General features: G+C 35.6%; 6 protein-coding genes across 6 annotated transcripts; 2 read left to right on the top strand and 4 right to left on the bottom strand.

Moving 5' to 3' along the window:
* The first annotated feature begins 25874 nt into the window (after positions 1-25874).
* LOC137722076 (UPF0481 protein At3g47200-like) lies at positions 25875-27540 on the top strand. The gene is made up of 2 exons (XM_068461062.1): positions 25875-25955; positions 26038-27540. Exons 1-2 carry the CDS (start codon positions 25875-25877, stop codon positions 27538-27540), a joined length of 1584 nt encoding a protein of 527 aa, XP_068317163.1.
* An 8908-nt stretch (positions 27541-36448) lies between these two features.
* Positions 36449-36988, bottom strand: LOC137722077 (uncharacterized). Its single transcript, XM_068461063.1, has one exon. It carries the CDS (start codon positions 36986-36988, stop codon positions 36449-36451), a length of 540 nt encoding a protein of 179 aa, XP_068317164.1.
* A 1719-nt stretch (positions 36989-38707) lies between these two features.
* Positions 38708-39991, bottom strand: LOC137722078 (uncharacterized). The gene has a single exon (XM_068461064.1). The coding sequence runs from the start codon at positions 39989-39991 to the stop codon at positions 38708-38710; it is 1284 nt and encodes a 427-aa protein (XP_068317165.1).
* A 2169-nt stretch (positions 39992-42160) lies between these two features.
* Positions 42161-43476, bottom strand: LOC137722079 (uncharacterized). Its single transcript, XM_068461065.1, has one exon. It carries the CDS (start codon positions 43474-43476, stop codon positions 42223-42225), a length of 1254 nt encoding a protein of 417 aa, XP_068317166.1. The 3' UTR covers positions 42161-42222.
* Positions 43477-46484: 3008 nt separating this feature from the next.
* On the top strand, positions 46485-47198 carry LOC137722559 (small ribosomal subunit protein bTHXc-like). The gene is made up of 3 exons (XM_068461590.1): positions 46485-46722; positions 46792-46856; positions 46980-47198. The coding sequence occupies exons 1-3, from the start codon at positions 46563-46565 to the stop codon at positions 47106-47108; spliced, it is 354 nt and encodes a 117-aa protein (XP_068317691.1). The 5' UTR covers positions 46485-46562; the 3' UTR covers positions 47109-47198.
* Positions 47199-48333: 1135 nt separating this feature from the next.
* Positions 48334-49875, bottom strand: LOC137722558 (uncharacterized). Its single transcript, XM_068461589.1, has one exon. The coding sequence runs from the start codon at positions 49759-49761 to the stop codon at positions 48469-48471; it is 1293 nt and encodes a 430-aa protein (XP_068317690.1). The 5' UTR covers positions 49762-49875; the 3' UTR covers positions 48334-48468.
* Between the last annotated feature and the right edge of the window lie 13627 nt (positions 49876-63502).

Consider the following 63502-nt stretch of genomic DNA (forward strand, 5'->3'; position numbering starts at 1 on the left):
TCAATCGACAATATAGAAAATAGTTAAATCACTTATACCTACATTAGGTATGATAATAATTTTAGAGAAGTATTATTGGCACTTCAAAAATCTCATTCTACACTCCTCACAAGTGTATTTTTCTTTCCTAATATAGAAAGTTTGGAGTGTTGAATGAGATTTTTGAAGTGCTAAAAACAATTCCCTAATTTTATTGAAGATTGATGTTCCACTATAAAATCAATCGACAATATACAAAGTAGTTAAGTCACTTATAAATGCAAGGTCTCTTATTTTCCTGATGTGAGATTCATACTCTCGACATGTTTACCTTCATATGTGACGAATTTTTAAGCCTAACGATTGACAACACAAATCATATGACGTGGAACACGTTTGACTATTGGACTTCACACATGGGACAACATGCTCTGATACTATAATTAAGGAAATTGAGGTTTCACCATGAAACCAATTCACAATATGGGAAGTGGCCCAATTACTTATAAGAACATATAAAATCTCTCATTTTTGCAATGTGAGATTCATACTTACAACAAAATGCAAACAGTTTCCTATTCAAATCTACAAAATATTATTCTTACAACACACCATTTTACCATTTTTTCGCATGCCATTTGAGTTATAACTGATCATATAAACATACCTATGAGTCAAATAAAAAATGAATCACGTGCCGAATATTATTCTTGGTCGTCCTTCTATTCATATCAAAAGTTTAGTTGAAGCCTTAACCATAGAATTTGACATGAAAGACCATTGCTCAATATTGTGACAAATTCAGAGGAATTTATGAATCAAAACTCTACTTGAGCTAAAGTTCAAAAACCATTCCTCTAATCATCTCATATTCATAATTTTTCCCAGACATCTATCTACTTTTATCACTTGTAATTCATGTTAGTCAATCATTCTATCTAACATGCACTAGGATTTATACTAACAAGAGTAATGCTATATTTACCACATATTTATACCATCATTTGTATCATTCCTCTAATAGAGGTAGAGTTCGCCAATGCTTATGAGTCTCATCTTTATTAAAGAGATGATATAAATAATGGTACAACTATGTGATAAAAGTAGCATTTTTGTACCGAAAACACATTTAAAAAACTTTTAGAAAGGGTAGGAAACCCAATAAGCTCATACACATTTTTTCAAATTATTATAAAAGAAACAGAAGTAAAATATTAACAAAATAAAGACACTACTCTACGGATTCGCATAAAAGATGAAAGGATTAATTTATAGGTAATGCTAGAGAGATTAAATTTGTAAACAAATTTTGAAAACTAAATGACATGAAAGTTGTAATTGGTTTATTACTTAAACTTGAGTGAATGTGTTCATTCCTATTGCTATTGATAACACATTATTTAGTTTGCAAATTTTGTATTTAAATTTAATTTTCCTAACATTTCTCTTAATTAATTAGAAGTTGGAAGTATTTCCCTTTTTTCCTCTAGCTTATGTCACTCGCATTCGTCACAAAGATTGTTTAATTTCTTTGCATATTTTTTTTTCACACACTAACGTGCAAAAACTGCGTAAAGAAAGAATATTAAGCCGATTAAATACCCATAAACTAAGACTAATACATTACAAAACAGTATTCCAAGTTCTCTAGTCAAGCTAGGGGTTATATATTAGCAGGGCCTCCACAAAGTTTTCATATAAAAATCTAGCTTGCAGGTGATGAGCATCTTGGTGCTATATAATTAAGGTTTTGTTGAACAATATGACGATAATATAATTTGATACCAGAGTGCAGAGTGCGGCAGAATTTTCGTCCTTCAAGATTATTATTATCATTATCATTATTATTTTTATTATAAAAAAAAAATTGGACTGCATGTAACAATTAGTTTGGGAGCAGACAGTTATTGTACTTAACTATTAAAGGCAATAATATTATCCATTGACTGCAAGGAAGCTCATTTGACTCTTGGATTAAATTATAGTTATTTCAATATATTTTAGCAAAATCATATTCCTTTATTTTTTTTCACCACAACTTATCTGCCAAGGCATATTCACTCCTGTAGATTAAAATCCTAATTTTAGTTAGGCTCCTTGAAACTCGATTTTTATCTCAATTTGATATATGTAACCCAAAAGTTACCACTTTATTATCTGAAACTCAAAGTTTACTCCATTTGCCCCTTAGAACTCGATTTGGATCCCGTTTTTTCCCCTCAACTTTGAAAGTCATTTTTATAAGACTCAAATTCCCTCGACATTGCCTTAGATCTGTTAATTTCTTAAATGGGTTTGATTTGGGTGCGCCTGATTAATCAATTTCTTTTTAATTGTTTTCATCTCTTCAATTTCTTTTAAACTTAATATTTTTTTATTGTTGAATGTTGACGCATATTAAAGGTTTATAATCAAATTTAGTGCATATGTGGCATATTCTTATTGGGGTGTTTGTTCCACATATGTTTCAGGAGGCAACCCATAAGTTTCAGGGAGAATAGAGATTCCACAAGTCAAAGTGTAAAGAATTTTGAGTTTCAAGGAGTAAACAGGTGATTTTTTAGTAACATGGACAAAGTGAGATTAAAATAGAGTTCCAGTGGGTGTAGCTAAAATTAAGCCTAAATAGAAGTGGTTTTGCAATGTAGAAGTGACCTTTTGCTCAACATATAAACAAACGCTCTATGCAAAACCCTATCACTTCCCTAAGAAAAATACTAACTGCTTCACTAACACTTTCTTCAACACATATTCAGTTTTGCTAAACATCAATGGTTGACAAGCATTACCCTTAAACATCACTGGTTGATAAATGTGCTCATTCCTATTGGCGACATATCATTTAGATTATAAATTTTGTCTTCAAATTTAGTCTCCCTAGCATCATCCTTAATTTATTGAAGGTTGGAAGTATTTCCCTCCCTTCCTCTAGCTTATGTCACTCGCTTTTGCAACAAAGATTGTTTAATTTCTTTCAAAGTGCATTTTTTTTTCACACATTGACATACAAAAATTGCGTAAAGAAAGAATATTAAGCCGATTAAATATCCATAAACTAATACTAATACATTACAAAACAGTATTCCAAGTTCTCTAGTCAAGCTAGGTGTTATATATTAGTCGGGCCTCCACAAAGTGTTCGTATAAAAATCTAGGCTGTAGGTGATGAGCATCTTGGTGTTGTATAATTAGGGTGCGTTTGTTGCACCGGACTATTTCGGATTGGACTAGTTTCGATGACTAAGTTAGACTAACTTAGATTAAACTAAACTGGATTGATTTAGTGAAGCGTTTGGTGTACTGTCGGACTTAAAAAAAGAATAACAACAAATTCTTGTTATGGCCTATACTTAACTAACAGGGAGAGGGGGCCGGTGGCAAGGAGAGGAAATATAGAGAGATGTGTTTATAAGGTTGTGGAGAGGAATGTGTGTTATTCCCCCTACGTAGTGCCTTTATTTAGAGTAATAATAGAGAGAAGAAATCATTCTCCCCCAAAGAATACAAGTCTTAATAGGGAAGAATAACTATAATCAATCATGTAGAGTTAAGGAAGTCGACTTTGTAGGCACTGATTATGGGAACACGTTATTCAAATAAGGTAGGAACTTGCATAAGGAAGTAAGTCTCACAAAAAACCAAAAATCCAAGTAGGGACAAAATCCATAGTCTAAGGAAAAATGGATGAGAAATGCAAAGTCAAATAAAACATATATGAGATGTCATCAAGGATGTGATCAACCTAAGGTGGGTGCCTTGTCAAAACCTCGTTAGGTAGCAAAAACCCAGTGGGAAAAATGCTCCTAACCGTAGGGAAAAAGAGTACATCAAGATCAAACAAGTACATTTGAGGATATTTGCCCTAAGTTTGACATAATTGATACGTGAATTATACGCACACAAACTAAACCCTATTTGTGACAATTGTAGTAATGATGTAAGTAGGGATCGTTCTAACCGGGGATTAACTAGGGGTGCTAAACACTTGATTCAAATAAATAAAACTAATTTTTTAAAACACTTAACTTAACAAGAACTCAAAACAAGTACACAAGACTTCAAATACTTGAAAACACAAAAATAAAACAAATACGAATGATTAAGACTTAACAAAAGATGGGGGGGGGGGGGTTGAGTTTTTGACGAAATTAACTAAAATGCACAAATTGTAATTAAAGGCAAAACGTAAATATGAATGTGATGAAAATATGGATGATGGAATAGCCAAGGGGTTCTTCTCCACACATGTTACACTTGCATACAAGATTGATTCTCAGTTGGTCTTTCGATAAATTATGAAACTCAACACCCCGGGTTAATTAGGTCCGCTTAAATTAACCGTCAAGTTCTCCTTAAGTTAATGAATTGGATGGGTTAGCGCAACGCAATTCACCACATTCTCCAAAAGTCCTTTACGTGAAAAGCACAATAAAGATACAATCAAAGATCATTAAGCATTATGAAAACTATAAGTGTTGACGAGGCATTCGTTACTATGATGAGCATGAAACTAGTGCCAAGAATTCATTTAACGCGATTGTTTATAAGCAACCTCCACTACTTGTGAATATAAGTTCATAACGATTAGGTGAAATTCACTTATATTCTAGCGTCATATTTATGCATGAAAATTAAGCTCACATTCTTAATAAACATTCATAAATAAGTTATCAATCAAACGGTTAAACAAATTGAATCCACAACTTATGAAATTCCAACGAAAGTTAATCAATTCATATTGCAAATATAAACATAGTTTCGAATCACCCCCTAGCTAAAGGGGGTTTAGTTCCTCATAACTTTGAAATCAAAGAAACACCTAAACATTCCAACAACTCAAACTTGAATTGTATGAACGTTTAGGCCCTCTTATCTTCCATTCCTCATACGTACAAAACAAAGAGAATTAAATTATAACTTTGAAATCAAAGAAACACCCAAACATTCCAACAACTCAAACTTGAATTGTATGAACGTTTAGGCACTCTTTTCTTCCTCGTTGTTGTAGCACAAGGTCTAAGGAGATGTTTAGGGCTTTAGGTGTATGTGGAATGGAGTGGGGAATGGTTGGATAGTGGCTGCAATGGAGGAGAAAAACTGCACAGAAATGGAAGGGGATACACGGCAAGGGATGTGTGTTTGTGTTGTGTGTTGTGTGGTGAATGGAATGAATGAATTGTGGCTGCAATGTTAGTGAATGATTATGGGTGAATGCATGTGGATTGACAACTAGATTGGTTGGTGGAAAGCTGAAAATGCAAATGGGAAAGCTGGAAATGCAAGGGTGGCCACGGCATTGGGTGTTTTTGTGCATTTTGGCTGATTTGTTTGTTGGTTAAAGATGCATGTGGATGAATTATACAATGGGAAAGTATGTGATTGACAACTAGGGTGAATGGTGGCTGCAATGATGAAGTGTGATGGTTGAAAATGGCAAGGGAAGTGCACGGCATTGTTGTGTTTTTGGTGCATGTGGCTGCAATGTTGTGCAATGATGGAGGAATAAGTGCATGTGGTTGAATTGGTGGTGAATGTGCATGGCAAAGAATGGATTTGGCTGCAATGGTGTGTAATTGGGCTAAGGTTTAAGTGCATAAAATGGACCCAAATTGCTCCCCCTTGCATGGCAAGGAATGGTGTTTGTGTTAAGCCCATGGCAATGTGTTATGTAATTGGGTTAGGGCCATTGTTTTGTGTCCTCAAGTGCATACAAGGCCTTCAATTTTATCCAACACTTGGGCTCCAAGAATAAGCTATCTATCCTTAGCCCAATAGTGCTCCAAAAGGCCCCAAAACACTCCACAATGCATCCTTTCGTCAAACACGTCTTTTGATCCTGAAAACACACAAAAGCAGCATAAAGGACTAAAATAACTAAAGAAACATAACGTAAATGTACGAGAACAAGCCATTTAAGTCGCATGAATATGCTCCTATCAATAATTCCAAAGAGAACTAGCAGTGTTACAACTTAGAAAGTTTACGCATACAAATTCATTGAACAAATTTTTAAAATGTTGCCTTCTGTAGTGATTTGGTGAAAAGGCCGGTCAAATTGTCTTGTGAACGGATTTACGTGACTTCAATCTTCTGATGCTCTTGTTGTTGATGTGAGAAAAAAAGCTCTAGTGCAGTGTGCTTGGTGTTGTGTCCTTTGATGTAACCATTCTTGAGTTGTTTGATGCATGTTGCGTTGTCTTCATAGATCGTGGTTGGGACGTCAACGACGGGGTAAAGATCATAGGAGCTTCGAATATGGCCCACAATTGCTTTCAGTAAAAAACATTCCCTAGTTACTTCATGTAGGGCAAGAATTTCAGCATGGTTAGACGAAGTGGCAACTAAGGCTTGTTTAGTTGACCTCCACGAGATTGCGGTGCCTTTAACGGTGTAAAGACATAACCCATTTAAGAACGCACCTTGTACAGATCATATAAGTATCCAGTGTCAGCATAATCAACCAGGCGAGAATTGAGGGGGTGCGGCATCACTTAAGGATCTATAGGGATAGAACAAGCCCAGATCCGTAATACCCTTAAGACGTGTTTGTTTGCCCTCGTTAAAGTTCACTGGACTGGATTGCTTTGCTAAGACTACTAATCCCGTGTTTGATGTGAGCTGGACTAAACTTAAATGAGACTAAGTCAGACTCGTTCTGACTATGTGCTTTGCTAGGTCGTCCTAGTGAAACCCCCCAAAAAGTATGGGAGCATTACCCTTAATTTATTGGAAGTTAGAAGTTTTTCCCTCATTTCCTCTAGCTTATGTCACTCGCATTCGTCACAAAGATTGTTTAATTTCTTTCAAATTGCATATTTTTTTCACACACCGACATACAAAAACTGCGTAAAGAAAGAATACTAAGCCAATTAAATATCCATAAATTAAGACTAATACATTACAAAACAGTATTTCAAGTTCTCTAGTAGGTGTTATATATTAGTAAGGCCTCCACAAAAGTTTTCGTATAAAAATCTAGGCTGCAAGTGATAAGCATCTTGATGCTGTATAATTAGGGTGCATTTGTTGCACCGGACTATTTCGAACTGGACTAGTTTTGGGGACTAAGATGGATTGGCTTAGATTAGACTAAACTGAATTGATTTAGTGAAGCGTTAGGTGTAGTGTCGGACTAAAAAAAGAATAATAACAAATTCTTGTTGTGGCCTATATTTAGCTAGCATGAAGAGGAGGCCAGCAAAAAGGAGAGAAAATATAGAGAGATGTGTTTGTAGGGTTATGTAGAGGAATATGTGTCATTCCCCATATGCAATGCCTTTATTTATAGTAATAAGAGAGAAGAAATCCTTCTCCTCCAAGGAATACAAGTCCTAATAGGGAAGAATAACTAGAAATCTAATCTAGGATTTACACAATCCTACTTAAATACAAAGTTTATAACACTCCCCCTTGAGTGTGTAAATACTCAAGTAGATTCGGCATAATGTAAAGTTGAGGAAATTGCCTCATTGGCATTGATTCTGGGAACACACTATTCAAATAAGGTAGGAACTTGTATAAGGAAGTAAGTCTCACAAAAAGCCTTAAGGTTATGGTAAAAACCTAAGTAGGGACAAAATCCATAGTCTAAGGAAAAATCCGTGAGAAATGCAAAGTCAAATAAAATGTCTACGGGACGTCATTAGGGATATGATCAACCTAAGGTGGGTGCCTCGTCAAAACCTCATTAGGTAGCAAAAACCCAATGGAAAAAAGGTTCTTAATCGTAGGAAAAAAGAGTACATTAAGATCAAACAAGTATACTTCAGGATACTCCCTCTGAGTTTGGCATAATTCCAAAGAGAACTAACAATGTTACAACCCAAAAAGTTTACGCATACCAATTCCTTGAACAAGTTTCTGAAATGTCGCATTCGGTAGTCATTTGGTGAAAAGGTCGGCCAAATTATCTTGTGAATGTATTTGCGTGAGTTCAATCTTCTAATGCTCGTATTGTTAATGTGAGAATAAGAACCAATGCAATGTGCTTGGTGTTGTCTCCTTTGATGTAACCATTCTTAAGTTGTTCGATGCATGCTGCATTGTCTTCATAGATCGTCGTTTGGATGTCAACGATGGGGTAAAGATCGCAGGAGCTTTGAATATGGCTTACAACTACTCTTAGCCAAAAGCATTCTCGAGTTGCTTCGTGTAGGGCGAGAATTTCAGCATGGTTAGACAAAGTGGCAACTAAGGTCTGTTTAGTTGACCTCCAAGAGATCGCGGTGCCTCCAGCAGTAAAGATATAACCCGTTTGAGAACGTGCCTTGTGTAGATCAGATAAGTATCCAACATCGGCATAACCAACAAGGTGAGAATCGACTCAAGATAATGGGGTGAGGCATCACTCGATGATCCATAGGGATAGAACAAACCCAGATCCATAGTACCCTTAAGGTAATGAAAAATGTCTTTAACACCAGTCCAATGTCTGCTTGTTGGTGCATTACTAACTTGTCAAAATATTAACAACGAAGGAGATGTTAGGTCTAGTGCATTGAGCTAAGTACAATAAAGCGCATATCGCACTTAGATAAGGAACTTCAGGCTCCAAAATCTCTTCATCATCCTCTTTCGGACGGAAAGGATCTCGTTTTGCATCTAGCGATCGAACGACCAAAAAAGTACTTAAAGGTTTTGTTTTATCCTCATTAAAACGGCTCAACACCTTCTGGGTATAGTTCGATTAATGTACTAAGATTCCATCTAAATGGTGCTCTATCTCGAGACTGAGACAATATCAAGTCTTTCCTAAATCTTTCATCTCAAATTCCGATATCAGGTGCGCAGTAGTTCTCTGGAGCTCTGTAGGAGTTTCGATGAGATTCATGTCATCGACATATACTACAACAATAGCAAAAACAGAATGTGATTTCTTAATGAACACACAAGGGTGTAGTTCATTGTTCATATATCCCTAACTAGTCAAATACTCTGACAATTATACCACATTCTTCCGGATTGCTTCAAACTGTAGAGTGAATGCCTCAGCCGAATTGAGAGCATGTTCCGGGGTTTGGAATATTTAATCTAGTCAATGTAATTCCTTTGGGAACTTTCATATAAATTTTCGTATCAAGATCCCTATGAAGTTACGCAGTTACTACATCTATCAAATACATAGTCAGTTTTTTGTCCTTTAAGTCATCACCACAAATAGATCACAAGAACATTTCAAAAACCCAACAATGATGCCGCTTTGGCCACTGTTGTCGTATCATAGTAGAAAACACATGTCTTTGCAATTCCGATTGTTTTTTGTTTTGTATTTTGGTGGATTTTTTTATTCTGAGAATTAAATATGATCAAATGAAATCTTTGTTTCCGGTAAGTTATAAACAATATTAGGAGAATTTTTCATTGTCGTAGTATATGTTCTTCTTCCTTCTACTTCCATTCTCGCAAAGTGAGTATGAATCAGACCAAAAAAATATAAAGAGAATAATTATGAAACTTGAAAATATTGAAGGAACCCACCAATAGTCAAATACCAAAACCAAAAACCCAACACACACGCATCCTAGAATTCAAAGCCAAGAAGAATTCTACAATTTGACCATTTTTAATGTTTAATGTGATTCTTTTTAATTTGATTTCATTTTCTATTTATTTATAAAGATTTTTTAATTTAAGTAATTAACTACAAGGCGTATATACGTCTTTAGAAGGGTTATGTGAAAGTGAATTAAAATCTCAGGGGGTATTAGTGATATTTATCAAACGTGAGGAGTTTTTGTGAAAACACGAAAAACCTCAAGAGGTGTTAGTATAATTAACCCGGCTTATTTTTCGAAACTCTAATTACCACACTTAATCCCTTAAAATTCCATTTTTGCACAGGTCGAGTTATAGGGGGTCTTTGTGTGGATATTTTTTTTTATAGAAAAAGTTCAATAAAATGGGATAGCTAAAACTCAAAAAAAAATTTATGGTACAACCGTGTTAAAATAATTCATTACAATACTAACAACAGCATGAACGACAAGAACTAATGCTATAACATGACATAACAATAGTTGAACAATGATATATCGATGATGCCATAATGATGAACTTGGGCATACCTCTTCATTTCTCTTTCCTCCGTCAAAATCAACTGCAACGGTCGTCGGCATTGTCCTTCTCTCCACCCTCAAAATCCCATACAAAGTAAAGATCCCTAAACGAAATAATTTAGAAATGGTTTTGCAAATCAACAGTATACAATCAAAATCCTAATCTTGATTTGGGTTCAGAATGACAAAATATTGTCTCTAAAAGTATCTCAAAACCCTCAAGAATTACAAAAAACTGAAACAACTAGAAGCATGGTGTTTCTTCGAAAGTGTCTCATAAACCACGTGAACTAGTGAATATAGGCCACTATGTTACTAATGCAAGAATACGTAATTACAATTAGCATGCACCTAAACGATCGAATCAATAGTTTGATAATGTAATATTTTAGTTGGCAAGTTCTATAGGGAGCCATAAGCTATGCTGAAATGGCCCAAAACAAATCAAAGAGAACAATAAAGTAGATCTTCATAAGTGTAGGTAGTCTACTTCTTCACAGACAATGTCTATTTCACCGAGTCTGCTCCATGGTGGACAAAGGGTCATTTAGTTTGCGGGTACGAAGCCCGTTGGATGTTGGCAACTATAACCTAGAGTGTAAAAGACATTTTTTGAATCACGGTATGCTACGCGCGACTTACACGTTTTAAATGCATTTATATGCGTAAATTGACAAAAGGAAAGTCAAATATTTGAAGTAAATGAATAATCTTAGATCATGCTAGAAGAAACCACTCATAAACTAATTAAAGCAGCTGAATACACATAGTAAAATCGGTCTTTATAGAATTTACATTTAGAATAGAGAAAATAATATTTAATAAGCGAAACTACCAAACTAATAAGGTAGCGAAAGTAATCACATTCATAACGGGTGAATAAATTTCGTCATAGTCAATCCCGAGGCATTTGAGAAACCTTGCGCAATAAGACGAGTTTTGTAACACACAATTTCGTTCTTCTCATTATGCTTCCGAACAAAAACCCACTTGTAGCCAACGAACTTCACATGTGGATAAGTAGGAGCTATAGTCCAAACCCTTACGTTTCGCAAACGAATCAAGTTTGACTTGGATTGCTTGTTTCCAGTTTAACCAATCGGTTTTACGTCAACATTCATCAACGGAACGGGATTCAATGTCATCACTCAACATGATCTCGGTAGCTACTGCATATGCTAATGCATCGTTGACGATCATCTCATTTCTACACCAAATATCATCCAAGCTAGCATAATGGACCAAAATCTAACAATTCTTAGGAGGTGGATTTGTCTCTTCAAGGATGCTTCCGTAATCTAGAATTTCCTCATAAGTTGGATAAAATGAGTAGGTGACAGTCGGATTCATGGTAAGCTCTTCAAAGGCTTGTGCCGTGGGTTTCATTTTTCGGGGTTGTGACTCCTTTAAACCAAGTGGTCTACCACGCTTATGTGTAAGGGCAGATGATTGGCTAGCCACTAATATACGTGGATTAGCCAAATTGGCATCCCGAGCCTCCAGGAGGAAAGTTCACCGTACATTTGGTACATTCATCTTTGCAGGCACATTCGCAGCTGGAATATGTGATCTTGTCACTCTCGCTAGTTCGGTGAAAGCATCTGGCATAATCTAAGCTATGCTCTAGAGATCTAAATGAGACAAAGTGAGAGTTGTCCACAATAATTCACGTCGTTCTTCAGGAACGTTGACGTTCTTATCTCCCTTTAACGACGAGAAGACTGTCTCATGGAAGTGACAATTCGCAAAACAAGCGATAAACATATTGTTTGTCAAAGGTTCTAAGTAACGAATGATCAAAGGAGAATCATATGCGACATACATTCCTATCTTTCGCTTAGGCCTCATTTTTGTATGTAAGGGAGGCGAAATCGGCACATAGACTGCACAACCAAAACCTCGCAGATGCAATATCTCAAGTTTGTATCTGGTAACTAACTAAATGACGCTATATGGTTGGGTTGCAACAGGCCTCAGGCGGGCTAACATGGCTGCGTGCAATATTGCATGGCCCCAAGTAGCGATCAGGAGCTTGGTACGTATGACCAACGATTGATTAATCATTTGTAAGCGCTTAATGAATGTCTCTGACAGGCCATTCTGGGTGTGAACATAAGGTATCGAATGTTCAACTTCAACTCCAACAGACATGCAATACTCATCAAAAGTTTTAGATGTGAATTCTCCAGTGTTATACAATCGAATAAATTTGATCGGATAATCAAGGTGGTGAGTCTTAAGCTTGATAATATGAGCTAACAATTTGGAGAATGCAACATTCATTGTGGACAACAAGCATATGTGTGACCAACGTGTGGAAACGTCAACCAAAACCATAAAATATCTAAATGGTCTGCATGAAGGGTAAATTGGTCCACAAATGTCCCCCTGAATCCTTTGTAGAAAAAATAGGAGGATTCGAACGAATCTTTTCATAAGAAGGCTTAATAATAAGCTTTCTCATTGAGCAGGTTTGACATGCATTTTCTTGAATCGAACCTAAACTTCAGGTTAGTGGACGTTCGTGTGATGTTTTAAGGATATGGCACATCGTTGTTCATCCAGGGTGTCCCAAACGATCATGCCAAAGTGCAATTTTGTGCACGGTCCAAAAGGTAGAGCCAGCCACATAGTGATTTTCTATAAGGCGTATGGTCATATGATACAGACCACTCGGGATACACTCCATCTTCTGTAGAATACGCGTCTGGCCATATTCATAGGAAGTTATGCATAGAAATTCAACTCTATTTTTTACATAGGTTTCAGCGTGTTAATTATTATCTTTAATGTCCTTGAAACTCAACGACGTTCTTCCATAATGTGGAGAATAGAGTGACTCATCAATGGTCAAAATATTAGCATTGGACAACATTATACATGCCTTACCATATTTTTCAATCAGGTTGAATGGTCCTAAGATGGTTGTCAGAGGTGCATTCTTAGGTATGAAGTTAGTGCAAAATAATTTGAGTATTCAAGGATGGTAATTAATAAAAACTTAATATCCAAAAAACAAATCACCAACAAATAATCCAAATATAAAGGAAAATTATGCAAAATTAAACCAAAAAACAAAGGCGGGTTCGGCCCCTAGGTGGAATTTGGCCCCATTGTTCCAACTTTAACTAAAAATTAGTTTATGTCTAAAATTCTAATCTTCCATAGGGGTGGTATCCTCCTGAAAGTTAGAAACCTCCATCTTGATACTCTCCGGTTCATCCACTTATGCAAAGTTTGATTCAAACTTCTTACGACGAGAATGATATTTAGCTACAACCTTTTCGGGAGCTCGGCAAACACGAGACCAATGTTCTTTTGAACCATAGCGGTAGCTCATGTCCGCATCCATAGTTTCAAGTGCTTTGCCCTTATTCTTGAAGTTTGGGTCTTGGGAGTGAGGTTAGGTGCTTCTGGGCTCGGTTTCATCCCTTAGGTGGGCCTTGGCTCTATTGACATTGACGGGGTGGCTTCTGGCACCCCTACCACGCCTATATTGATGTTTTGGACGTTGGCTCACGCTATAATGTGCTTCAGGAACAACAATTACCCCAGTAGGTAGAGCTTGATAATTCTTCATCAACAACTGATTCTGCTTTTTAGTCAAGAGTAAAACAGAAATCAAATCTGAAAACTTAATGAACTTTTGAGCCCTATATTGTTGCTCCAGGACAATATTAGTAGCATAAAACATCGAATAGGTATTTTCTAGGAGATCCTCGTCAGTCAAGTTCTCGTTACAAAACTTGAGAAATGATCGGATTCCACAAACTTCATAATTATATTCATTCACAGACTTAAACTCTTGGAAGCGCAGATGTTGCCAGTCATGTCTTGCTTTAAGCAAGAAGATGTCATTTTGGTGATCAAAACGATCAACCAAAGTGACCTAGAGTGCTCATTGATCTTCCTCAGCAAGGTACTCGGTTTGCAGTGCGTCATGAATATGTCTTCGGATGAAGATCATGGCAGTGGGTTTCTCAGCTTCGCCAATTAGGTTGTTCGTCTCATCTTCAATAGCGGGACGTAAATTCTTTGCGGTGAAGTGGAGCTTCACATCTTGGACCCACTTGAGGTAGTGGTTCCTTCCAGAGACCTCTAAAGCGGTGAAGTCGAGCTTGTTCAAATTTGACATGTTCCTATCACAAAATAAATGGATAAGAATATGGTTAGTGTAATGGAGAAAAATCAATTCATTTACATAGGAGTAGAACATTCAGGTTCTAATAAACGCATATTGGCTTAAATTTACATGAAAAAACTTCGAGTGATGATGTTTTTTTATTTATTTATAAATAATTATGAATTTCAGGTTCATATGTTCCTGCAGACAAACACAAATATATACAAAATTATGCAACAAGAAAATATGCAAATAGGAGTTCATATCGTTATAATAATTGAATTAATTATTTGGACTTCAAGCCAAAATTAAAGTTGGGTGAAAAATTATAAAACTCAAATTGTCTATAAAAAAAAACAATTAAAATCGAGGGCCCAAAGCAATGGGCTTATCAAACCCTACCCTTTATAGCAGCAACATAAATTTATATAACAAACCATAGCCTCTCTAGCAGCAACAATGTAACCCTCATTTTATATAGTAAAACCAGATCGACAGCGTTGTGTTCTTGTGCTTATGTGTGATTTACCATCCAATTTATGTTGTTCCAAGATTGACCGATTTTGTGCATCAACATTATTAAACCTAATATCTTTCTCTTTTTGTGGTTTTGAAGAATGCACCCATGGGTCTTGAAGAATCTACCAAACGTTTTATGGTATAATAGTTTTTTGATTAATTTTGATGAATGTATGTATATATATAAGAATCCTTTAACAAGAGGGATCCCTATTTTTTTTTAAAAAAAAAAAATGGGGACACCCTCTTCACCGTTAAATTTGGCTTTAATGAAATTCTGTGACTTCTGATTTAATCTCAACCACAGAATTTCATTAAAGTCAAATCTAACGGTCAAGAGGATGTCCCTATTTTTTTGAAAAATAGGGATCCCTCTTGTTAAAGGGCTTGTATATGTACACACACACATACTCACTTTTTTTTATAGCAAAACATGATTTTCTATAGATTTCGAATTTTCTTTCGCAAGATGGGAAGTATAATTTATCTTTTAATATCTTCAACTCCACAAATCATTATTTTAATTTAAAATCTCATTAATGTAAGCAATTTCAAATTTCAAATTTTAAGTTAAAAAATATAATAACTCATAATACATTAATGTTAGAACTTCAATAAAAAATTGAAAACCAATAAGATTTAAGTCAAAGAACATCAATAGCTAATGATCACAACAATAATTGATTTATTGGAAGTTGATGTCTTTGCCTCTTTTCCTCTAGATTATGTCACTCACATTCGTCACAATTTTTTGTTCTATCAAATTGTTTATTTTTTAACACACCAACCTAAAAAACTGCAAAAAGAAAGCATATTAAGTTGATTCAATATCCATAAACTAAGACTCATACATTACAAAGCAGTATTCCAAGTTCTCTAGTCAAGCTAGGCTATATATATATATTAGTAGGGCCTCCACAAAGTTTCAACCACAGAATTTCATTAAAGCCAAATCTAACGATCAAGAGGATGTCCCTATTTTTTTGAAAAATGGGGATCCCTCTTGTTAAAGGGCCTATATATGTACACACACGCACACACATACATACATGCATACATATACTCACTTTTTTTATATAGAAAAATGTGATTTTCTATAGATTTTGAATTTTCTTTAGCGAGATGGGAAGTATAATTTATCTTTTAATATCTTCAATCCCACAAATCATTATTTTTATTTAAATTCTCATTAATGTAAGCAATTATAAATTTCAAATTTTAAGTTAAAAAATATAATAAATAATACATTAATGTTAGGACTTCAATAAAAAACTGAAAACCAATAAGATTTAAGTCAAAGACATCAATAGCTAATGATCACAACAATAATTGATTTATTGGAAGTTGATGTCTTTGCCTCTTTTCCTCTAGATTATGTCACTCACATTCGTCACAGTTTTTTGTTCTATCAAATTTTTTATTTTTTAACACACCAACCTAAAAACTGCAAAAGAAAGCATATTAAGTTGATTCAATATCCATAAACTAAGACTAATACATTACAAAGCAGTATTCCAAGTTCTCTAGTCAAGCTAACCTATATATATATGTGTGTGTGCGCGCGCGCGCGCGTGTGTGTGTGCGTGTATGTATATTAGTAGGGCCTCCACAAAGTTTCAATCACATAATTTCATTAAAACCAAATCTAACGATCAAAAGGATGTCCCTATTTTTTTTTTTTTTAAATGAGGATCCCTCTTGTTAAATGGCATTTATATTTACACACACACATAAATATATACATACATATACTCATTTTTTTATATAGAAAAACGTGCTTTTCTATAGATTTTGAATTTTCTTTCACGAGATGGGAAGTATAATTTATCTTTTAATATCTTCAATCCCGCAAATCATTATTTTTATTTAAATTCTCATTAATGTAAGCAATTATAAATTTCAAATTTTAAGTTAAAAAATATAATAACTCATAATACATTAATGTTAGGACTGCAATAAAAAACTGAAAACCAATAAGATTTAAATCAAAGACATCAATAGCTAATGATCACAACAATAATTGATTTATTGGAAGTTGATGTCTTTGCCTCTTTTTGTGACATCCCGTCCCGGGATTTTTAAAACGTACGTGTGAAATTACAATTTTACCCCTAGTGTGTTTTTCGTCAAGTTGTGGGGTTGTTTTGTGTGTTGTGGCATGTGTTGGGCCACACACACACACCTGCACACTCTTTGTCCTTCCCTTTCCCTCTGTCTCTCTCTCCTTCTGTCTTCTCCCTTTTCCCCGAGTCCTCTATCCTTCTTCTTCTTCCAAAAACGTACGGACCAACACACATACCCTCAAACTGTGGTGGATCGAGGAAACCAAGGACACATTTGAGCTCGTGAGGTCGAGGGGAACACAGCCGTAGCATTTTCAGGTGAGAAACACATAGTTTTCACGTCGATTCGACGATGTCCGTTTGGAGTACTGTTCATGCAAAATTTATACATTGAGTTTTTGAACTTTTGAAGCTTGTAGATGTGTTGGTGAGGTTCCAAGGAGCCTCGGAGTGCTTCGTTGGACAAAATTGGACGTCGGGATCGTCCTGTTCTAAGTTGGCCGGTTTTGGAGAATTTGCACAGGTATAATCTCTTAGTTTTAGCCCTTAAAACTTGTTGGGACATGTTCTACTAGTCTAGGGCTTTCATTTGGTCCAAGAATCACAAAAAACGGTCGAGAAACGAGCGAGAAAACCCTAGTTGCAGGTTTTCCCAGTTTCCGGCGCCGGCGACGTCGCCGGCGTTCGAATGAAGAAGGCGACGGAATATTCCGTCAATTCTGACGGAATATTCCTAACGCCGTTAACGGTTCCGGTTAGTTTTAACGGAATATTCCGTCAGTTTAACGGAATATTCCTGACGGCGTCTGTTAACACCGTCAGTGTGCCTGGCACGTGGCCGCGCGTGGGGGGCGCGTAGGTCCGTGCCTGTGCTGGCGCGTGGGGGCGCGTGCGGGGTCCAAAAATTATTTTAAAAATATGGTTGTGATCCTGAGGTTGTGTAGAGCACGTTGGTATATTCATTTGTCCATTTTGAGCAATGTGTGAGAAGTTATTACGAGAAACGGGTTATGTGCTTTAAAGTTAACGTTTTTATAGTTGTTTCGCATTTAGGTGACACGTACCCAGAGGACGAGCGTGCACACGCGAGACAGGGGGGCTACGACCCTTCTACATACCAGTGAGTGGGCTTTTGTTTTCCGTATATACCTATATACATATTAATTCCCAGAAATTAGTATAAATGCTTCGTTATATGCCATTTCTTTTATATAATTGGTGGTTATGCATGAGTAGTGGCGTATACGTTTAATTATATATATTCAATTATGCATATGTCATATATATTTATATGTTGGTGCTGTGGAGGCATAGGTAAGTGCCAGGTAAGCGTTAATTAACGATTGCATTAAATAGTGGTTAGAGATGCTTAGAGAGCTCATAACCTGCACCCCCGGTGTTAGTGCTCCCGCCCAGAGTAGGGCACAGTCCTTCACGTGTTGTTCACCTCCCGCACCATACGCTCAGCTTGGATCCAAGTTAGGTGCATAGGCCTGTCGTACAGACCACACTAGGTGGTTCCGACTCGTAGGTGACCGCGATTATTCGCACAGCCTTCACGTGATCGTAGCACTAGAGCGTATATACATATATGTTACACCCAGACTTGTCGTACAGACCACTTTAGGTGGTTCCGACTCGTGGGCAGGTTTAGATATTGAGTTGAGATTTGAGCTCTATATGCAGCCGTACAGGTCACGTTAGGTGACTCCGGCTGCCAGAGGATTATGTGATTGATATGACTCATACCTGAGCACTTGCATATCATTATGAGATTTGACATGGCATATATTGAGCATGATTGGCATACCCTTGAGCATATGTGGTATATCTTTACATACGTATATATGTTTATTTTCTGGGAAGTATATAGGTTTTACGGCGAGGGGTTAGATTGTATTTTGCTAAATGGTTTTCAAAGAGCTTTGTTTTTGCCCACTCACGCTTTTGTTTTGCGCCCCTCCAGGTTCTAGTTGCTTAGCCGTTGCGGTGGTTTCCCTTGAGAGCTTTTCGGCGTTCTGACAGACACTCCACATTGTAGGGTCGCCTTCGAGCGTACTACTGTTGTCGTTTTATTTGGACTGCTATAGACCTGCTCTGAATTTGTATCGCACTAACTAGCACTTATTCCAGTACTTGTATGCTAGTTTTTAATTATTCGTACTTTTGTATTACTACTTTATTAGCTTCCGCACGTGCACATGGCTACGTCGCCTTTGTATGACGGCCAGCACGCTCCGATCTCGGTCGGGGTGTGTCACTTTTCCTCTAGATTATGTCACTCACATTCGTCACAATTTTTTGTTCTATCAAATTGTTTATTTTTTAACACACCAGCCTAAAAAACTGCAAAAAGAAAGCATATTAAGTTGATTCAATATCCATAAACTAAGACTAAGACATTACAAAGCAGTATTCCAAGTTATCTAGTCAAGCTAGGCTATATATATATATATATATATATATATATATATATATATATATATTAGTAGGGCCTCCACAAAGTTTCAACCACAGAATTTCATTAAAGTCAAATCTAACGATTAAGAGGATGTCCCTATTTTTTTTAAAACTAGGGATCCCTCTTGTTAAAGGGCCTATATATGTACACACACACACACATACATATACTCACTTTTTTATATAGAAAAATGTGACTTTCTATAGATTATGAATTTTCTTTTGCTAGATGGGAAGTATAATTTATCTTTTAATATCTTCAATCCCACAAATCATTATTTTTATTTAAAATCTCACTAATGTAAGCAATTATAACGTTCAAATTTTAAGTTGAAAAAATATAATAACTCATAATACATTAATGTTAGGACTTCAATAAAAAATTGAAAACCAATCAGATTTAAGTCAAAGACCATCAATAGCTAATGATCACAACAATAATTGATTTACTGGAAGTTGATGTCTTTGCCTCTTTTCCTCTAGATTATGTCACTCACTTTCGTCACAATTTTTTGTTCTATCAAATTGTTTATTTTTTAACACACCAACCTAAAAAACTGCAAAAAGAAAGCATATTAAGTTGATTTGTAATGTATTAGTCTTAGTTTATGGAATATGTAATGTATTAGTCTTAGTTTATGGAATACTTTGTAATGTATTAGTCTTAGTTTATGGAATATGTAATGTATTAGTCTTAGTTTATATATATATATTAGTAGGGCCTCTTCAAAGTTTCAGGCTAGAGGTGATGAGCATCTTGATGCTGTATAATTAAGGATTTGGATCTCATTTGGATTCAAATGGTGAGGATTCTAGAGATCCTCACGTTCTAATCGTTCATTGTACATCGTGCGGTAAAAAATTATTTAAATTATTTATTTAAAATTAAACATAAATAGTATCTGAAGAAAACTGATCGCGCGATGTACGATAAACGATTAAGATGTGAGGATAAACGACTAAGATGTGAGGATAAACGACTAAGATGTGAAGATCCCTAGGATCCCCACCATTTGAATCCGAATGGGAATCCTCATCCTATAATTAAGGTTTTTTTTTTTTTTTTTTTTTTTTTTTCTGAAAAACATCCTATAATTAAGGTTTATGTTGAAACATATAGTGATTATTCAGTTCATATTACCAGAGCCTAGAGTGTGTCAGAGTTTTCGTCCCTTCAAATTATTATTATTATTATTTATTATTATAAATTGGACGTGCATGTAACAATTAATTTGGAGGCGACTTAGGGGAGTGCAATTTACTAATAAAGTGACCAACAACCGCCTACCAAGCATGTTATTGTTTGTTATTTTGTTTTTTGTTTTTTGTTTTTTTTTTTCTCTTTTATTTCAAAGATAGGTAACATAAGCATGACAGAAAATGTTAAAATGTAGCAGCAAAGCAAAAGCATAAAAAATGTGACGAAAAGTGGTAATGTAAAAATGCACGATATATATATATATATAGATAAAGTTAGAAGAGTGTTATTCACACATCTATTTTTACTTTACACACATTCGTTAATTTTATCTATTAACACTCAGTAATGATATCAAATATGCGTAGCCAACGAGATCTTACATCATCTAGATCAAGTAGAAGATGTTGGAATATGATCATGATGATGTTAACTTTACCATGTGTAGATTATAAGCAAAGGGATTTTTTTTTATTTTTTTATAAAGATTATACTCTCAGCCGTTAGATTGATTTTAATGATATTGTGCGGCTGAGATTAAATAGGTTGTCTTCTTCATTTTTTACCCTTTTCTTTTCCGTTTCTCACTTCTCTTCCTGTAAGTTATGTGTCTTATCATGAAGACTTTTTAGTCAAAATAATCCTTGAAATTTGCATAACTCTTCACTTTAGTCCCCTGAAATTTGAAATCAGTAGAATTGGTCCATGAGTTTGCTCACCATCAATCATTTTGATTATTCCATGAAAAATCTGAATTAAATAAGGATAAAATGACAAAAATACCCTTATTTTTTTGTCAAATCATTTTGGCTTTTGTTTATTAAGTTGAGTATATTTTCGTCATTTTAATCGTTATTTAACATTATTTTTCATGGAATGACCAAAATGATTGATGATGAACAATTTCAGGGATCACTTCTATTGATTTCAAATCTTAAGGACCAAAATGAGAATTTATCCAAATCTCAAGGATCACTTTGGCTAAAAAGCCTATTATGAAAGGATAAGAAGACTATTCAGAAAAGTCCTACAATTCTCAAGGCAGGCTGGAAGGCTGGATGAAATCTAACGATCAAGAGGATGTCCCTATTTTTTTTAAAAATGGGGGGATCCCTCTTGTTAAAGGACCTGTATATGTACACACACACATACATACATACATACATATACTCACTTTTTTTATATAGAAATGATTTTCTATATATTTTGAATTTTCTTTCGCAAGATGGGAAGTATAATTTCTCTTTTAATATCTTCAATCCCACAAATCATTATTTTTATTTAAATTCTCATTAATGTAAGCAATTATAAATTTCAAATTTTAAGTTAAAAAATATAATAACTCATAATACATTAATGTTAGGACTTCAATAAAAAACTGAAAACCAATAAGATTTAAGTCAAAGACATCAATAGCTAATGATCACAACAATAATTGATTTATTGGAAGTTGATGTCTTTGCCTCTTTTCCTCTAGATTATGTCACTCACATTCGTCACAATTTTTTGTTCTATGAAATTGTTTATTTTTTAACACACCAACCTAAAAAACTGCAAAAAGAAAGCATATTAAGTTGATTCAATATCCATAAACTAAGACTAATACATTACAAAGCAGTATTCCAAGTTCTTTAGTCAAGCTAGGCTATATATATATTAGTACGGCCTTCACAAAGTTTGAACCACAAAATTTTATTAAAGCCAAATCTAACGATCAAGAAGATGTCCTTATTTTTTTGAAAAATGGGGGGATCCCTTTTGTTAAAGGGCATGTATATGTACACACACACACACATGCATACATACATACATACATATACTCACTTTTTTTATATTGAAAAACGTGATTTTCTATAGATTTTGAATTTTCTTTTGCGAGATGGGAAGTATAATTTATCTTTTAATATCTTCAATCCCACAAATCATTATTTTTATTTAAATTCTCATTAATGTAAGCAATTATAAATTTCAAATTTTAAGTTAAAAAATATAATAACTCATAATACATTAATGTTAGGACTTCAATAAAAAATTGAAAACCAATAAGATTTAAGTCAAAGACATCAATAGCTAATGATCACAGCAATAATTGATTTATTGGAAGTTGATGTCTTTGCCTCTTTTCCTCTAGATTATGTCACTCACATTCGTCACAATTTTTTGTTCTATGAAATTGTTTATTTTTTAACACACCAACCTAAAAAACTGCAAAAAGAAAGCATATTAAGTTGATTCAATATCCATAAACTAAGACTAATACATTACAAAGCAGTATTCCAAGTTCTCTAGTCAAGCTAGGCTATATATATATTAGTAGGGCTTCCACAATGTTTCAACCACAGAAAGCCAAATCTAACGGTCAAGAGGATGTTCATATTTTTTTGAAAAATGGGGATCCCTCTTGTGAAAGGGCCTACATATGTACACACACACATACATATACTCACTTTCTTTATATAGAAAAACGTGACTTTCTATAGATTTTGAGTTTTCTTTGGTTAGATGGGAAGTATAATTTATCTTTTAATATCTTCAATCCCACGAATCATTATTTTTATTTAAAATCTCACTAATGTAAGCAATTATAACTTTCAAATTTTAATTTGAAAAAAATATAATAACTCATAATACATTAATGTTAGGACTTCAATAAAAAACTGAAAACCAATAAGATTTAAGTCAAAGACATCAATAGCTAATGATCACAACAATAGTTGATTTACTGGAAGTTGATGTCTTTGCCTCTTTTCCTCTAGATTATGTCACTCACATTCGTCACAATTTTTTGTTCTATCAAATTGTTTATTTTTTAACACACCAACCTAAAAAACTGCAAAAAGAAAGCATATTAAGTTGATTTGTAATGTATTAGTCTTAGTTTATGGAATATATATATATATATATATATATATATATGCTTTGTAATGTATTAGTCTGGTTTATGGAATATGTAATGTATTAGTCTTAGTTTATGGAATACTTTGTAATGTATTAGTCTTAGTTTATGGAATATAAATAAATATATATATATATATATTAGTAGTGTCTCTTCAAAGTTTCGAGCTTGAGGCGATGAGCATCTTGATGCTGTATGATTAAGGATTTGGATCCCATTTGGATTCAAATGGTGAGGATTTTAGAGATCCTTACATTCTAACCGTTCATTGTACATCGTGCGGTAAAAAAAAATTAAATTATTTATTTAAAATTAAATATAAATAGTATCTGACTAAAACTGACCGCACGATGTACGATGAACGACTAAGATGTGAGGATTTCTAGGATCTCCACCATTTGAATCCGAATGGAATCCTCATCCTATAATTAAGGTTTTTTTTTTTTTTTTTTTTTTTCTGAAAAACATCCTATAATTAAGTTTTCTGTTGAAACATATAGTGATTATTCAATTCATATTACCAGAGCCTAGAGTGTGTCAGAGTTTTCGTCCTTTCAAATTATTATTATTATTATAAATTGGACGTGCATGTAACAATTAATTTGGAGGCGACTTAGGGGAGTGCAATTTACTAATAAAGTGACCAACAACCGCCTAGCAAGCATGTTATTGTTTGTTATTTTGTTTTTTGTTTTTTGTTTTTTTTTTCTCTTTTATTTCAAAGATAGGTAACATAAGCATGACAGAAAATGTTAAAATGTAGCAGCAAAGCAAAAGCATAAAAAATGTGACGAAAAGTGGTAACGTAAAAATGCACGATATATATAGATATAGTTAGAAGAGTGTTATTCACACATTTATTTCTATTTTACACATATTCGTTAATTTTATCTATTAACACTCCATAATGATATCAAATATGTGTAGCCAACCAGATCTTACATCATCAAGATCAAGTAGAAGATGTTAGAATATGATCATAATGATGTTTACTTTACTATGTGTAGATTGTAAGCAAAGGGATTTTTCTTTTTTTTTAATAAAGATTATACTCTCAACCGTTAGATTGATTTTAATGATATTGTGCGGCTGAGATTAAGTAGATTGTCTTCTTCATTTTTCACCCTTTTCTTTTCCGTTTCACTTCTCTTCCTGTAGAACGACTTTCCAATCTTTCTCATCCCCAAGTCACCACATCGTAAACCACCCCGGCCTCTGATCACAGCCTAGCCAACCCCTCCCCAACCGCACCCAAAACCCCATATTCGCAGACAGCAACCCCAACCGCCCCAAAACTTGTAATTTCTAATTTTTCACGGCGCACGCCATACTTTGCAACTCGAATCAGGCATAACCAGAGGCTTCTATCCTCTTCAGATATGTGTTTCTTCCATCTCATCATTTTGGGAAATTTGATGAATAATTTATTCGAGATTTTTATTTTTCCTTTCTGGTTTTTTTGGAATGACTTCAATTATAATTTTTGGAGGAATAAAAAAAGGTTGAACCAAATCCTCCCATTTTCCAGAAAATTGGAAAAGTTAAAAGAATCACGAAAGAAGCTCTGGTTCGCTGTGCTTGCGTCCCGTTGGCGAGGAAGACAAAGGAAGAGGAATAAGACAAAAGAAACAAGTTTAAAAATAAATAAATAAAAAATTATTATTAGACATTCCAAAAATCTCATTTGATATTCTACATTTTTTATAATTAGAAAGAAAAATACACTTGTGAGGAGCGTAAAATTAGATTTTTGAAATGTCAATAACACTTTAAAAAAAAAACACTTCCCAAAAAAAAGCTGGATTAACTTACAACCGCACGATCTAATTGAAAGAGATCGGACGGCTACAAGCAAAGTTTTTTGTTAAAATGGAATCTCTCTCCTTAAAAGAGCATGTTACCATATGTGTATTAGATGGGTAGAGGCGAACCATAAGATTGGAGTATTGATATACACTTAATTAAAAGTTGTGACAAGAGGTATAACTTATTATAAGGGTTATACCCTTTTGTAAGTGATGTGTCTTATAATGAAGATTTTTTAATCAAAATAATCTTTGAAATTTGCATAACTATTCACTTTAGTTCCTGTGATTTGAAATCAGTAGATTTGGTCTATGAGTTTGTTCACCATCAATCATTTTGGTTATTCCGTGAAAAATCTCAATTAAATAAGGATAAAATGACAAAAATACCCTTATTTTTTTTGTCAATTCATTTTGGCTTATTGTTTATTAAGTTGAGTATATTTTTGTCATTTTAATCGTTATTTAACATTATTTTTCATGGAATGATCAAAATAATTGATGGTGAACAATTTCAGAGATCACTTCTATTGATTTTAAATCTTAAGGACCAAAATGAGAATTTATCCAAATATCAATGATAAAAAGACTATTCAGAGAAGTCTTACAATTCTCAAGAAAGGCTGGAAGGCTGGATGAAGTCTATAAAAGGAGGATTCATTCCTCTGGACAAATCATTCAACGTGAAACAGATTCTCTCCTCTTTGGTGTGCTATTTCTCCCTTGCACTACCTCATAGAAATCAATAGTCTAACGATCCTTTGAACACTGTGGCAATGCCGTCAGGATTGGGGACCAGACCGGCGGACACAACAGAATCTGCCGAGATGGTTCATTCAGAAAACGGAACTCGTCTGGTAAGTGAGAGCTACTCTTTTTGTATTTCTGAAAGTACTCTGCCTTTTCCTCCACCTCTTGACTTAAATTTCAAAACAGCAGGAACCCAAAGAGAGAGAACTGAAAGCAAAGTGGAAACAAGAGATTGTAGATAAACTGAAAGTAGTGATGGCAGCACCAGTGGACTCATGCATCTACAAAGTTCCAAATAAACTTCGAAAAGTGAAGGAGGATGCCTACAACCCTCGTGTCGTCTCAATTGGACCTTTCCATCGAAAAAACCCTGACCTTGTGGATGCTATTCGAGAGTTTAAATGGCGTTGCATGTTAAGCCTTCTCCAGCAAACAGAAGATGAAAATAAATCTCACCAATGCTTTGAAGACTGCTCGGACGCAATTTATGACCTAGACGATAACGTTCGCCAATGCTATGCTGAAACCATCAAGCCCGACAAGAATGAGCTTGCAAAAATAATGTTACTTGATGGTTGCTTCATATTGGAACTTTTCATCAGGTACCACGAAGCCAAAAATGAAAAAAAAGGAGACGGAGATGAAGCCAAAAATGTAATAGAAGGAGACGGATCTGATCCGATACTGAAAAGTAAGTGGATGATTGCAGCTCTTCAGCATGATCTGGCGTTACTCGAGAATCAGATCCCCTTCTCGGTTCTAGTTACTTTGTATAACATTGTCAAGCCTGAAGCCACGATCAAACACTCTGTTGCTAGCCTCGCTCTCGACTTCTTCGAGCCCATGAATGAGAAGCATATACCTGATGAGCTGGGAACGGACTTCAAGCATTTGCTTGATCTCTTGCACAAATTCTATTTCCCCAAACCCGTCCCTTCAGAACCTAGTGAAATATCAATCCCGGTCGATAATTCAAAGCTTAATGATGAACGAAGCAGATGTTGCTTTTCACTCAGTAGAAAAGTAATAAAAAAAAGTGGTGAGTTGCAAACTTCTTCAGGCCACTCTTCTCAACCTGATGATGCAGCTGGCAATGATAAGTGGGGATTCAACTACTGCGCTAAGGAACTTTTGGAGTCTGGAGTGCAGCTTCACATTCCCTCTGAGACGGACGAGAATTTGTTGAACATAAAGTTCAGCAACGGAGGCCTCAGCATTCCGACTCTGATTATCAACAAGTCAACAAGTTCGATCTTCAGGAATCTGATTGCCTACGAGCAGTACAGTCTTAGCAGTACAAACACCGTTACATCATACGCTTTCCTCATGAAGAGTCTCGTCCGTTACCCAGAGGATTTCAAGCTGCTTCAGGAGAGAAAGATCATAAAGCCTCATCTGATCGGGGAACAGGAATATTTGAACCAATTCAAGACTATTCTAGATGAAGTTGTTGCCAAGGATGACTTCTGTTTTGCTAGTGTGCGAGACCAGGTGAACCAATACTGTGAGTCGTGGTGCCATTTGAACAAGCTTCAAGTATATTTGAAGGTGCGATTTCTAAAAGAAATAAGGGACCTTCATAATACTTATTTCACTTCTACATGGAGTATCATATCGTTCCTGGCTGCCTTTGCCCTTCTCATTCTCACTTCTCTACAGACATACTATGCCATTCACGGCCCTCACAAATGATCATACTCTTTCCTTAAGCTTCTTCGTCTTTTATATGGCCATGTTACCATTTACCAACGCTGTCCTGGTTCGCCCTGGAGTCTATCTATACTATTTTTGCTTTCATGTATGCACGTTGTATGGAATTAATCTTCCTAAATTATGAATTTTCATCATTCGGGTTTATGTTTATGTTTCTTTTATTTTTTACAAGACGTTAATATATATTTTTGCTTTCATGTATGCACGTTGTGAGAACTTTTTAACATTTCATTTAAAGATGCTTTAACAAGCTAATAATTAATAACCCGTAAGACCTTTTATAGCTAGGTAGGTAGAAGAGATATTGTTCTTTAATTTTTCAAAATATTCAAAACTTACAACCTACCATTCTCCATTCACTCACATGCCATTTGAGTTGTACTCACATGCAAATAAAAAAATGAGTCAAATAAAAAATGAAATAAATCACGTACAAATCGTCCTAAATATTGAGCAACTACTTGGAGAGATTGGGGGGTCTGTGTGTGTATTGGTCAATTAATATGGAAAGAGATTCTCTCCGAATTCATTTCACCAAATTCATTAATCTGGGCTCGTGAAATTTGATCTAATGATTAAAGTTATTATAACTTTTAAAAAGAGTCTCCGTTTTTAGCCGTTGCATCAAATTTTAAGAGATCGGATTGGTGAATTTGATGAATTTGGTAAAAGAAATCCGGGAAGGATCCCTTTCCAATTAATATATATACGTACTGCATGATATATACAGATCCTTTTCATCTAAGGATTAAAAAAAAAAATTGAAATAATACACCATTCAGTTTGGAACTTTGGACTATATCTTAATAGTTGCGGGGCGGTAGTAGGTGGAATCAAACTAAGTAGGGGCACAAGTGGGATGGTCTGGATGGCAGATCCGGACTCATGGACATGAGCTTAACAAACTTCATCAGTCATAGTATACCACTAGTATACACTGTTCTAAAAATTAAAAAGGTGCGACTAGACTCGAGCCTAGGCGCATGCTTCTCCATCTAAACATGTTTAGACATTTGTTTAGGTTGCAACTTTCATTTAGACAGAAAATCAATAACTTTCTTTTTGTATTATATTAATTTTGTTAATAAATGTAAGAAACTTGTTAAATACTTGGATGAACACTCAGTATATCCTTGTTCCTCATGTTTTCAATATGTTATAATACTTTATAATCTACATGTCATTTTACTTTGCAATTTATGTATAAGAATATAATGATGTGTTTTTTAAAGTATAAATAAACATAATATATAATAAATTTACTTAAATTCGTTTAGGCATCCGTCAAACCGCTTAGACACTTGACACGAACCAATCACCTGACTAGAGCTTAATATCTTTTAGAATCGCATCATTATATGATGAGATGGATAAAATGGAAGAATAATTTATCTAGAAAGTGAAGATGCAGACATTGTCAGCTTCTAGCAACCTTCTCCTCTCCAGTAGAAAACTTTAGGCTCAACCAATAATAGGACTATTTATTTCTGCTCTAATTCACTCGACTCTCTTATTAGAATCTATGTGAAATTCTAACAACGAATCATTATCCAATTTAAATCATCATAATTAACAATAAACAACCAGTTTCATACTCACATTTGAACATAAAAAGCTTATGTAGTTAATGAAGCGGATAATAATTAATTAAAAAATAATAAAATATAGATGTTTATCGTTCATTAATGAGAGATGAATCTTATTATAAAGATGAGAAAGGTGAAGAAATATACAGAAGTATACACTTTAGGTCAACATATATGTATGTCTGCTCACAAAGCGAGAAGAGTAATTTATCAAATTCGTGGACGGTCCTATAAAGAACTCATGCCTTACCGAGCATTTTTGTGCCATTTTAAAATTGGTTTATTCTGCAGCAGCAAATGCTAATCATAATAAGGGTTTCAACGAAACAAGTTTAATCATTAGTAAAGTCAAAGTAAACAAGAGCACAACTGTGAAAAAATTAAAGCCTTGGGCTATGATAACTAATATTAGTGATTATTGTCAACTTTTCATGTTGTGTGTAATTATTTGAATTGTGGAGGGTTTCTCTTAGTCCATATGTCTAAGAAATTTTTCAATGAGCAGGAAACACAGCCCATACACTGAAAAATACATGTGATTAAGTTTTCTCGGTAGTCACTTGAGTTATAATTGACCGTATAAACATATCTAAGTCAAATAAAAAATAATCACGTACATAATATTATACTGAGTCGTCACCCTATCCATATCAACAGTGTAGTTGAAGTCTTAATCATAGAATTTGACATGAAAGACCATTGCTCCATATTGTGACAAATCAAAAACCAATACTCATAATTTTTAGTTTATTTGTAACAATCCGTTCCTAATCTTACGATTTTATTAATTTTAAAGGAATGAATTGACGAAAATGTCCCTAGAGGCAAGATTGTTGACTTTCGTTGACCGTCATTTCAGGACACGTACGAGTTACTATTTTACTGTATTCTCGAAATATTCGTTGGAACGAACGCATAAGCACAAGCAGAATTGAAATCGGATCTATGATTTAAATTTTACGAAATTACAAATGAGAAAGACGTTTTAGACCTGGTTTGGTACTGAGGTGATTTTGAAAAAAGCTGGTATAAAAAAAAGCTGGGAGCTGTTTTTGTGTTTGGTAAACATTCAGCTTCAACTTTTTTTCACAGTTTTGGGTGAAAAAAAGCCAAAAACAAGAAGCTGCAAAACCCAGCTTTGAAAAATCGGTTTTTTTTCACATCTGTTTTACATAAAAGTTTACCAAACACTATAATACTGTTTTTTTTTTCAAAAGCACTTTTACAAAAAAAATTTACCAAATACTCTGCTGCTTTATTTTACAACCGTTTATTCTCATAGCACAGCAGAATCAATTTTTTTTCAAATCACATAAATACCAAACCAGCCCTTAATTTCATGTTACGGGAATGTTTTTCTGTTTCTTCATTTGTGACTTTCAGCTGTGTGCCAAGTGGGGCCCACATCACTCATCCCCTCACTCCCGTGTCTCCTCTCACTTTCCTTCTGACTCTCTGTCGGACATCTCTCATCTTCCCCACTCTCTTATTATTTCCTTCTCTATTCCCCGTTATTCACATACTCTCCATCCCTCTCAAACTCTCTTCTATCTGGGTATAACACTGAGAGGCCGAGATGCACACCCACGCCATACACCACCTGCCATCAACCCAGGCGAGTTCGACCTCCGCAACCTCACTCCTTTGTCTTTCACTCCTCATTTTTCTCTGCAAACCCCGATTAATTGGGTGGTCCTGCAATACCATCACCACCGTTAACTGGGTTGCCCCGACGAGATCTGCGAGTTTCTCAGCCCAAAAAACTAGGACTTTAAGCTATGAACGCAACCCAGCCGTGAACCTTGCACTGTCAGTGGCCACTGCCTCTGTTCATCTTTTTTCTCCGGCGAAACTTCATTTTTCTGACCAAGGTAGGCCTCGGGAACTCTCTTTCTTATACCCCTTAGTTGTCCTGCAACGATCACTAGGTTATAGGTATGTTTTAATGATGTTTTGGTGCAGAAATCATGAAGGAGAGCTTTCCTCCATTTTCTGGAAAAGTGATCCCGTGGCCATTAGGCCACTTTCAGGCGATTTTTCTGGTCATCTCCGGCCACGATTTGGTCCCGTATAGGTATAATTTGATTTCTCACATTTCCAGCTTCAAATCCGTACGTAAGTTGTTGATTTTGATTGCTAATCGAGCTCGAACGAAACTCGGGAAGCTTCCCGGCCGAACCAGCCGGTTTCGGCTTTCTTCTTTGTATAAACCGGTGACCAGATTTCCAAAAAAAAAAAAAAAAAAAGAAAGAAAAAAAAAAGGGCCTTAAGCCCAGATCCGGCCCAAAACCTGATCCAAACCTTTGGGCCATTATTCCAGCCGGCCCAGTTCTGAAATTGGCTCAAAATAATTTTGGGAATATTCTTTGTGTTGACTTTTTATGAATTTTCTCGAAAACTCTCCTAAACTAGTTTTGACTTCCTGTATCCGTTTTTGGCAGCCGTTTAGTAAAATTCTAAAATTTTAACACAGTTGACCACCTTGGCGTCTCGACTTTTTAAGGTTGATCGTTGACTTTCGTTGACTTTTTAGGAAAATTACCCATGACCCTTGTTAGTGTATTTCAACGCGCTGATTCTGAATCTACAGTTCATTTATGCAAATTCAAACATTTTAATTGAGTTTTACAAATGGATCCCAATATTATGCTTAGGTGCGATTACTATTGGAGACTCTAGATATTCTAGTTCGAACGGCTACGACTTCGCAAGTATATGTGAGTGGGTCTTTTCTTTTATATAACATATATATACTTGTTAGTTACCATTTATTCATTTAGTAAGAATTTTCTACAATACGCCTAGATTAGGATTACGTTTATAAGATTTAGCACATTGTTAGAAATTATGAAGTTATGTTACGTTCTACAAGATGCATAAGCATGCGTATTATTATTAATGCCATAATTATATTTACGGCTATGAATAATATTATATTGATTAGAATTATCGAATAACTATGGCATGGCTATATTTATGTTATATGCTCATTGTTTGCTGGACCGGTGTTAATACTCGCCTGAGCTAGTGTCAGTTTTTCACGTGTATGTGCGCATCACACCGTACGCTTACTTTGGATCTATTGTAGGTGTCAGTCCTGTCCTAGATTGCTATAGGCAATTAGGACTCGTATGTGTTGCGCATAATGTCAGTTTTCACGTGATTGTAGTACTAGAACGTATATCATTGTTACACCCAGTCCTATTCATATCAGAATATCTCTGCATGAACTTGTGTGTCAGCATGTGTTGAGCACTTGATATGATATATTATTATGTGATTATGGACATCATGTGTTTACTTATGAAATATTGTGTCGTATTAAATTCTTGAGATTTTGCAAGTTACAATAAGTATTTTCTTACTATACGTAGTATGTATATTTTGGAAACTATACTTGTTTTACAACGAGAGGTTATTATGCTTTTTGAAAAGGTTTCTACCACGCTTTGTTTTTAGATCCACTCATCCTTATTTTTCGCCCCTCTAGGTTTTAGTAATGAGCTTTCATGTCGACGAGGATTTTTGGCAAATCTTGTTATTGGAGATTACTTTCAATTATATAATTCTCATCCTACTTTACTATATTTTACTTATGTTCTAACATCACGTGTGAAATAGGTTCATTCCCGATCACCAGCGCACTCTTATATTTAGGCACTTTTAGGTTTTAAATTTATTCACATTTTCCACATCACTACACTTTATGGCTTCGTGACCCTTCGAGTGCTGGCCAGCACAGTTCAATTCAGAGTCTTAATGGACATTCCAGGTCAGAGTGTCATTATGAACTAAAGATCCAATTAAACTAAAGTTCAAAGACGTACCATTGCTTTAATTATCTCATATTCATGATTTTTCTCTGATGTCTGTCTACTTTATCGCTCGTAATTCATAATAGTCATTCATTCTAACAGGCACAACACTAATGGCTTATTTACGTAACCATAATCAGAATAGAAGAAAATGAATTGAGAATGAATTGGAATAAGGAAGAATCAGAATCAAGTTCATGTTGAAGCTATTTACTTCAAAGTTATGGAATTGGAATGGGAAATTTTGAAAGATAACCAATTTTAGAAGCATGAATTGAATTTTAGCCAAACTTCTTATAATTCTAACAAAAAATCCACATAAAAAGTCTTAATTACCCATTGTAAAACTAATCCTCCCTCCTTATCTTCTTTTCCCTTCTCCTTTAGTCGCGCAACAAGTGTTTGTCCTAGGCCGGCAGAGTCCTTTATTCATCCTTTATAGCACTTCCAGCGTTGGCTGGTGCTCGGGGGAAGATGGACCAAATAAGGCTCCATAGCCTGGCAGAAGCACTCCAGTGTTGGGAGCCTGAGGGGCTGGCCAGGCCCGAGCAAGAGGCCGGTGAGGAATCGCCAGCCCGCGAGCTCGAGGTAGACTTGACGCAGGGCTGACGTCAGCATGGCGTCAGTCACAATTTAAATTTTTTTTCTGTCAGGCGCGTGCCTCATCCACGGGTGGGGGCGCGTCAGCAGACAAGTTTCAAACCCCAGGGGCCCGGGGAGCAGTCGGCCTCAATTACCGTTGGGAAGCCACGTGGCTTCCCACGGTGCGTTTGATCTTAACGGTTCTTTAAAATGGGCCGTCCGATATGCAACGGTAATAAAAAAAAAATTCTGATTGAATATCAACCGTTCGATCTGAGATCGACGGTTGATATTAATCTGCTTTATAAAAAAATAAAAGAAAAAATAGTTTTAAAATTAAGAAAAGTTTCTGTTATGACACGTGGCACAATCTGGAGTGTTAGAATTCAATTTTTTTTTATATCTAACGGAGATTAATTAGTTGAATACAAATTTTTTTTTAAAAAGTTGTTTTTACTTTTCTATAAATATCTTCTCATTATGATTTACTTAACATCACAATTTCATATTTTCTCAACTACTTTCAATCACATTTCTTTCTTTCTCTCAAAGTTTCAATCCATTTTTTTTCAAAAAAATGACTACTGATGCAGGTACGAATTGGTCGCTTCTTGAAGATGTGTTGTGTACTAGCTGGGTTGAAGTTATTCATATTTCAATCCATTTTTTTTTTCAACAAAATGACTACTGATGCAGGTACGAATTGGTCGCTTCTTGAAGATGTGTTGTGTACTAGCTGGGTTGAAGTTATTCATAGTTCGCTTGGGGATAATGAGATGCAGTTGCTAGAAATGTGGAGTCTTATTCATATCAATTATCTTGAGAAAATTGGTGGGAAAAGAACCAAATAATCAATGTCCAGTCATTGGAAATTACTTAGCCAATTGTTTAGTACATGAAGAGACGCCTTGACACAAGCAAGTATTAATATTCGAAGTGGGGAAAATTACTCGGATCAAGTAACAATATATTATTTATTTGTTTGTACTATACCCAGATTTACATTATAATTATTTGTTTGTATTATTTATTTGTTACCTACTTACATTATAATTATTTGTTTGTATTATTTATTTGTTACCTATTTTCATTATAATTATTTCTTCTCCTTCAGTGTGTAAGAACTTCAAACACAAGCTTGGTACGGTGCCAAAACCAAAAGCAAAAATAAATCATTCAACCGGTGAGAATGTTGAAATATTGTCAAAGATTGTCATAAATTTAGAGTTGTACCTGTCGGTCTAGAAGTTTTCATGAACAACACATTTCTATACTCTACACCCGATCATGGCTCGCATGTTCATGAAGATGATGCAGAAGAAATGCCCGAAACGCCATTCCCTAAATAAGTGTCGGGTTCGACCCGTTATCCAATTAGACCTCAAGGTAAGAAGGCTTCAAAGAGAAAAGGGAGTGCTTCCAAGAATGATTATGCAAAGTACATGGAAGAACTTGCTTGTCAAGGTGAATTGACTTTGGCGCGGGAAATGGCGAAATATGAGGTTGATAAGGCTATATATGAGGCAAAAGCTGCAGCTATTGAGAGAATTTCAAGCTAATGAGAGAGAAAGAGAGCTACTTAGGCAAGAAAGGGAACATGTTAAAGAAGAAAGAATGGCTCAACGAGATCGTGAAATTATGAACACGTCATTAGAAAGGAACTCTCCAAAATCTAAATTTTTTTGGAAGTCAGAGAAAGCCGACGTGGTGCGAAGGAGGCGTGCAAGAGAAGCGAAAGCAAGACAAGATGGTCCTAGCACGATAAGAGAAGATCATCTTAGCACCACAAATTGGTTAAGTGATTATGAATAGAGTAGTTTTTGTAATCAGAGCTCATAATTTTCCAATCACTTTAGATTGTAATTATTATTTATTGAAAATAGTACTTTATGTTGTTTCCAATTTATTGAATTTAATATTTTTTTTTAAAGTGAGTAAATTTATTGAATTTGGTAAGTTATTTATACTAAGAGAATATTTATTCAAATGACAAAAACATACCAAATAAAATTATATAAGCATACCGAATAATAAAAAACTCATTAAAGCTGAATTAAAAAAAAACACACCAACTAAAATTAAATAAACACATCAAATAAAAACAAATACACTAAATGAACTTAATCATCTTCAGCTTGTTTCAATGTCCACTGGTGCTCTATCAAGTCATTTTGTCAGGCATTGTACATATATGACCTTTGAAGTGTAGTATATCGTGGAATGACCAATTCATTGTAACGTCTATCCCTTTCTAATGGCTCATGTTGCACGGGTTCTTCAGTGGCGTCATGAGCACAATATATACGTGTTCTTGAATTGTTCATCGTGTCTGACTCATATTTATCAACGACATCATAATCGTACTTATCTTCCACAATCATGTTGTGAAGAATGATGCACATCATCATGATGGATCGAAGTGACTATACATTAAACAATCTGGCAGCATCCCTGACAATCGCCTAGCGAGCTTGAAAGATACCAAAACAAACGTCCATATCCTTCTTGCACCCTTCTTGATAGCTTACAAAGCGTTTTTCCTTTACACTTCGCAGACGTGGCACTGTTTTGACAAATGTTGACCACCTTGGGTAAATGCCGTCTGCTAAGTAGTATGGTCCGTTATACATATGTCCGTTGATGCAGTACGTGACTTTTGGTGTTTTTCCTTGCAGGACATCATTGAACACTGGGGATTGGGCAAGGATGTTGAGGTCATTTTGAGTTCCCGAAACCCCGAAAAAGGCGTGCCAAATCCATGTATCAAAAAATGTCACCGCCTCGAAAATGATACTTTTTGCTCATTTTCTGTCCCCATAAGCGTCTTGCCATGCACTTGGACAATTTTTCCACGTCTAGTGCATACAATCAATGCTTCCAATCATCCCAAGAAAACCACGCATCTCAGCCTTCTTCATAAGACTTTGCAAGTCCATGTTTGTAGGTTTCCCGAGGTACTATAGATTCAATTCCTCTACAAAACCTCATCAGGGACTCAAGAATGGTTGATTTCCTCATCCTCATTATCTCATCCACTTGGTTTACAGATACTCCATATGCAAACATCCACAAGGCAGTAGTAATTTTTTGCTGAGGAAGAAGACCCATAGAACCAAAAGCGTCATTCTTTTGCACAAAGTAAGAATCATGGTTGCAAACAGCAATCATGGTTTCGTTGAACAAATATCGTTCCATTCTAAAACGACGTCTAAAGTACGTATCAGGGAATGCACTATCACGGACAAAATAATCGTCCAAGAGTTCGGTACCTCGTTGTTGCTTGCTTCTATCAAGGTTTCTGGAACGGCTGGGCTTACAGATCTGAGTCACAGCTTGGATGACTCGACAAGAATGTGAGGCTCTACCCATTCTTGCTTCGTTATCTCTCTTTCTACGTTCCTCATCTTCTTCCCTCTCATTTTTTGCCACCTGGAGATTGAACATTCATTCTGATTGGTTAAACAATTCTTCCTCTTCCTAATCGAGTTCCCACATCATCTTTGAGGAAGACGAAGACATTGTAAGAAAGAAGCAAAAACTATGAAGAATGATAGAGATTTTCGTGATGAATGAAGCAGAAACTATGAATAATGATAGAGATCTTGAGAAAATTGGTGTGAGATTTGTAAGGATGGATGGTGGATTATATGGAGGGTTCAAAAATGATTAGGTTATAGATAATGTCACGTGGCATGCCGTTATTCATTAAAAATTTGATGGAAATCTATCCTCAAAGATTGTAAACAGATTATGACACGTAGCGCGACGTGATTGGTTAATAATCTTATCTGAAATCCATCACCAATAATTGTATTTTCAGATAATGACACGTGGCATACAGTCATTCGTTAAAAATCTGATGGAAATCTATCCTCAAAGATTGTAAACAGATTATGCCACGTGGCGCGACGCGATTGGTTAATAATCTTATCAGAAATTCATCACCAATAATTGTATTTTCGGATAATGACACGTGGCGCAACGAGTACAATTAAAAATCTTATCGGAAATTCATTCCCAATAATTGTCTTTTCGGATTTTATGATAAGTGGCGCAATGAGAACGATTAAAAATCTTATTCGAAATTACAAATAAAATTATTTTGTATTATTTAATAATACTTCGAATAATGACACATGGCGCAACGAGAACGATTAAAAATCTTATCCGAAATTACAATTAAAATTATTTTGTATTATTTTATAAATAAATAAAAATACTAATATTTTATTGTCTATTGCTAGGACTATTGAAGTGCAACGGTAGAGATGCAAAAAACGATTACTGTTCATTAAAGGCAGTTGTTATTCACTAGGTGGATAATATAATGTATTGCCTGGAGGAAGATTTCACACGCTAGAGTTGCTCTTATAGAACCATTTTTTCCCACTTCCTTTTCAATTTTTCTCTATTTTCTTCTAGGGGCATCTCAGGTTGCAAAAATATTTTATTTGAAAATGCTTTCAGTCATTTAAAAGCACTTGCTAAATGAGTTCTTGATATCCTGAGTAAATGATTTCTTTTTAGTTATGTTCGGACTTCTAATAGTAACGAACATTTGCTACTTAGTACTACGGTCCAATGGATTTCTCTTCACTTGTAAGTGAAAGGTCTTAGGTTCGATTTTTACGAAAAGTGAATTTGAGCAATATTATTGCTAGCCCATCCCTCCTCCTTAATGTAGATAATATCGTTTGTTCAAGAAAAAGAAAAAATTGTAATGATCCTTTGACCAGTAACTGCCAATAGTTATTCCAGAATTTAAGACTTCTGAACGCCCTTCGAAATAGAAATACCGGGCCCTTATATTAGCTAGATCCTCTAAATTATGATCACTCTTCCAAACAGAGAGGACCATTACAGATATATTTGCATTATAGAACATCTACAACTACATATAAATATAAAGCAGTGACCGTTTTACATTTGAAACTGGAGAAATAGAACATCTTGAAGCAAAAGACCGAAAATTACAAATGTTCGGTAAAAGATAACAGCTTTCCTGGCCTTGGGACTTATTCAAACCTAAAATACCAATTCAGTTTTACTTCAGAATAATAAGCTTCTGTTCTTTCTTTCATTTCTGCAGCGGTTTTGCCACAGACGAGTTGATATGCTTAAAAGTAGCTTCCCCTTCACCATATTACAAAAAATAAATCTTCTTTAGGAAGTATATATGTCCTGGCAAATGACACAATGCTCTGATATTAATCTAGCCATGACACTTCCCTCTTCAATGACCAACTTACGGCTTCGCTTGTTCCACAAGTGCAGGGCATAAGTCTCCCCGTCATTTAGCTCATTTAGAATGATTTTTGCCGCTCTTGAATCTGATCGTTTCTTAGGCTTCCTGAAAAGCCTGTGTATCCGAACCCAGTCCACCGCATAAAATGCCTTGGGAGGCAAGATTGTAAGGTTGTAACCTGGTGTGTTTCCAACGCTCTCAATTACCCTCGAAACCAAGTAAGGTCCATTGTGACCCCATTTGTTCCCATTAAAAGTTTTAGCAAATTCGGCTAAAAAGTTCACGAGAATCGGATGGTTTACGTCGAAAATCATCACTGCATTATTTAGTGTAGTCCATTGTTTGGAGTTCTTATCTATACTTTGTGCTCCAACTGCATTCCTCAGCCCCGAAAAATCTTTCAATATTACGAAGTCAGTGTCCAAATATATGCCTCCATACTTGTACAGCATTGCAAGCCTAATAAGATTTGCTAGGTTTTGAGGTAATGGGATGTAACCTGGGTCCTTCCCCCCACTCTTCAATTCCTCAAGCCAAGATTCAGACGGCGTGTCCTTGACCAAAAAGGGCAAGTCCGGCGTGATTGCTAGTATTTTGAATCCTCTGTCCAGCAGTGGCTTCAGGATTCTGTACCCTCTTTCGGAATCCATGGATTTCGATACGATCACCAAGCAGCCTTGAGGGTTGGACTTGAAGAGGGTGTCCAAGGCCAAGAACTCTCTTTTCCCAAATGACTTTGCCGGTGAAAGCCATATCATATAGAACTTAGAGCTGCATCCAGTGTCGAGGAACTCGAGCACTCGACCGTGGAATTGCTTTGTCAAGTTGTCAGAGTGTAGTATCTCAAGCTCCGGCAGTTTTCGCCGGAACCACCCTAGCCTTTCTTCTTGTGAGGCATTTTCCGGAGGAACCAAACGATCATGAATTTCATCTTCAATGTTATCAATATTTGCTTGCATATTCGGAAGCTGTGACGTTGATTTGATTTGCTCTTCAGGAATTTGAGTCTGGTGATCATGGTCAAGAATTTCATGATTGCTCGGGACAACTCTTTGCATGGAAAGGTTGGAAATAACGCTGTCTGCATAGATGATAAAAAATATGGCGGCAAATGAGACGGTGGAGAAGATGGAGGATTTGGCTGTGCGGCTGAGCAGCCTATAATCCAACAGTACATTTTCTGGCGTTCTTTTGACTGACATGAGGGTAAATTTTTGTGAAATTAATCTTTTGACAGACATGAGGGTAAATTTGGGTAAGGAATTTTTTGGAGAAAGTATTGATCTTAATATGATGAATAAATAATATGGTGGTAAGGCCAAGTGATTTATACAATATTATATATATAGTCGTATAGGAGGTTTTTAACTGTATGAAATTATGAATCGTGTTTTGCAATGATGTGACCCTCCTGATGTTTTAAACATGGGTTGGAAATGAGTCATCTTTGCAAGAATTAGATGTGAGTGTATTTAGCAAGTATTGCAGGTGTGATCCAATACTAATTCAGCAAATATGAGGAGTGTAATCTCGTACAATATTTTATGGATCCAAATTTAATTGCTTTAGTTCTTTCAATGTTCAAATCAATCATAAAGGATTGAGCTTTCATGCATTGTGACAAACATTTAATACTTGCTTATTGGACATAAATACCAATTACATCTTGAATCGATCAAGAGGTTAATATATGACAATGTCAAATTTAAATCTATTTGTAACTTCTTATTTATTACACCCATTACAACCATTGGTCTGTCAAATAATAATGACTATATGAGAAGGTATAGAGTCTTTATAGTTATTGAATTGTATATGAAAATTGTAGAAATATCATTCATTGTAAATTCAAGGCTCACCCTAGCAAGGCATGCAATGCTAGACATGACATTTTATGGACTACTAAGACATGTGATGCCATTGCCAAGGCAAGGCATCTTTAGAGAAAGAAGGCAAGGCAATGACATGTTAACTAGCTAGTTAATTAAGAGGTAAGAACTTGTTGGTTGGGTAATCGTATAAGATTGGTCCATGAATTATACCTTGATTATTTGCATTTTGTTACTTAAATACGGAGATATTTTTCAATGTATTGAGAACATACCTCGGTACACTAAGTGTCATAATACAAGTGGTTGAATTTTTTTTTTGCAAGTATCCATCCACTAGTATTGTGGGACTTGATGTACCAGACCGTGTTCTTGGCACAGTGAAAAATCTCTTCTAAATATGATCAAGAATAAATTCTATAGTCTTCATACTTTAATTAACTCCCAACATTTTAGTCCTCCCTCAATTCTTTTACATTGCGTTTAAAAGAATAAATTTAAGATTACTAAGAAACTCTAAAGTAATATAAATTAAAATGATGAAATTTTATTATCTAGAATTTGTGAGTTTTTTTTTTTTTAAAAGGACAATGGAATTTAAATACAAAATGTAATGTGTGTATAGTCATTAATATATATATATATATATATATATATATATATATATATATAATTGAGAGATAGTAGTTAAGAAATGTACTGGTGGGGACGGCGGCAATGATGGTAGGTGGTGACGGTGGGGTGTCACGGTGGCAGCGGCAGGGAGGCAGCAGTATGTAGTGGTGCTAGCCGTGATATTGGTGATGAGATATGGTGGGTGGTGATGGTGGCGGTAACATGTGGTGGTGGCCACTCATCGATAGGTTTTATTATTATTATTATTATTATTATTATTATTATTATTATTATTATTATTATTTTACATCTTTAAACTCTCACTCATGAAAATTTAGAAAATGACAACTATTTGCATGGAATTTAATTTGGGAATTGGAGGTCTTGAATTCCAAGTTCTTTTTCATGTGGAAATCTAAATTTTTATGTTTATGAACCCAAACAAGGAATTAGTGCATATTATAAATTATTTTTATCCAAATTTCAAATTTATTTTCCTCCTCCAAAAACATAATGTTGATTTCAGTGTTCTATTTGAAGGGTAAAATGGTTGATGGTTGATTTAGGTCCTTTTCAGACGAAATCATCACAAATAAGTAGGAAAAAGGCAACAGCAGAACTAAGTGCTTGTTTGGATGTGCTTATAAAATAATTGAATGCGTTTTTGGTGAAAATATTTTTGAAATCAATCCTTAGTAAAAATCCAAAAGGATCCTAGAAATGCACTTTAAGTGCTTCCTACAAGAAGCACATAGCTGGTGCTTCTTTTAAAAAACCACTTAAAAGTGCTTTTGGAACTCAAAATCAATTTCATTAAAAATGCTTTCAGTCATTTTAAAAACACTTCCAAATGAGTCCTAATTTACACGGTGGGTTAGCTAATTCTTTTAGGATTACTTTTTTATTTCTAATATGAATTCCAACGACAAGACAAATTGCTTAAGTATATAGGCTTCACCTTCACCATCTTGTGCCAAATAAATATTACTTTAAGGATTAGATATGCTAGGGCAAACGGCACAGTTGTCTAAGACTAATCTGGCCATGACACTCCCCTCTTCAATGGCCAAGTCCCTACTTCTCTTGTTCCACAAATGCAAAGCGTAAGTGTCTCCATCATTTAGCTCCTTCAACATGCTTTCTACCCATCTCAATTCTGACCCTTTCCGCGGCTTCCTAAAAAGAACGCGTATCTGATTCCAGTGCACCGGATAAAATGCCTTGGGAGGCAAGATAGTAAGGTTGTAATCAACCGATCCTGCACTCCTGCCTAGTCTCCCAATTACCCTAGTCACCAAGTATGGTCCGTTGTGACCCCATTTGTTCCCATTAAAAGTGGAAGCAAATTCATCTAAAAAGTCTAGTAGAACTGGATGACTTATGTCATAGGCCATGACTGCATTATTTAGCATGTTTGCATTTTTATTCTCCGAATCTAAACTTTGCGCTCCAATTGCATTCCTCAATGCTGAGAAATCCTTCAGAAGTATCAAGTCTGTGTCCAAGTAGATTCCTCCGTACTTGTACAGCATTGCTAGCCTAACTAGATTGGCTAGGTTTTGAGATAACGGGATGTATCCGGGGTCCAGCTTCCCACTCTTCAATTCTTCTAGCCAAACTTCACCTGGGGTGTTCTTTAATAGGAAGGGCAGGTCTGGTGTCAGCGTGAGTACTTTGAATCCTCGATCTAGTATTGGCTTCATGATTCTGTACCCTCGTCCTGAATCCATGCTTTTCGATAGGATCATCAAGCATGCTTTAGGGTTGGAGTTGAAGAGGCTGTCCACTGCCAAGAATTCTCTTTTTCCGAAACTGGTTGCCGGCGAAAACCATATCATGTAGAACTGAACGCTACATCCATGGTTGAGGAACTCGAGTACTCGACCGTGGAATTGCTTTGTCAAATTGTTTGATTTGAGTATCTCTAGCTCTGGGAGTTTGCGCCGGAACCACATAAGCCGTTCGTTTTTTGTGACATTGTCTGGAGGAACCAAAGGATCAGAAATTTCTTCAGCAACTTCGTTAACCTTTTTGACGATTTGCTCCTGAGGTAATTGAGTGTTATGGTAATCAAGAAGTTCATGAATTCTCAAGTCAACAGGATGCATGGGAAGGTTGAAGACAATGTTGTCTGCATAGATGATGAAGAATATGACGGCAAATGAGACGACGGAAAAGATGGGAGATTTGGCACTGCGCCTAAGTTGCCTGTAATCAAACACTTTTTGAGACATTCTTTTCATTTTCTTAAGAGTAGAATAGGGTGAGGATTTTTTTGGAGAAAGCATTGTTCTTGGTGTGTTGCATTGTGCGGTCTGCCAAGTGCATATATATATAGTAGCTAAAACGTTTAAAACTTGCAGTAGTCTTGCAGGTGTTGTCCAATCATCCGTGAAGAATTAGCTGCATGATAGAATCAATGTGCAATTATTTGCAGGTGTTGTCCTTAAATTAAGAAAATATGTTGTAATGTTGGGTTCAAATAATTGTAGGGTTTATATATAATTGCTTTCAGTTCTTTCAATGTTCAAATTTAGTGCTTTGATGGCCATTTTATTAAAACTTAATACTCATGGCCATGTTTCAAAGTTCAATAAATTAGTAATTTATGAAAAATGTGACATTTACAGATACTTATTAGTGATTATACCTATGAATAATACTTACATCCCCATATGGAGTGTACATATCCTTCTATTTGCAAATAACATATCTTGTCCGAATAAATTCAACAATCAGTAATGTTCAATTTATTGATCTTCATTTGATTATCACTTCTATAAAAAATAATTTGAAATGAGGATTGTTTAATCATCCAAATGCATCAAACAAATGGACGGTTCATCATGAATCCGTTACGTCGATTTGTTTTATACATTTGAATGACTAAATTATCTCATATTGAAATGAATTTTTGTAAGAATGATCTACAAATGAAGATTAAGAAATTCCATATTTCCGATTATGAAATTTGGATGATCAAAATACATTATTCACAAGAGAAGAATGAGCTATCCCTCCCATGAGAGAATACATCATGGGCTTTATGAAACAATAATGTTTAAAAAGGGACACGGCCATCATTTTACATATGGATACTAATCTCCATAAATACTTGCATATTGGCTAGTGGGATGGTAGGAATCTCAGTTATTATAGAAATAACTGAATTCATGATTTCCACGTGGACCTCCATGCACAAAATTAAAATATAAAAAAACAACTGAAATCATGATTTCCTTGTTTTGTAATTAATTTGGTTGTAATTCATCCCGTGAATTCATTTTTCTTTCTCACTCCATAAAATCTTCTTCTAATTGATATAGGCATTAATTTTAAAAGTTTTCTTAATTTCAACAAAATTGTGTATGTATTAAAAAGTATTAGCAGAGAGCACATATTTTGTGTGTGTGAATAATTTCTCTTTATAAGTGTATATTTTTTTTTAATATTACACAATTACTATTTTGTCCTCCTTATGTAAATATTGTGTATCAAAAGTGAGGGTAAAATAGGAAAAATAAGTATAAAAAGGGTAAAATAGGAAAAATAGGGATATGATTGTCATTTTGTCAAAAGGTACAAAATTACTATTTTACCCTCCTTTTGTCAATAGTGTGCATCAAAAGTGAGGGCAAAATAGGGAAAAAAAGGAAAAAAAAGTTGACAATGAGGGTTTTCTTAATAATAGTACTACCATTTGTCTACACACTTTATATGTATGAACACATTTTTTTAAGAAAATGGGAAGGAGAGAGGGAGAGGGAGAGAGAGGGAACGTGAGGGGAGTGGGAGGTTTTTTTTTTTTTTTTTTTTTTTTTAATATTGGAGGTATTTTAACATCACCTGTAGGTGTGGTTTCAATAAAAAACAGTAAAATTTGGACATGTGAAATTACATTATTGCCCATCATTTTTTTTGTGTGATTGAAGATTAAGTTGTCTTTTCACCTTCTTTTGGTTGACAAAGAGGGTTTCATTAATTGGTAGAAATAATAGTAATAGTATAATAATAGTATAGATTCTTAATTTAGTGAAATAGTCTATCTATTAAATTGTTTATCACAAAAAAAATTCACCTATACTTTTATAATATAATTTATTTATTGTATAAAAATTATAAAATTAATGCTTAGTTTTAGAGTTTATTGGTATTCCTATTCACTTGTAACTTTGTAAGTAAGAGGTCTTAGGTTCGATTCTCGCCAGATGCGAAATCGAATCAAATTATTATGGCTAGCACATTGTAAGGCTTAGCCTACTCCTTACCTCTTAATATGGATGATATCGTATGTATTAAAAAAAGAAGATATACGTGTTCCGTTCTCAATCAATGAATATCGTAATTTGTTTAAAAAAAAAAAATATATATATATATATATATATAACGAATAATGTACCTATTGTTTAATTTTCACAAAACTAATGTATCTACATAAATAATTGACTTATTTTTTAATTTTAGGAAAATAATTTGCCAACTGTGTTTGTAATGTACCTATTGTTTAAATTTTACAAAACTAATGTATTTATAAAAATAATTTATCTATTTTTTATTTTTAGGAAACTAATTTACCTATTCTTTTCTTTTTACAACAGTAATGTATCTATAATTTTATTTTTATATGAATAATTACCTACTTATTAGTTTTATGTTTTACTATTATATATGTTTGTGTGTTTGCAAAAATTACTTAAAAAACGTTAGGCCCTATCAAATCAAAGTAATGGTTGGCTAATAATGAATGTGTGAACAATTATAGAAGTCCTGGCATAAATCGTAAAGAACTTATACTAGTAGGTCATATATTTTCTAATGTAGCAATTTAATAAAATTTTGAGTATTTGTTGAATGTTTATACAGAAGTGGATTTTTATCCGAAGAATATGAGATGTAAGAGCCTATTTTTAAAGAACCAAGAAAACTATGGTTCTTGTTCTAACAAAAATATATAAAACTGACCCATGGACTTGTAGGACCTGTTCCCTTTCAAACAGGTTAGGTTAGGTTCGATTCCTATATTAAATTTCTATAACCTAGCCCGGCCTTCTCCATTTTATTTTCAAAAGGATGCAGTCCAATCCCTTTAATTTTGAGCCCGGTCCGGCTCGTGCTCACTCCTAAATTCCAGTCCATCTGTAGGCAGAGACTACAAAGAATTACTCATCAAGTATACCAAAAGAACCAAAGGCCCAACCTAATCTTGGGCTTTTCAAAGCAAACTACAAAACGCAGACAAATGGAAGCGATATTCAACCCAACGGTCTCTAAAACGGAGCCACAGTTTCCCTCGAAAACCTTATCCGCTTCTTCTCCTCAAGCTCCGGCCATGGCGTCACTGATACTCGGTGCTCCCCCGGCCCCCTCTCAGTCGCTCGCTTTCAAGTCCCGCATTTCGTTCTCTCGCTCCGAAACCCTTGCCATTTCTCTCCCCTCCTCCACTGCTTCGCTCTCGCTCTCCACAGCTTCTTCTCCACCGGTTCCTTCAGGTATACGCAAATCCCAAATCCTCTTTCTCTCTGTGTAACTTGCGCTAATTTTGTTTTGTGCTTCTGCAGTATATTGCGGCAGAGGCGATAAGAAAACCGAAAGGGGAAAGCGCTTCAATCACTCTTTTGGAAATGTAAGTCAATTTTCTAAATTTTCACCGTTTCACATAAAAAAGCTCATGAATTTCATTGAAGTGATGGTTTTGTTCTTTTAAAGTTCGAAATTTTTCTGAGAAAGATCGAAAATTAAACTGTAGGCGCGGCCGCGGAACAAGAACAAAGGCAGAGGACCACCTAGGGTTCCGGTGCCGGCGGCGCCCCAAAAGAAAGATAAGTTTGAGGACGATACGATTGTCAAAGTTGAAATTGATGAGTCCTTGTCTTAGTTAATTAAGGGATCCTCCAATTTGTGTAATTTCTGTTTTTTAATTGTAATTTATGAATCTTGAGTTTATGTTATGAGGATTTTGATCAAATATTTTTTTGTTCTTGCTTGAAATTAATGAGTCAAAGCTTTAAATTTTCAATTTCCATTAATTAATTAATTAATTTGTAGTTTTCCTTATAGTTTGGGCGGACAATTACCCAGATATGCTTGGGTAGTTCTGTTTCACTTGTTTGTGTTACTTTCTTGTCTTTTTGGACACAAAATCTTCTTGGAAAGATATGGAAGGAAAAACAAATGTTCGCCGGCTTTCGACATTCTTTATAGTTTATAAGGGAGTTCATCGCCGGCTTAGTCCCATCTGTTGGTGTTTTCCTGCCCTATTCTGCTTCTTCTTCATAAACCTGCACTTTGTCTGTTCCTTTTGTACAATCCGAGACCCTGGGTCTTTAGGATTAGGATGACTTTGTCGGAAATAACCGAAGAGAAGGATGATGAGATCGGGTTTTTTGCTGATCCAGAAGCTCAGAAGGAGAGGATAAGGCGGATTATAGAGTATCAGAAGTCGCTTCATCAGTCTTCATCTTCTTTGTCTTCCTTGTCTTCCTCTTCTGCTTCCTGTTCCTCATTTTCTTCAGCTCGAAGAAGTAGCAGTTTGTTTGGTTTGATGAAAGTAGGAAACACATCTTTGAGCAGATTGTTTGACATGGAGCATACAAGTTTGGGGAACCATTTCGAGGATTTCAGTGGATCCTCGATAGTTAAGCCTATCCTTCTATGGGGCAGTGATACAGACAATGAGAAGGAAACCCGTCACCCCTGGGAATCCATCAAACAGCTTAGACCAATAAAGGGTTCTAGGATTGGTGATGGACAGGATAAGTTTGCTTCAGATGGTAGCTTCTTGGGTGGAGATTATGGCTTTCGGGATAGAGATGTAAGAATCGGCGCCCGCAGATTGACTAAGACAAAGTCGTTTAGAAGATTGCCAGGATTTGGATTATGGAGATGCAAAGGATTTAGATTTAGATTGAGATTACGGCGGCTTAGGATCGCTTTTAGTAGAAGAAAATGTTGATATTAGTCTGCAGACTTGTAATACAAACCACATATATTTATATATAAATGAAAAGGTTAACTTCGATTAACATATTGAAACTGGGAACTTCTTAACTTGTTTACAGAATCTGAGATTTACAAATTACAATCAAACAATGATCTTAATTACAGTGGGGCTAAAAACTCGAAATCAAAAACGAAGTTTGTGTGATCGGAAAAAAAAAAAAAAATGAATGAAAAAACCGAAAGACAGACTAATTTCCGGTCTGCCACTTTGTCGCAGATTGAAGATGCTTCACCATTTATTCGATTAAAATTCTTGAAGAACTGTATATGTCGTTGCAAATGATACAGCGATCGGAGATTAATCTCTGCATAAGGCTTCCTTCTTCAACTACTTCTCTGCTGCTTTGCTTGTTCCATAGGTGTACTCCGTAAGTCTCCCCGCTCAGCTGAAGCAGCTTTTCTCTTATCCATCGAGAATGAGCCGGACTTCCCAGCTTCTTAAACAATCCTCCGATCCTACTCCAATCGACGGGGTAAAAGGCGAGAGGGGGTAGAATCGTGAAGTTATAACCGGGTCGGTTTTGCACCCTCAGGACCACTCTGGAAACCAGGTAGGGACCATTATGCCCCCATTTATTCCCATCAAAAGTGAGGGCAAATTCCTCCATGAATTTGTACAGAAGGGGATGATTCATATCAAAGATCAGAACTGCGTTGTTTAATCTGGTCCAGTTCTTCGAAACCACATCCACACTTTGTGCACCGATCGAGTTTCTCAATCCCGAGAACGATTTCAAGACGATGAAGTCTGTGTCTAAGTAAATACCTCCATACTTATATAGAACTGCGAGTCTCATCAAATTAGACAGATTCTGGGCTAATGGAATCTCACCAGGATCTCTCTTGCCTCTCTTCATCTCCGCAAACCAGGATTCTGCCGGCGTGTTTTTCAACAGAAATGACAAGTCCGGTGTCACAGAATGAACCTTGAACCCGCTATCCTTCAGCGGTTTCAGAATTCTGTAACCGCACTTGGAGTCCATGGTTCTCGATAGAATCATCAAACATCCACGAGGGTGGGCTTTGAAGAGACTCTCCATTGTCAAGAACTCTCTGCTCCCAAAAGACCTCGCTGGCGAAATCCATGTCATAAAGAACTGACCCTCACACTCCTTGTTAAAGAATTCCAGAACACGGCCATGGAATTGCTTTGCAGACTTGTCTGACTTGAAAATGTGAAATTCCGACAGCATGCTTCGGAACCAAGCAATTCTCTCTTCTTCTGTGACATTGAAAGGAGGAACAAGAGGCCTTGTGTTTTCTCTACCAACTTCAATGGTCTCCTCCTGCATGGAACGCAGAACTAAGTGACTTACATCAGACTTGATCAATCTGCCTGCAGAATTATGATCATAACTCTGCAGCAACGGAGAAATTGCCTTGTTGTTCGACGCTACTGACTGTTCCGAGTCGCTATGGATGATATTAGCGGCATAGACGAGGACGATGATTGCAACAATTAAAAGAGTATAGAAGATGCGAAATTTGGCAAGGCTAAGAAGGCGGCTGTCGATTCGAGTCATGGTCATTGCCAGAGGAGCTGCAGCATAGGGAAAGAAGTGAAGTTGAAGAGATATAGCTCGAGAGGAACTTTCATGGCGAATAGACCAAAGTATGACTGCAGACACGCTTATACAAAAGAAATGTTGGTTGCAGGCTTTCTATAGTTCAATGTTCGAGTTTGAAGCATTCAATAATTTGACTTTTTAGTAAAAGTCAAACGTAGCTGCCTCTAAAACTATGTCCTCAGCTTTGTGTGGATGCCTTAATACATAATTAGCATCGTAAATGACTAGTTAGTCTAGCAATACTTTGTTTTATTTAGGTGGAAGATATCTCAAATTTCATTCACATGAATCTAAGGTTGATATATTGTTAGTGTAAGAGAATCCGTTTAGGAGTCTGTTGGGCTAAGGGCTGGTTTGGTATTGCTGTGCTTTGAAAAAAAGCTGATTCTGCTGTGCTGTGAGAATAAGCAGCTGTGAAATAAAGCAGCAGAGTGTTTGGTAAACTTTTTTGTAAAAGTACTTTTGAAAAAAAAAAAGGCAGTATTATAGTGTTTGGTAAACTTTTATGTAAAACAGATGTGAAAAAAAACAGGTTTTTCAAAGCTTGGTTTTGTAGCTTCTTGTTTTTGGCTTTTTTCACCCAAAACTGTAAAAAAAAGCTGAAGCTGAATGTTTACCAAACACAAAAACAGCTCCCAACTTTTTTTGATACCAGCTTTTTTCAGAATCACCTAAGTCTTGTAATTCCCTGTAAGTTTAAGATAACTTGTTCTCAAGTCAATTGACTAGTATATATTTGTAATATTGTTTTATCAATGAAATCAAGGAATTACAATTCTACATGATATTACTAGCTTTAGGTTCCCTCTTCCTGGTAAAACCCTACCCTCCTTTCCCCTTTCTTCAACCTTTTGCCGTCCCCCTCTAGGTCAATTTTCTCCAAACTTTTGCTTTTTGCCGTGCCACCTTCTCCCTATTCCCCTTGACAACGCAAGCCACTTCAAATCTTCATCCTCTACTTTCACTGGACCCCTCTTTTAACGATGCTCACTTTTTGAAACTCACCAATTCCAACTGTCTCCTTTCGCTTAGTCAGATGAAACCGTTTCTTCTCGATCACAATTCTACCTATACAGTGGAGGAGGAGGTCAAATGTTTGACTTACATGTATATGAGGTTGATATGTATGTATATATTTGTTTATTTATTTATAGTGAGTGATATTTAGACATACAAAATTGACACACTCCAATATAAATAGATTCCACAAAACTATAGTAATATCTGCGTCTATTAGACAATGCGTCAAAAATGTGTTAATTTTGCATGTCTACGTATAATTATTGTCTAATACAAATGATATGTGGCTCACTTTGACTTGTAAAAGTATATTTGTATCTTCTAAAATTAATAGTAAATATTGAGGGTCCATCAAATTATAGATAATTAAAAAGGTAAATTACACAAAACTTCAATTATGAGTTACGTAATAGTTTCATATCTTATGTTTTAAACATTGCAATGTCATAAATCCGTTAACTTTTATATTAATTTTTCTGTTAAATACTAACATAACATGAACGGGCCCACTTATTTGCTAATTGAAATAAAAAATTAATTAATTTATAATAAAATATTTTTTATTTATTTAACAATTAAAATTGATTAAAAACAAATTATTTTGGGGGCCCTTTCATCCCAATCTCTCTCTTTCTCCCTCATCTCGCATCTTTTTCTTCTCTGTGTTCACAAAGAAGCCGAGCCCATAACGGCCACCCACCAGACCACCACCACAACCGTGTCACTCTCTCTTCTTTGTTCCCTCAACGCTCAACTCCCTAAGTTTTTCTAACCTCTCAACTTCTCTGTACAACAACACAAATGGGAGTCACCACCACCTCGCGGTTTCCTGATGAAAAATCCAGCTATTCCTCGTCAGATTGGACGAGACTAGGACCACAGATCACTTCCCCTTCATCTTGAGGTTTAGATTAGAGCATGGGAGACTCGAATATGCCTCGATTTCGCAGCCACAAACCCAGTTTTGGGCTGACAAGCTCAGGCAGTTCTCAGGCCATTATCTGGCCACGATTTTGCCTAAAAATGGTATATTTCTATTCATTCTTCTGTGATATTCATTTTGAGATAAAAATTTCATGTGTTTTGGTAGAGAATTGAGGTTGAACGGTGCATAAATTTTCTGGCCTTCTTCCTGGCAGAATTTGAGGGTTGCAGTAGTACAACCTGCAACCAAGACCAGGTCGACCCAATCACACGGACGGCGCAGCGATAGAGCAACGGACGGTGACAGTGCAACGGACGAACGACGAATCTCTGCAGAAATCGGCGACTAGTGGGTGGCCGTTTTCTGACTCGGTTTCTATGTGAGTATAGAGAAAAAACAGATGTGACCGTTGCTAGAGAAGGGAGAGTTGAAAGAGAGAGATTGGGATGGGGGCCACAAAATTATTTGTTTTTAATTAATTTTAATTGTTAAATAAATAACAAATATTTTATTATTAATTAATTCATTTTTTATTTCAATTAGCGAATGAGTGGGCTTTACTCATATTACGTCAGCATTTAACAGAAAAATTAACAGAAAAGTTGACGGAGGTATGACATTGCAACAAATTCATAAGATGACGTATTACATTGTAATGTTTAAAATATGAGGTATAAGAATTGAAATAATTTTGTGTAATTTATCCTAATTAAAAATGGTGATGGAAACGTGTTTCACGATTATTTATTGATTAGGCAACTGCCCCATTGCTTTATTTTTCACCGACTTACAAAGATAGCAAGACCTACCAAGGTATTTGTGACCAACCCATACTCTAGCATTAAAATTGTAATCTCATCAAAGCACAAAGGAAGGCCATTCCTTGAAATTAAATTGTTTGCCTTAGAAGAAGGGGTTACCAAAATTATCGGATTATTTAACTTAGCCATGTTCTTGGTGTATTTCCCTCCTTATACGTCCATTTTTCTGTGGACCTAGAGGGGGATATATTGCATAAGGTTTCTAAAACAATTGATTTTGATCTGCTTGTTGAGGAATCGGTTAGGCCTTGATTGGCTCTTTGTAACGGGTCTTTGTAATACTTTCAATCAATGAATCTACTATCGTATCTTTTTAAAAAAGAAAAAAACAATCGATTTGTACAATTGTCTTGTGTCTCATTCCTTATTCTTCTGTTCCCTATTGAAAAATTATTTACTCCTAGCAGACGAGACATTGGTTGTTCTGGTAGTTACAGGCATAAGCTTTTCTTCACCCACAATGAAATCTGTTGGGTAGAGATTCTTACGCATACAATCAGAAATATTTTTTTCTTAGTTACAAAAACGTAACATGCGAGTAAAGTTTCCCTTTTGTGTTATACAACATCTCTCGTAGACATGATACAATCAAATCCATTTCGAGGTGTAAAGAAACTCTTACATACAATTAAGAATAACATTCTTTTATCATCATTTCTCATGACATGATACATAATACAATAGTCAACAGCGGATGTACATTGAGACCAAAATGGTCGCATGACCATTCTAAGTTTGTCTTTTGAGAGGACTCTTCGAATGTTTGGTATGGGTCCTTTTTGTGCCCACCAAGTGTTTGATGTAATGTCTGCTAAACATATCTCAGTAGCACTCGACAAGTTGGGTCGAGAGCATAGGCAAATTCTCTTGATAACATTCATTAGATTGTTTCGACATATATCAATATCTGTTGACATGTGCGCAACATGGTTTGATTGACGTCAACAAACCCACCAATTGTTTGACGAAATGACTCAATGAATAATAAACTGATTTTGTTTTTTTTTTTGTGCATCTCGCTATGTTTTTATTAAAATAAAAACGTAGACCTTTAACACTAAGACCCCTCAATGTTCGATGCCTGGATCTGCCAGTACGCTGACAAATGAAGTGGTGGAGTTAAATTTTTCTTGGCTACGAAAAACTGTAACATGCAAATATTTTCCCCTGGTTACATAGCTTTTCTCTAAGTATATGATAAGAATAATATTTTTTTAATACCTCGTCATCAACTAGAGTCGAATTTAAAATCTCTTCACTTACAAGTGCCCTTAAGAATAATGTTTAACAATACTTATTTTAACATGGTGATTGAGGTTTCAGTTATTAGGCCATCTCTAACCAAGGGTTGGCCAAATGGCTCGTTTTCGCCATCTGACCCTCCAAGATATTAATATTTTAATGAACGGTACATGGCCATATTTGTCTCCATCTCCAACCAAGGGCCATAGGGCTTGTTTTAGCCCTGTCACAAAAAACCATCTCCAACCAAGGGCCATAGGGCTTGTTTTAGCCCTGTTACAAAAAACCATCTCCAACCAAGGGCCAAACATAATTTATTATTTAAAAACTACAACTTAAATTCAAATCCAACAACTAAGCGACGTTAGCATGAAGTGAAATAGTATGGAATGATGAAAATTATGTGAGAAATGGTGTTAGAATGGCTTAGGTATTTATAGGACAAAAAAAAAAAAAAAAAAAAGGGAATTTTTAAATTTCATAAAAAAAAATCTGGCCCAAAAAATAATAATAATAATAATAATTTGAATCCAATGGTAACTAGCCATTGTATTTCAAATTTTTCCTATCATTCATGTCGGTTATATCCGACAGGAATAAAGAAAGGAAAAAGTCATATTCCTGTCGGTTATATCCGACAGGAACAACGAAAATTCCAGCCCGGCCCGGGGCTGGCTGGATTAGGCTAGCTGGTTGGCCCTTTGGCCCTTTCAGATTCTATGGAGCCTATGAGCCTTCTAGCCTAGCTCTCGGTTAGAGACGGTATGTTGAAGGGCTTTTTTCTGTTACTGAAATAAAAACTAAAATAATTAAACTGTGCCCATAATTACAATATAGTTTGTTAGCTAATTAATATGATCCACGCAGTACTACTTGTCAACTATTTTGATTTTCTCACTAATTAGTGTAGGTTTTTTTTTTCTTCATTTAATTTATCGATCAAGAGGTCGCATCCGACTTTTGGAACAAGCAGCAAAATTATTCAAGTTTAATTTTAAGCAACGTACGTACTCGCCTCCAATTATGATTATGTAGTGCCAGCAGAAAAATACGTATATGATTCGATTCAAGGGGTTGGGTCTCCTCATGCAACTTGACTTCTTTTTTTTTTTTGCATTGGGCATTAAATTAATCCTTATGCAATTATTCGGCTATTACTTGGCTGATTCACGTTATTCAATCTTAATATTTTATGTTATATGGTAGATAAAATGTCTTCTTTTTTTTTTTTTTCTTTTTTTTTGTCAAAGTAGATAAAATGTCTTTATTACTGGAATTATTTTCTTCTATTCATGATACATATATACTGTATAAGAAAAGGTATAAACCAGATTGGATGGGGTCTTGGAATATTAGCTCCGAGTCCCGGTTTAGTAGAAGCCCCCAAAAAACCCATTGCTAGAACGTAGGAAACCAGCATGGTCAGGAAAATTCCAAGGTTGCATTGCGACATGAGTGATCACGAAGCTCGTCAAAACTTAAGCGCGGGAACGGCTAAGCGGGAACGGCTCCCAGTTTTGATTATTATGCTGGGAACCGTCCATTCACATGTAGGCAATTGTAAGTGAGAGAATTTATATTCGATTCTCTCGCTAAAGCGAATTCGAACCATATTATTGATACCTCATTATGAGGCTAGCCCTACCCCCTTCCCCTTAGTATATATTATTTATTCAAAAAACAATTTATCTTAATAACAAACTAGTAAATAACCAAAAGCCAATATCAGTAGAAACATCTATTTTACGTATACAACATGATCACTAATTATAAAACATAACTCCCTAATTATTGTTTAATATGACCAAATAACTGAACTTTCAGATGTGGAAAAGTTGAACAAACCAAAAATGGTCCTTCAAGAGAAACACTTGGCTCCTTAGATTGAGGAGGAATTCCTCCTTAAAATACTTTGTTGCCTATTCAAAGAATATCGTGCTTATTATAAGAAATGTTCATATTATATATAAATTACTCTGTAAAGATTAACTCTACAAAAAAAATAATTAAAACTAAAATCATTGAGTAACTAAATTGTATAAAACATATGGATAGATTTGGTAAAAGCATTACGAACTGTTCTATTTGCTACAATTGATTGACAAAACGTAAGGATTTTGAGAATGAACTCCTCCTCAACCTCAAGGAACCAAGCTCTTCTCCCTTTCTAATATTGAGTTTTTTTATTACCTAGTTACAATATATGAGAGCTTAAATGGATAGCTAGGAGGGGTTTCAATTATATAAGAACAAAAATAACCGCCAAATGAAAAGAAGCTTACGATAATATAGAGAGCGCCTAAATTTCCTTTTCCTTGACAATTATTATATATATTTTTCTCTAAAAATTTAAAAAAGACATCTGATGGTAAATTACGATTATTCATCAATTTTAATGATCGAGAAGAGCAATTATTATATATTAGATAATTGAAACTCTTCCTATCGCCACCTTTAACATGTCGCCCTCAGTACTAGCCAAATAATTGAGATAAATATATAAATGTTGGTTCATAGTGGGTGGACATTTATTACGAAACCAAACAAAAAAAGGCATGGACCATCTTGTAGTTTTTAGCATCTTAATGTGTAATGGCTTGTATTTAATCCTTTTCAAAAATAAGAATCTAGCTCGAGGAGTTTGTATACTAATGCAAAAACTTAACCTTTATTTAGAGGGGGCGTTAAGGAAGAGCGAAAGTTGTAGTCAAGGTTCTAAAAAACATTAAGCGTTAGTCGGGTGGTGGGCTAGCGCCTAGGCGGATTTAGGTAAATTTCTTGTATATCTTATAAATAAGTGCATATTGACACTTACAAAAAATTATACTTGTATGAAATTCATGAATAAGATAATAAAAGAATGATAAAATGCAAAAAGAGTATCCAACAAGTCCAAAATTTAAAAACACATTAAGCATATATGCCATATAACCATAGTAAGGAGTATTGTAGGATGACACATGTACAACAAGTTCACAATTTAAAACAACATAAAATGGAAAATAGGAGGAAAATAGGGAAATTTAGTAATGTAAGATACTTATCTTTGGCATCCCGGAATTTAAGTTGATACACAACACACCTATTCTATAAAATTAACTCAACAAATTTCCCAAAAAAAAAAAAAAAAAAAAAAAAAAAAAACCACCCAGCCGCCTAGCCCGCCTAGAGCCACCCTGATTTTTCCAGCCGTTTTGCACAAAATCACCTTGGTTCCAAGGCGCCTAGGGCGTTTTTCAGAACAGTGAGTGCAGTTACATAAGACCCTCTAAAATTTTTGTCATCTAATATTTATATGTTATAATGTTATATATTTAAAAATTACTTTTGTTATGCAATAATGTTCTATATTTAATAATTATTTTTGTTTGCACTTTAAAACCTCATCGTGCACTCCCTATAAGCGTAATTTTTTTTTCCTTTCTATACATAAATTGGAGTACAATGAAATATTTTGAGTGCCCATAAAAACACCTTAAAAACAATATTTTTTTTCAATTTTATTATATAATAATGTTATATATTCAAGTGAAACTTTAAAGTTGAAGTTTTTGAAGTTTTTTTTTTCCTTATTTGGTTGTTTAAGATTGAACTGCTTTTGATTATTTAGTGGACATTATGTTTGTAACTCTTTTTACTTATTATTAATGACATTTTTAAACTTTCAATCAGTGAGTGCTAAACTTTGTTTTGATTTAAGTGATTGCTATATTGTCCTACATTTTTCTTAAAACTATCTTAAGGAGAGGCCCTTTTATAAATTTAGCACAGGGTCTCAAAAACTCAAAGACGGCCCTGCCTTTACTTCAAAAACCCTGTATGAAAACGGATATATTCATATATATATATATATATATATATATATGTATGTATGTATGTATATGTATGTATGTATGTATATGTATGTATGTAATATGTGTAAGTATATATACTAGCAGAAATTCTTGGTACTTCCGAGGATATTCTCGAGTAATATGATAACAAGACAAAGGTTTTCTGAATTTATTTGATTCAAATTTGCAAGCTGCATGTGAAAAGACTCCTCCCAGTATTAGCTGACAATGATCTTAGATGCAAGATCTATTCTGTGTACAGAAATGATTAAACTGTTAGCAAAATGGTAGCCTCTTATGAGCTGCAAATATCTTGGCCATGTTAATTATTTGAGACAGGCTGATGTCAACTCAAACCCTAAATAAACTGGTCCACATAGTAAAGCTCCTTATCATTCTAACGCTTCTTCAAAAAAATACGGTAGATAATAGTATAAAAGAAGTTTGTGATGCAAACTAAATGGTCATCTCTCATGGAGCTACCAAATATAATACTCTTTTATGAACATGTCACCATCTCAACTAGCCAAAACTCATTAGCTTAGGCCTTAATCTTTCCAAACACGTCTTAATCGATCTTTCGCGTGCTTTCCCTATTTCCAATTAACAACTCTAATCTCCATAGTGAAATTAACAATCTGGCCCTAGTGAATGGAGTGATGCTTCGGTACAGATGGCCGTCCAGGACACAAAAGTGACCAAACACAAAGAGATGGGATCAAGATACAAGTGGGGGTGTTTCGGAGGGCAGTCGGACAGCTACGTTGTTTGGATATCTGCACTTAAGAATTTCTCCAGTTGATTGGGCTGCTGATGGGAAACAAATACAACAACAACAAAGTCTTATCCCATTAAATGGGGTTGGCTATATATATGAATCTTAGAACGCCACTGCGCTCGGTTTTGTGTTATGTCTTCCGTTAGATCCAAGTAGTCCAAGTCTTTTATTATAATCTTTTTCCAAGTTTTCCTAAGTCTTCCTGTTCCCCTTTGGTCCTGAAGCTCTGTTTCGTAAACGCATCTCCTCACTGAATGAAGACAAATCCAATACAATATTAACCCAATAATGAAGAATCAGAGTCCTCTTTCGAACACTGCATTCAACAAAATCACAATTAAAAAAAATAAAAAGAAAAAAAGAAAAACGAAATCTGTATTCAGATTTGCAACAAAATGGAGCTTTCATATACTTGCCGCATGAAACTTCTGTTTAAATTCCTTCCCGGGTTCTTTCTCTTATGCATGATCACGTGCCCGGAATTCGCCTTTGGAAACGAATCTGACCGACTCGCTCTGCTGGACTTGAAGAGAAGAATAACAAATGATCCTCTCCAGATCATGAACTCGTGGAATGATTCGATAGATTTGTGCAGTTGGATTGGCGTTACATGCAACGTTTCGAACAAAAAAGTCGTTATCTTGAACTTGGAAGCTCAACAACTGGTAGGCTCCATACCATCTTCTATCGGAAACCTTACTTATCTTACTGGAATCAACTTGATAGACAACAACTTTCACGGACCAACTCAGCTAAGAATGTTTGATGTTGGTGCAAATAAGCTTATTGGGTCAATTCCGGACCAACTCAGTTCGTTGTTGAATTTAACTCATTTTTGGCTTGATGACAACAATCTCACCGGAGCAATTCCGGATTGGATAGGAAAACTTTCTTCCCTGTATGCATTCTCTCTTGCTTACAACAATTTTGAAGGAAGCATACCAAATGCGCTCAGGCGGTTGACAAGCTTGGGAAGATTCGTAATTCCATCAAACAAACTTTCCGGTGCGGTTCCTTCTTCAATCTATAATATATCGTCGATATACTATATTACAGCTACTCAGAACCAGCTGCATGGAGAGCTCCCACAGAATGTGGGGACTACTCTTCGTAATCTTGAGATATTTGCTGGTGGTAAACTTCGATTTCTTGATTTTGCCGAAAATGGCCTCCCGGGGAAACTCCCTGCTGAAAATCTAAATCATCTCGTTGGGCCACCGATAACAACTCGTTCTCAAGAAGCTGCAGTCTTGTATCATTCCTCTTTGAAAAGAGTGTGGCAAAAGTGTCCCACGCTTCTTTTGATGTCTTGGCCTTCTGTATGTGCTCCAACATGTCCTCTTCAACTATGGTTTTCAAGGCGAACATTGCCTTACCTGCCTTGATCTTCCATTTCCGCAAAGTGCCACTAGTGTCTTCTTTCGGTTGCGTAACTTCATTACCACCGACGACATCCCAAAGATCTTGGCCTTGTAGGTAAGACTCCATACACATCGCCCATGTGTTGTAATTTTTGTTGTTCAACCTCTTGATTCCTCCAACAACTTGAAAATCTCCCATCATGTCGGCAGAACTTCGATAAGCCGAACGGTCAATAATCTTGCGAAGTACTAAATTTCTCACGATTCTCAAAAACTTCAATAGAGACGATCAAAGATCGTACCTCTCTAATACCAATTGTTGAGGAAAAACTTATAGTACATAACTCTAACACAAGTGTTGGAGAGACAACACAAGTAAACTAATTACTTGTATTACACTCACAAAATATTACAACACACAAAACTCTCAAGGACACACTTTAGAAGCAATGACACTCACTCACTTTCTAGAGACACACTCTAGACCACTCACACTCCTACAAGACTACTATTGCTTCTCACTCTCACTTGGTTGCCTACTTGCTTGCTTCTGGGTTACTTTCTTCTTAATTGATTGATACAAATGGTGTGGAACTGTGGATGCCTTCTCCTTTTATAAGCATGGATGGAACCTTGGAGAAGCATGGAAGCATCATGCTAGAGATGTCTAGATAATTCCACTACCTTCCTAAGCTAGAATTATCTACACTAATCCTGTATGGTGGTGGAATCCTCATCATTCTTCTATACTCTTCCACCAACTTGAACTTTGCTAGAATTCTCTAGCATGTGCATGGATCTTTCTTTGTGCATGGGCTGGATCCATTATCTTTGGGCTCTTTGGGCTGGTGTTGTACTTTTAACAATAATCCCTCTCACTTGCGCACTTGCATTAATAATTACTCTGTCATGTTTCATTGTTGCTTGTGCAAATGTGAAAAGGTCAAGCGATAGACCTTTAACTTCACGTTCTAACGAGGACTCAAAATCAGTGTCTCTTATTTACAACTCTTTGAATCAACCAATGGGTTCTCAAAGGAAAATCTCATTGGTTCGAGAAGTTTTGGTTCCGTATACAGAGGAGTACTTTCTAGTGATGGCATGGTAGTAGCTGTTTAAACCTTCAACAAGAAGGAGCTTCCAGGAGTTTCATTGATGAATGCAAAGCTTTAAGAAGCATAAGGCACCGCAATCTTCTCAAGATCATTACTACATGTTCGAGCATTGATAGTCAAGGTAATCAGTTCAAAAGTCTAGTTTCGGAGTTCATGAAAAATGGAAATCTAGACCTGTGACTGAATATTGCCATCGATGTCGCTTATGCACTAGATTATCTATACCACGATTGTGAAACATGCCTTGTTCATTGTGATTTAAAGCCAAGTAATGTTCTTCTTGACAAAGATATGGTTGCCCATGTTGGTGACTTTGGCCTAGCAAAGTTCCTCTTGGAAGCCCCGAATGATACAACCAAAAACCAAACCTTGTTAGTAGGGCTAAAAGGTTCAATAGGCTACATTCCTCCAGGTATGGATTTTCTATAATCCTGATTTGTTCTACTCCTAGTTACTTAATTATTAATATTAAGAAGTTTAAATATGTTTTAAATTCTAAAGGTCAACTAATTTGAATGAGAGTGTGGGATGGGAGGACAAGTTTTCATACGAGGAGATGTTTATAGCTACAGGATATTGTTGCTAGAAATGCTCACAGAAAAAGGCCAACTGATGACATTTTCAAAGATGGTCTAAGCATTAACCAATTAACCGCCATGGCTTTGCCTGACCATGTCAAGGACATGGTTGAGCCCTCATTACTCCTCGAAACAGATGACAAGGATGATGAAGATGATGACAATGACGAAGATGATGACGAATACAGCAATAAAATACAGGAAAGGGCCAAATACAAGGATCCCAGCCCGGACAAAGCAAAAAGATTGGAGGAATGCTTGAATTCAGTGATACAAATAGGGATCTTGTGCTCTGCAATATCACCGGGAGAGCGGATGCTTATGAATGTGGTTGTCAACAAAATGAATGCAATTAGGGACTCATATCTCAACTTAAAAAGAAGAAGATGATGATGATTGCAATTTACAACACAGGCTAAGTTTCCTACCCGTTCCAATCTATATATAGTTATCTATATGAAAGAAATTATCTGTATTAATATATGCGGAGGGTTCTGCACGCCTGTAATTAATACTTACTATCTCAGTGTTTTCTTGTCCTGCAACCAACATTTTTTCTATTTGATAGGTTTCTTCTTATTATACTTTCATGCAAACAATTCGGTTTTCGATTCGCTCATTATTTGAAAGAGACGACGCTGATGTATGTACAGCAATGACATACAAGAAAGACAAATGCTTATGAATGTGTTTGTCAACAAAGTGGATGCAACTTATCATACCTCAAACTGAAGAAGTAAAAAGCTAGCAATATTATACATCTATACTGTTGAAGTTTGTAACAGTATGATGCGATTATTTGTACCAACGTATGTGCAGAGAGGAAATGCCCTACCAAGATTATAACAGGGTCCCATTTTAAAAATCTTGCTCCCAGTTGCATACCGACACCTGCTCTTATATACTTTTCTCTACAACAATTATATGACTTTTCTCTACAACAATAATAAAGTCTTATTGCACTAGATGGGGTTAGCTGTATGAATCCTAAAACGTCATTGAGTTCGGTTTTGCACCAAGTCTTCTGTTAGCTTCAAGTATTCCATGTATTTTCTTAAAGTCTCTTTCCATGTCTTCCTAAGTCTTCATCTACCCGTTTTGCCCTAAGTTTTTGTCTCATAGTCACATTTTGTAACCGGAGCATCTGTATGTCTTTGTTGCACATGTCCAAACCATCGTAACCAATTTTCTATTATCTTATCTTCAATTGCGGTCACTCCCCCTTTACTTTAGATATCCTCGTTCCTAATCTTGTCCTTTTTTCGTGAGCCCACACATCAAACGAAACATTCTCATCAACGTTACACTCATTTTTCGCATGTGTTCGTACTTGACCACCCAATATGACTTTTCACTAAACAGAAAATTTAAAGTTGTGATCAGAATGGGGACGTGAACTTTATCCCTAATAATCGAGGGGGACTTTCCTAATTGTATCACGTCACGTAACCAGCGGAAAGTAGTCCTGCTAAATTCTACAACACCTAAATCTTTGGAATGCTTCTTCAAACAATTATGTGCCACAATTAGGTAAGGAAAAGCAAGACGGTGATGTGCTACAATTAGGGGAATTGGATCCTCTCCGAGGCAATGCCTCGGGATCCTACTGAGCGGACAATATGGGCCGTCAGGATTTTGATTCAACGGCTACAAACAGGAGGTCCCTCTAAAAGTTATAATAATTGTAGCCGTTGGATCAAAATACAACGGCCCATGTTGTCCGGTCAGTAAGACCCGAGGCATTGCCTCGCAGAGGATCCAATTCCACAATTAGGCAAGGAAGAGCAAGATGGTAACCTGCTTACATGTCTTCGGTGCTATTTAATTAGAACTGTCTTATTCCATAATAACTTTGCTTAAAATCGGATATCAACTCTATACCTACTATTATGACAGCTTTTAAGTTTGAACCTATCGCTATAAATTTTTTCCAATTTCTAGTTCACTTTCGGGGACCATCCATGGTTTGTAATTACTATCTCAATTATATATTGTGGTCCTGCGGCAAACATTTTGGCTATGTGACAGA

Source organism: Pyrus communis, chromosome 17, assembly GCF_963583255.1.
Source record: "Pyrus communis chromosome 17, drPyrComm1.1, whole genome shotgun sequence".
Taxonomy (NCBI): Eukaryota; Viridiplantae; Streptophyta; class Magnoliopsida; order Rosales; family Rosaceae; genus Pyrus; species Pyrus communis.

Bases quoted from the DNA above. Each gene is read 5' to 3' on its own strand.
- LOC137722076 (XM_068461062.1), top strand. From the start codon at position 25,875: ATGCCGTCAGGATTGGGGACCAGACCGGCGGACACAACAGAATCTGCC. The intron at 25,956-26,037 runs GTAAGTGAGAGC...TCAAAACAGCAG, and splicing joins CAGAAAACGGAACTCGTCTG to GAACCCAAAGAGAGAGAACT.
- LOC137722558 (XM_068461589.1), bottom strand. From the start codon at position 49,761: ATGACCATGACTCGAATCGACAGCCGCCTTCTTAGCCTTGCCAAATTT.
- LOC137722078 (XM_068461064.1), bottom strand. From the start codon at position 39,991: ATGTCAGTCAAAAGAACGCCAGAAAATGTACTGTTGGATTATAGGCTG.
- LOC137722079 (XM_068461065.1), bottom strand. From the start codon at position 43,476: ATGAAAAGAATGTCTCAAAAAGTGTTTGATTACAGGCAACTTAGGCGC.
- LOC137722559 (XM_068461590.1), top strand. From the start codon at position 46,563: ATGGCGTCACTGATACTCGGTGCTCCCCCGGCCCCCTCTCAGTCGCTC. The intron at 46,723-46,791 runs GTATACGCAAAT...GTGCTTCTGCAG, and splicing joins TTCTCCACCGGTTCCTTCAG to TATATTGCGGCAGAGGCGAT. The intron at 46,857-46,979 runs GTAAGTCAATTT...ATTAAACTGTAG, and splicing joins TCAATCACTCTTTTGGAAAT to GCGCGGCCGCGGAACAAGAA.
- LOC137722077 (XM_068461063.1), bottom strand. From the start codon at position 36,988: ATGTTCAATCTCCAGGTGGCAAAAAATGAGAGGGAAGAAGATGAGGAA.